The 67,028-nt window shown below is 40.6% G+C and overlaps 6 protein-coding genes and 1 pseudogene across 6 annotated transcripts; 5 read left to right on the forward strand and 2 right to left on the reverse strand.

The window, feature by feature from the left end:
• The first annotated feature begins 3,093 nt into the window (after positions 1 to 3,093).
• On the forward strand, positions 3,094 to 6,798 carry LOC121794985 (histidine biosynthesis bifunctional protein hisIE, chloroplastic-like). The gene is made up of 6 exons (XM_042193408.1): positions 3,094 to 3,332; positions 3,820 to 3,984; positions 5,590 to 5,835; positions 5,928 to 6,023; positions 6,107 to 6,258; positions 6,350 to 6,798. The coding sequence occupies exons 2-6, from the start codon at positions 3,835 to 3,837 to the stop codon at positions 6,549 to 6,551; spliced, it is 846 nt and encodes a 281-aa protein (XP_042049342.1). The 5' UTR covers positions 3,094 to 3,332; positions 3,820 to 3,834; the 3' UTR covers positions 6,552 to 6,798.
• Positions 6,799 to 6,938: 140 nt separating this feature from the next.
• On the reverse strand, positions 6,939 to 9,526 carry LOC121793446 (acyl-carrier-protein phosphodiesterase PptH-like). The gene is made up of 6 exons (XM_042191451.1): positions 8,919 to 9,526; positions 8,690 to 8,809; positions 8,536 to 8,589; positions 8,092 to 8,255; positions 7,592 to 7,768; positions 6,939 to 7,266 (listed from the first exon to the last, which is right to left on the reverse strand). Exons 1-6 carry the CDS (start codon positions 9,339 to 9,341, stop codon positions 7,056 to 7,058), a joined length of 1,149 nt encoding a protein of 382 aa, XP_042047385.1. The 5' UTR covers positions 9,342 to 9,526; the 3' UTR covers positions 6,939 to 7,055.
• Positions 9,527 to 12,995: 3,469 nt separating this feature from the next.
• LOC121793595 (ABC transporter G family member 11-like) lies at positions 12,996 to 16,858 on the forward strand. Its single transcript, XM_042191626.1, has 9 exons — positions 12,996 to 13,365; positions 13,832 to 14,121; positions 14,226 to 14,397; positions 14,473 to 14,715; positions 14,779 to 14,973; positions 15,046 to 15,132; positions 15,442 to 15,714; positions 15,908 to 16,015; positions 16,408 to 16,858. The coding sequence occupies exons 1-9, from the start codon at positions 13,027 to 13,029 to the stop codon at positions 16,756 to 16,758; spliced, it is 2,058 nt and encodes a 685-aa protein (XP_042047560.1). The 5' UTR covers positions 12,996 to 13,026; the 3' UTR covers positions 16,759 to 16,858.
• A 13,689-nt stretch (positions 16,859 to 30,547) lies between these two features.
• On the forward strand, positions 30,548 to 46,267 carry LOC121795283 (annotated as a pseudogene).
• Positions 46,268 to 48,119: 1,852 nt separating this feature from the next.
• On the forward strand, positions 48,120 to 51,768 carry LOC121794986 (pentatricopeptide repeat-containing protein At1g52620-like). The gene is made up of 2 exons (XM_042193409.1): positions 48,120 to 51,053; positions 51,191 to 51,768. The coding sequence occupies exon 1, from the start codon at positions 48,212 to 48,214 to the stop codon at positions 50,678 to 50,680; it is 2,469 nt and encodes an 822-aa protein (XP_042049343.1). The 5' UTR covers positions 48,120 to 48,211; the 3' UTR covers positions 50,681 to 51,053; positions 51,191 to 51,768.
• Positions 51,769 to 51,942: 174 nt separating this feature from the next.
• Positions 51,943 to 54,057, reverse strand: LOC121794988 (uncharacterized protein At2g34160-like). Its single transcript, XM_042193410.1, has 5 exons — positions 53,766 to 54,057; positions 53,638 to 53,686; positions 52,692 to 52,754; positions 52,453 to 52,517; positions 51,943 to 52,261 (listed from the first exon to the last, which is right to left on the reverse strand). Exons 1-5 carry the CDS (start codon positions 53,877 to 53,879, stop codon positions 52,172 to 52,174), a joined length of 381 nt encoding a protein of 126 aa, XP_042049344.1. The 5' UTR covers positions 53,880 to 54,057; the 3' UTR covers positions 51,943 to 52,171.
• A 4,446-nt stretch (positions 54,058 to 58,503) lies between these two features.
• LOC121796578 lies at positions 58,504 to 59,278 on the forward strand. The gene is made up of 3 exons (XM_042195399.1): positions 58,504 to 58,661; positions 58,761 to 58,866; positions 58,973 to 59,278. The coding sequence occupies exons 1-3, from the start codon at positions 58,504 to 58,506 to the stop codon at positions 59,276 to 59,278; spliced, it is 570 nt and encodes a 189-aa protein (XP_042051333.1).
• Positions 59,279 to 67,028: the final 7,750 nt, after the last annotated feature.

Raw genomic sequence — 67,028 nt, forward strand, 5'->3', positions numbered from 1 at the left:
GAGGATCGTCGCAAACACTCACCCACGCCTTGGACAGCGCGACGTTCTCCGCGTCTGTCCACCTCCTCCGTACCGAGTTGTCGTCCTCACCCGGCTGCAAGGACTCGCCGACCCTTTTCTCCTTGCCTTTCTTCTTTGGGGCGCCCCGACCCCGCCCTGCGCCCCCCGTTTGAACGGGAGCATCCGGAACACCGGAAAGATCTAACCCCAACTCATCGAAGGAGAAAGTGTCAAACTGGGCCGGAGGCGCAGCCTCCGTTGGCGTCGATGTGTGCGACGAACCAGTCGAAAAATCAAAACAGGGGCGATAGACGTCCCCCGGCGTCCCCTGTGTCGCGGGCGTCCCCTGCGTCGCCGGTACCCCCCCGGGCATCATCTGCATCCCGGGTGCCCACCCCGGCATCTGGACACTGGGTGCCCACCCCGACATCGCCGGAAACGCCCTCGGCGGACTCCCCCCCGCTGGTATCCCGGGCATCATCTGCTGCCACGGGTACATGTTGTAGTATGGGGGCATCTGACTCCATCCACCTCCCACGGGGATCGGGGGAGTTTGAGATCCGCTACTCCCTGAAGTAGGCTCGTTGTTGAGATCCATTTACCGTTGTTGATCTTGTACAGAAATTTAGATAGAGAGAGTACTCGTTAATACAAGTGGTGCGAATGAAAATGACAGGCAAGTCGCGTATATATAGTGTGTCGGAAACAAAAAAAAATTAAAAATTCGCGCTAGGCTGTGCGCTAGGCGATCCGGATGCTGCAATAGCGCCTAGCGGATCGCCTAGCGCACCGCCTAGCGCCGCGGAACCGCTGAGCGCTAGGCGGTTTTTTTTCGCGAAATCCGCTAGGCGGCTGCAATAGATCGCCTAGCGCACCGCCTAGCGCCGGCGGTCGGCTAGGTGGTGCGCTAGGCGCTATTGTGGATGCTCTTATTGACTGTTTTATATCCAAGAAATTGAGTTTGAATCGGTATTGTAAAAGGATAAATTATTTAAGTTAATAATTTTTTTATGATTGAAATATTAATGAAGCCATCTTTTAATAATGAGTCACGTGGGTTCGAGTTTTTAACATAATAAAGAATTATTTACGGAAGAGTTAATTAGTTAAACAATATTTTATGAGTCGGCTTGCATTGCAGTTGCACGTTGCATGAGGTCATGGACAGTTAGACAGAGGGGTGTCAAAATGGATATCGGGTATCAATGGATATCGGGAATTGGATACTCGATATCCGAAGCCGAAATATCGGATAATTGGATACCCAATACCCGATTTTTCGGGTTTTGGGATCGGGATCGGGTATAGGATTTTTGGATTATTGGGTATCGGGTAACCCGATATCCGATCGGGTATACCCAAATTACCCGAATTACCCAATTTTTTAAATTTATTTTTAATTTAATAAATTATGTATCTATTTTATTATTTAAAAAATCAAATGTACTCCCGAAATCCTTCACTCTTAAATCACATTTAGGGTTAAAGTATGAATTGTGATGTTTATTATGGATGAATGATATGAATTTTTTATTTCTAATAATTGGTATTAGTTTTTTTTTATCTTAAACTCGAGCTACTTCAAGTTTGTATCAAATTCGAACTACAAGTTTGTATTTCTAAAATTTTGTAGGTAATTTTCTTAAAAATATAATTTAAAAAATATTAAAAAATCAACAATCGGGGCTGGATACCTGATTTTTCGGGACTGTATACCCGAGTCGGGTATCTGGGTACTCGAAATTATTTTTGGATCGGATATCGGGTAATAGATTTTGGGAAATTCGGGATCAGGTACCCGAAATTTTCAAATCGAATATCCGTGCGTACCTGATTTGATAGGCTACTTAGACTCATAATCAAAAATGAAGGAAAATGAAAATATTCATATGATTATTGGGTTATCTTACAAAAATATGAAAAATATGATTGTTTGGAGGAAGTGAATGGAGATCTAGGTCAATAAACTTGTTAATGGAATTTAAACCAGCCAATTAAACCTTTTTGAAAATGGAATGGTACATTGCTACAAGAAACCTTCCAACTTAATCATTTTAGTAATGCTTTCAAAGAATATTATTTTGGAATGAGATATTGTCATCTAATATCATGAAACTTTAAAAAAGTTAAATTTTTCACATGAACTTTGAAATTGGCAAATAATATCACAAACTTTACCCGAGTTTGTTATTTCCCACCAATGAAAAAATTTCGGCAAATAATATCATGATACGGATTTTTTTCGTAATTTCTCGGCAACAACTTCGAGACTTTCAAGATTTTCAATATTTGAGAATAAGTTTTCTTGAAGCACACCTTCCAAATTTGTTCTTCATCTATTAATAGAGCCGAAATTTTTTCATTTGTGGAAAATAACAAACCCAGGGTAAAGTTCGTGATATTATTTACTAATTTCAAAGTTCGTGGAAAAAATACAACTTTTTGAAAGTTTTCGTGATATTAGGTGTCAATATCCTTTTTGGAATTACGTTTCGTTCTCTAATATAATATCTCACCGCATTTTAGTTAAAAATATTTATTTAATAAAAGACTAAAAGTCTGTTTTAGAAGAACGAATAAAAGTTAGTTTATAGCTTTATAAGATAAAATACGTTCTAGAAAAATACACAAAAATGGTAAAACATGGATGGTTATCCATGAAAGAGTATGATTTCGAAATTGCGCGTTTATACGTAATAAATTAAAGGTGTTCACTATTTTTACAAGTGTTCAATTATTTATGCAAAAAAATAGTGCCTATATTCCAACCCTATATTATCTTGACGGATACAATAATTGTAACTAGTCAACATGGTTAATTATTTATGGGTAGCAGCTCTGTAATTAAGTCTTAATCATTTTGACGGATACAATAATTGTAACTAGTCAATATGGTTAATTATTTATGGGTAGCTCTGTAATTAACTCTTAAAACCAAATTAAATCAACCAGATTTGAGATTTATGGGTAATGATGGCCCAATAATCTGTAAATAAGTCCAGTCCAAGAATTGAAAATATATTTGAAATAAATGGGCCTAAACTGCAACCCAGCCTATTAATCAGTTAATTTAATAATACAAACTCTCCAAAACACATTTCTGTTCATCCTTCTCCTAGAAAATTTAGTGGAGGCGCCGCCGCTTCTCACTCTCCCACTTCTTCCCTGCATCTCACCATCGCCAGCTGCCGTCACTCCCTCCACGCCGACGTCTCCCTTCATTGAATTTCTCTCTCTCGACTCGCAGTAGCCGTCCTGGCACTAATCTCGCCGTCTTCTCTTCTCATTCCCTGCTCTCCTAACATCCACTCTTAGGCAATCTCCAACTCCAGGTAATAATATGCACCGATACGTCATCGTTTGCCAGAGATGATGCATTTCGGCGACGAATTTGAAATATTCAAGATTAATGCCTTCTTATTCTCGCTCACAGAGATGTATTTACTCGATTTCGCGAACTGTTGTTTTTTAATTTTGGCTACAAAGATGGTTTTGTATTTATAGAGGTTCAATTTACAACGCTCTAGATCTAACCTGGAAGCACAGTCCTTTGCACAATAGATAATTGTTGTGCCTGGATATCGATTTTTTCAAAATTTATTAGGTTTTGAGAAAAAAACCCCCTTTTCACCTAATTGGATTTCAAATATTCTTTTCGGTGTAATTTCTGCGCGCTTTAACTGATTACGGTATGTACAAATTTAGAAGAATTTTTACCCGTTTATTTTGAAGTCTTGCAATTTTTATTTCCCACTATTCTCACTGCACTTGATACAAATCTTTTCTCATTTAGGTGGTCTTGGTTGTTATTTGTTTCAGGTTGATTGATCGTCAATGGCGGTTCCATATGCCAATTGCTTTCAACTTCCAAAATTAAACCCAAAATGCCACATTTTTAGCTCGTCTGGTGTACTAAACACAAGGGCCTCTCCTGCATATTGTTGCCTCAGAACTTCCAGCCCGATTTCACATGTAGAAGCCAAGGTAACATGGTTTTATATGTGTTATTTTTACTGTTTTTACTGAGAGAACTTGATTGGCTTGATTTCGTTGTGCATTGTTTTTACATGTCTTTGGTCTAATTAGGATAGGAGCCCTACATTTTTATGTAGAACCGCGCTCAGATGCTTACAAAATCTGCATATTGGTGTTTTGGTGTAAACATTTTAATTTGATTATTGTCATTCGGAGTATTTCTTTTACTAGTTCACTTTAACATATTAGCCTTAACATCAGATGTTAGTCAGGTGTTCATTAGTTTCTTGTGGTGAATGCTGTTACATATCTGGGAAATTGAAGATAGAGAAGGGTGTGGTGTATGGGTTACTCATCTGTCATTATGCTTTCTCTTGGAGGTGTTCATCGTTGCTCAATAGTTACCCTTATAAATATTTGAGCTACATCTGGACCCCACATTTGTTGATTTTAGAATGTTCTCTTGTAATTAACTAAATGTGTCATGATCTGGTTTGAGCTGATGTGCTGGTGTTACTCTTCGACTCGAGCTAAATCTTGACATAGTGCAACATATTAATACTTATGTGGATCGTGTTTGCTTGCTTTAAGTTTATTAGTTCCCTTTAATTGGAGTCTCTCCTGAAGGTGACATAACAGAAAGGTTGGGTTTGAATTAATTTGCTTGGAAACTTGCTCTATTGGCTATCATTAAGCTTTGTGAGTTTTAAATAGATTTGTTTTATGGGCCAGACATTGGCAGGTGTTGACCGCTGTCTTGGTTGCGGGGACCGTTGAATGTCTGGTAGACATGATATAGTGTTCATCGTTGCTTGATGATCAAACTTAAATGATCACACAAGCTACATCTGAACACAACATTTGAAGAACATATATTCTTATCTTACTTTAGGTAATTGATGCACTAGATCGGAAGAAATGCTAAAGAGTCAAATCACATTTCTTTGATATCGTTGAGTTGAGTTTACAAAATACCAGACATTGGCAGGTGTCTCATGCTTCACTGGTTGCTTAGACCGTTGAATGTCTTGGTATATGAAAGTAAGTGTTCATCGTTGCTCTATAATCAAACATCATGGTTCCTGAGCTACATCTGGACACAACAAATTATATGTTTCTTCACTTATCCTGTGTGTTAATACACCAGACATTGGCAGGTGTCTAATGTTTCACTGGTTGCTTAGACCGTTGAATGTCTTGGTATATGAAATCAAGTGTTCATCGTTGCTCTATAATCTAACATCATGGTTCCTGAGCTACATCTGGACACAATATGTTCTATGTTTCTTCACTTTTCTTGTGTGTTAATACACCAGACATTGGCAGGTGTTTAATGTTTCACTTGTTGCTTAGACCGTTGAATGTCTTGGTATATGAAAGTAAGTGTTCATCGTTGCTCTATAATCAAACTCCATGGTTCCTGAGCTACACCTGGACACAATATTTTCTATGTTTCTTCAGTTATTCTTTGTGTGTTGTTGGGGGGAGGGATGTGGATAGACTTGTTTGAAAAGGATGAATTTATAAGTTTTTCCTCTATGATCATAGTTCAACATTTATTTTGTAGTATATGTTGATCTTTCAGTACCTGTCTAACTACTGGATAATATATAGGTAAATCCCTTGTTGGATAGTGTCAAGTGGGACGACAAAGGTTTAGCAGTGGCAATAGCTCAGAATGTTGATACTGGGGCGGTTTTAATGCAAGGGTTTGTCAACAAAGAGGCTCTTTTGAAGACTCTTTCTTCTAAAAAGGCTACATTCTATAGCAGGTCACGATCAACTTTGTGGACAAAGGGAGAGACCTCGATGAATTTCATCAATGTTTATGATGTCTTTTTAGATTGTGACCGCGATTCTGTAAGTTACACCTTAGTTTTTACTGGATATGATATACTTCTATGTATCTCGTCTTTTACCATCATGAAATGATAACTTCACTCATCTATCAGATCATATATCTTGGTAAGCCTGATGGACCAACTTGTCACACTGGGGCTGAGACATGTTACTATACTTCGGTGGATAACATCATAAACGATCCTCCGGTAACACATATTTCAACTGATTGCCTTTATTTATTCTTACTGAATTAGTGCAAGTATGTTGATCAATAATTTTTCTCGCATAGGTTGATGGTAGTAAACTTGCATTAACGACTCTATATGCGTTAGAATCAACTATATCAAAACGAAAAGAAGAGTTAACAGAAAACCCAGACAGCAAACCTTCTTGGACCAAGCGGCTTTTGCTTGATGAGAAGTTATTGTGCTCAAAGATCAGGTTAGGTTTGCCTTGCATAAGAGTACTTTATAGTTGGTCACTGAGAAGAAGTAGTGAACTCTAAGCCTTAGAAGTGTTTCTTTCTCTGCAGGGAAGAGGCAGATGAGTTATGCCGAACACTGGAGGAAAATGAGGACCAAACTAGGACCGCCTCTGAAATGGCAGATGTGCTCTACCATGCAATGGTGTTGCTGTCTGTGAAAGGAGTTCAGATCGAAGACGTCCTTCAAGTCTTAAGACTAAGGTTTGCACAATCAGGTGTTGAAGAAAAGAAGAGTCGAAAATCATCATAGCTGGTTGAGAACTTGTGCTTCCTCGACCTTTTATGCTATCTGCTAAACTTGCAGTCAGCAGAGCAACTCAAAAACCTCATACATATTGTGATGAGACACTTTCCTGTGTGCGTCTGTAGTTTGTATATCTGGAGCTGTGTTTGTGATTGTAATTTGCTTCAACTCTGTATGTTATTATCACGTCTGCTTCTGATGAGAAATACAATAAATTGGCTAATAACATTCAACCATTTTCGATTGTTCTCTACTTCTCTTGTTCGCAGTTTTGCTCTTCTATCTGATCTAACTAATTATTAAAATTCTACAATAGAGGTGTTCAAATTTGGCACGATTGGACACGATATAAAACTTGTTTGTATCACGTAAACAAAGAGTAAACTCTCTTGCTTCGGATCACAAAATCTTGCTGCAATAAATATATCATTATATTCAATGTACAAGTTCAGATATCAGTTTTCCTTTTGGGTACTACACAGAAAGCAGAAGCAAAAATGAGATAAGTTATCAGGCTTTGGAGTAAAACCTGGCGACCCAGGGAGCAAGTTCAGTGATGTTGGGTGTTCTGGGATTCACAGAGTAATGATCAGACCAGTAGCAAGGCGAGAGCTTCTCCGAGAAATTCCCACTTGAGTAAATGCAAAATGGCAGCCAATCTTCACCTCCATTCATTCTTCTTTTTCTTTCCCTTGGATAAGCTAGAGGTGCTTGAACATACCTGCAATTTTCGTAAGAATACAAAGATTTGACTCAAGGGGTAATTTTAATCCAGATAACATATAGTAAGAAACATCAAAACTATTGTGCTTCATATGTCCCGGGAGTAAGTCATATCAAATTAAAGCCACATGAATCATGCTACCATCAACAATAATTTTACCATCATTACATTAGTAATTAATTGAATCAAGAATGTTTTAACTCACTTAACAAATGATACTCTGATACTCAGAAGAGGTAGCATGGTGTTTACAGGGGAGCACCATGACTGGTTACAATAAAGTGCCACAGCTAATTGAAATTATTAAAATTATTTCAATCACCTGATACCCTCAAGAACAGCATCCCAACAAAAATGAGTGTGACCAAACACATGACATGCTGGTAGCTGCCCTTCTGCTCTATGTATCGCTCTTATTCGTTTCTCAAGATACTTCGAGCCAATTACTTTTGGAAGGTTGGGATAGAAGAGCATTCTTTTTTCTGGACATAACTCTTGCCTGCAGAAAATAGCTTACAAGTTAGGAGTACTACTGATAGGTAGGATTGGAATTTGATATCAACTGCGGTTTGTAAAAGGACAAGAATTGAGATACATTCTTAGCATATATTTACGCAACATGAAGATAACACAGGTACTATGTTATACAGTACCTGATAAGGAACTCATTACAGAGGCAAATTCCCTAGAACATACTCAAGGCAAAAGGACCAACACCAGGTGTAAAACAAGTACTAGCAGCAAAAAACAAATCTTTGCAATTGTATGACAAATATGCACATTGCAAAGTACTAAGATAGGATTCCAATTCGAGTTACTCACCTTGGAAGAAAGTGAGAGAATGAGATGATATGAGTGCATTTCTTCAAGATATCTTCAACTACACCAACGTTTTCATCATTCAAAGAATCAAAATACATTGCAAGGGAAGTATCTCCATTTTTTAGTTCGTCAGGCCATTTGCATACATGGTAGTCCTTACATGCCTGTAGACCAAACAAGCAACATCTTATCTCATACTCTCCAAGTACAATAAGTAGTGCAATAACGAGACGAAAAAGCCAATCCACTACCGTGTCTTACTAGCATACAGCTTAGTTTAGATTTCACCATTCATAATCGAACTAAATAAAATGAGAAAATGTGGCTGACCACTTGAAAATAATGTGACATATAACAAATCTCCAGATAGCCACAAAAAAGTTCAATCTCTGTGCAATTAGACAGAGATGTGAAGTCCTTACTAGGAGAAAGAAAGTTAATCACCATCGCCAAAGATGGAATTCGGATTCCAGTTATGTCTCTTTCTTCATCAAAGCTCTAGACAAAAAAAATCCATACCACGAACAATAAATAAGCCATTGAGATTCGTATCAAAATTCAAGGCATCAGCATTATTAATAATCAAACATATTTCTACCTCATGATACCAGGAATATAATGGGATAATTCCTACCCCATCAACTATGCTAGGTTTCGTCTCCACGCCGAGCTTTTCACACGCCTCCAGCAATTTATCCAGCTTATCAAGTGAACTCAACTACGCACACACACAGAGAGAGAGAGAGAGAGAGAGATCGGTATTCACATTGAATTTGATACGAATTTAACAGCTCGTCGGAAAATTTGTTGATTTAAAGTAGACTTACGTAATCAATTTTTTCCCTGCGGAGCCATAGATCGTGATTTCCAGGGACGAAGAAGACGCGGTCGAATTTGTCTCTCAAAATGGACATTGACACGACGAAATTCTGGTGAGTCTCGGCCACGTCGCCGGCAACAAGGAGAACACTTTGGCGGTCGTTGTGGTTGGGTAAGGAGCTGAGCCAGGACATGTTTTCCGAGTAATCGGTGTGCAAATCAGACACCACGTACACTCTGGCGCAGTCGTTGCCGTTAATGGCGGCCGTCTCAACTGCTGGTCTCGTAACGAGATTGAGTCTGGCGCAGTGAGGTTGAGTTGAAAAGTAGCTGCCATTGTTGGAATTCAAATTCGGAGGCGGAGATGCAGGCCTGAGAGCAAACGCCGGCGAGAGAGCCCCGGAGTCAAAGAAGCAGTGACTCCGAGCCATGAACGAGATTGTTTGCTGATTTCGTCTGTCAGTTGAAGCCCTAATAGATCGATTAATTCACAATTTTTGCTGAATTTGGGAGCTGCTTCTGCAAATGCAACTGCCACCGCCAAAATCAACCACAATTGGGGATTCCCAATCCCAAGCCAACACACACAGATTTGCGGTGGGAGAGGCGAGTTACACGTGACCGTTTTCCAACTTTTTTTTTTGCAATTTCGGATATTTATAATTAATCCCATTTTACCTAAAATAAAAGAACTAATTAATTTAGTATTTCACTGAAAAATAAATACATATTTTTCTTAATTTTCAATAATATAAATTTGCTCTTAATGTTGCTTTTAAAAAATTGGAGAGTTGAGAGAAACTCTATTAAATTTGATATGAGTATTTTATAGATCTTGCATTATGATGGTTTTCCTCAAACCTAAAAGATTTAGATTCATTCTTCATTCTTCATTCTTCATTCTGTGTTCACTTTCTATTATCAGTAATGCCCACCAAGAATACGGATCATATATTTTCTGATTAACGGTTTGTTGAGAATATTAATTGTGACTTCAAGGAAGTTCCTTTCGGTTCAGAAAAGAAAGTTTAACACTTGGGCCTTAACACTAATTAATACTCCCTCCGTTCCATAGTAGTAGAGTCATTTTGCCATTTTGGTACGTTCCATAGTAGTTGAGTCATTTCCCTTTTTAGTAAAAGTTAACACATTTCTTCTCACTTACTTTATTCTCTCTTACTTTATTCTCTCTTCATCTCTCTACTTTCTTAATCTCCGTGCCGAAAAGAAATGCCCCCACTACAGTGGAACGGAGGGAGTACTTTCTCCGTCCTAGTAACAATCTTGTTTTGCTATTTCAGTCCGTTGCACAATAAGAGTCTTATTTCATTTTGACCATAAATGGTAAGTAGACCTCACATTCGACTAACTTACTCTACTAACATTTTATTATAAAATCAATAATATATAAGTGTGATTCATATTCCACTAACTTATTCAACTCATTTTCTTTTACATTTCTTAAAACCCGTGTTATAACCAAATAAGACTCCTGTTGCGGGACGAATGGATCAGTAGCTACTTATGAAAGATGCTCACACTATTTTGGTTCATGTTTATTTGGTCAGCTTTCATGAAATAAATACAGATCAATACGAAATTAGCCGCATGCAGCCGACATCCAACAGAAGTCCACGGCCCATTCTCTAAACCCAAGCCCCATAGTCGATCAGCTGAGACAAGCCACTCTGTCACGTCCACTCGACTCGAGTCATCTTATATAATTAATTAATGTAACCGATCTGAGTGAAATATAAACTTATTCTCCAGTTTTCTTTGTCGGTATTTCTCAAGTCAAAGAAAGAGAGTTGATGATAGGCTTTGAATCCTATCTGGACGCAAAAATAAAGAAAGAGATAGATATGTGAAACCTAGTTGCTGCAACTATAGTTTCGAAACTTGAGTTTCAAGAAAAGAACTTTTTTTTTGTTCCTTATTCGTGAATGATTATTTTGACTCTCTAATGGACTTTATATAGTGTCCGGACCCGGCTTGATTCGACTCTGCAATTCGGGAAAGAATTAAAAAAAACTCGAAAAGATTTAATAATAAAGTCTTAACAAAATAATAAGCTAAACTCAAGGCAACAAAATAAATAAGGAAAATTACTATAACTAATGCGACGTATAGTCGCGGTATTTGGCAGGCCGCACCGACGGAACTACACCGGGGCTTGAGCGGCACCAAACCCCGACCCCTCCTTGAACTCCAACCGCAGTCTCCAGATTCCAGCGTTGCCGCCGCAACGCTGCTCACTGAAATCGAAATTGAATTAGGAAGGAGAAGATAAAGAATAGGGCTTATTTGTTTTGGGCCATTTATATTATTGTTGGGCTGCTATTTATTTTTGGCATTTTAGGTTATAAGAAACTAAACTAACTAATGATGCCATTGGCTTAATTAACCCAATTCCCCAAACCAATAATCACGCCTGGAGTTCCAAAATCGACTAAGCCCTTCACGAGTTCACGCCTGATCAGGAGACTTATGCACAATGCACCCTTGCCGTCTGCCGGAGATTGTAGCCGCTCCTCGTCGCTGTTTGACTAAGTTGACACTGATCCTCCCGGTTGCAACAACTTCTGTCGAGAGAATATATTTTTCAATGAAACTTATTAAAACAGATATGCTGCAAAATAATTAAGCCAACTTATATTTTTCAATGAAATTTTCAAAAAAATTAAAAACGAGACTATTCTTTGGCGATTTCAAAAAATCGCTACTTGTTGAATCATCTAGTGAGTCGTAAAAGTTGTATATATATTACATGTAAAATTATATTTTAATATCTTTTTGAAAAAAATTTCAGCCACGGCTTAACATAAATCCTGGTTCGGCCACTGGTGGGCCGGGAAACGTTCCTCCTTCGTCTCTCCTTTCTCAGGCCCACATCGCGTGTCTTCCTGCGACCTCGGTCCTTCGCACTTCCTCCGTCATCTGGTGTCTTCAAGGCTTCTCTCTCCGGCGGCTCATCCGTCGGATCAGTCGGAGCTGGGCATAGCATAATATCACCTGTCAGTTGAGCAGTATAGGATTAGATGTTTATTAATAGAGCCTTTGTTAGTTAAAAACATTAGAGAAATAATACATGGTAAAATTGAAAACGAGGTCCAACATTATGGCAAATGGCGATGTATGGTAGTATCTTCCTATTTTAGCCTTGTTGGCAGTTGGTCAACGATTGTAATTCATTATTAACAGCAAGTTTAACACATGCTCGCTTAAAGTAATTGTAAGTTGAAATTAGTAAATACTCCTTATTAATTCAGTATTAATTGTATTACAACATTTTTGTTGATAATATGCGGTTAAGAATCATCAACTTATATTTAAGGCTTCAATAGGATTTTATATAAAATTCAGTTAAGATTTATCAAATTTTAAATTAAAATGTAGGAGTATTAATTATATTTAAATTTACTATATATCAAAGCAAATGCGTGCATAATCTAGAAACAACTTGAATCAAATTGCGTAGATAATATAATAGCGCGGCTGTAGGAGTTGGAGGCTAGGTAGAGGTAGGACCAAGTGTTATTATATGTATTTTGCCAATTACAGTTTTTTTTGGTTTTTTTTTTTAAATCTAGACTTTAAGCATCTAATTGGGGTTCTTGAGCGTTGAATGATTTAATTTCCACGACCACAACTGCTCTAGGTATTTAAAGTTGATTATATAAGAAAAATAAAAACTTAACTAGCTACATAAGTGTATCAAGATTCACTTATACTTTGCTTTGTTCTTATAAAAAGGAGAAATGACTGAGGTTAAAATATCACTATATAGCATTTCCTCGAATACTAATCATTTGATAAATCATTAACATTAATACCTATTTAATTATAAATTATATATTCGAAAAATACCTCCAAACTAATCAAGTTAGTACGTAAATTATGTTTGGATTGAAAAATGAAAAATAAACAAGAAATTTCTCTTTTCTTAATCAAGTAACCAAATACCCCCTTAATTTCATAGTAATATCCTACAACCACCCTAACCCCATCGTAGTAATTAAGGCTAATCAGTTCCATTAATTTACCATTCATTACTCTTGAATGTTTTCTCGATAAAACATCACGTTTCAAATTCGAAATCTTCTTCCCTCAAACTCGATGGGGGAGCCAAATGATGGCACGATCATGGAGAAGAAGGAGATGGAGACCGAATCTAGAAACGGACAAGAAGATTCTGCAGAATCTGGCGGAGCATGCAGTCTTGCTTGGAAGGATCTAACGGTAATGATCGCTCTCCGCAACGGAAAAACACAGACAATTCTGGAGCAAGTGTGTGGTTATGCTGAGGCAGGAAGCTTCACAGCTCTCATCGGACCTTCGGGCTCAGGCAAGACCACGCTGCTCGATGCCTTATCCAGCCGCCTCGCCCCCGACGCCTTTCTCTCCGGTGATATTCTCCTCAACGGCCGTAAGGCCAACTTATCTTTTGGCACCGTTGTGAGTCTTCTCTACAAATAAGGGTTATTTCATTCTATTGGCGAAAATTATGACATGTTACGTGTCTGAATTTATTGATATGACAGTACATGGGTAATTATTAAAGATGTGATAGACTGAGTATTGTAATATAACATTTTATCCATATAGTATTTTTTGATTGCCATATTACACATAATTTGCCTCAAATATGAGAATGAGACGATTGGGAAAATTGTCAAAGTTATATAACCGAACACCCCCAAGTGTCTGAATTTATTCACATAGTGTGTACATGTGTAAAATTTAAATATAGTATATGCCTTTCGTTTTGCCACATTATACATAATTTCCCTCAAATACTAAAGATAATGAGACAGTTGAGAGAAATATCAAAGCTATGATATAATCAGCCATTTGACCAGAATGATTTTTTGGACAATTTGGCCTTCTATGTATATCAATAAATGTTGATATCTTATGGCAGGCATATGTAACACAAGATGAAAGTTTGATTGGGACACTAACAGTACGAGAAACAATAGCATATTCGGCTCGACTCCGGCTCCCAGACACGATGCAATGGTCCGAGAAATCCGACATCATAGAAAACACCATCCTAGAAATGGGACTTCAAGACTGCGCCGACACTGTCATCGGAAACTGGCACTTGCGAGGGATCAGCGGTGGCGAAAGACGAAGAGTCAGCATTGCTCTCGAGATCCTCATGAGGCCCAAATTGCTCTTTCTTGATGAACCAACCACTGGACTAGACAGGTTAGTAGCAAACTTAAAAAAACACTAGGGTGGGCTGAAGCCCCCCCAAAGAAGAAATTTCTTTATGCAGTGCAAAGCTAACTAATTTTGTTGGAGGGGAGCAGCGCCTCGGCGTTCTTCGTGATTGAGATGCTGCGCGGATTGGCTAAGGATCAACGGACAGTGATAGCCTCGATCCACCAGCCTAGCAGCGAAGTGTTTGAGCTGTTCGACAAGCTGTGCTTGCTTTCCCGTGGCAGAACCGTCTACTTTGGAGAAGCTTCTGAAGCTCACGAGGCAAGAATTAGTCTCTCTCTCTCTCACTGATTTTCATGGATCCAACAAATGTGATGTGGAGAAGTTTGTCTGCAGTTCTTTGGGGGTGCCGGTTTCCCCTGCCCTGAATTCAGGAACCCCGCGGATCACTTCATCCGTTGTATCAACTCAGATTTCGACAGAGTGAAGGAGACTCTGAGAGGATCAATGGTGGAGACAGATGGTGATCCTCTAGAGAATATAACCGCAGCTGAAGCTATCGAGATTCTTGTAGACTCTTATCGTAGCTCCGAGTATTGCTGTGCAGCAAATGAAAAGATTGAGGAAATGTCCAAAGTTGTAAGTGTTTTTGTACATTTGTTATCTAAGAAAGTGTGTTTTATTTGAATTGATTTTGAATAGGAAGGAGGTGATGTGGATTTTGGAGGGAGTGAGGCGAGTTTCTTGAGACAAGCGTTCACATTGACACAACGGTCGTTTATTAATATGTGGAGGGATTTTGGGTATTATTGGCTGAGGCTTGTGGTATACATCGTTGTCACACTTTGTATTGGCACTATTTACTTTGATATTGGAACTGCCTTTTCTTCCATCCAGGTAACATTTTATTGTTATCAAGAACTTTGGACTGATGAATTTTCAACAAGAATTTAAGTGTGGGAAATGCAGGGGAGGGGTGCATGCTCGTCTTTCGTGTTCGGTTTCGTGACCTTCATGTCCATCGGAGGCTTCCCCTCTTTCGTTGAGGATATGAAGGTAAGCTTACGAACTCCGGTGCAAGAAAAACTTGTTCCCACTTCAGTTTTTTTAAGGCAACAAAGGTGGTGGCTTTAGACCAAATGATCTCTCTCTCACCCTCTTGTTTAGTAGTAATACTATATAACATTAGTGTTTTCATCAAAGATGTCACATTGGAAGCAACAAATGTGGGGTTTTGACTAATCTTTTGGGATGATTTCTCCTATTTAGTCAAGACTCAGATCTTATTTACAACTTTTAGATATTGAGCCAAACCAATGGGACTAATTTTGTAATTAATTTTTTTTTGCAATACTATTTGATTAGGTTTTCCAAAGGGAGAGGCTGAATGGGCACTATGGTGTGGGGGCATTTGTTATAAGCAATACTTTTTCAGCAATGCCATATTTGATTATGATAAGTTTGATTTCTGGAACAATATGCTACTACATGGTGAATTTCCACTCTGGTTTTTGGCATTATGTATTCTTTATATTGTGCCTTTATGCTTGTGTGAGTGTGGTCGAGAGCCTCATGATGGCCATTGCTAGTGTTGTTCCTAACTTCCTCTTGGGGATCCTTGTCGGCTCGGGAATCCAGGTTCGTATGCTCGTCGCTGTCTGTAATTTTTTTTCAACATATGATATCTTATGTCTACGACAGTGGAACATAAGATATTTCAACAACTTCAATCCGAAATCCGAAATAGTGGTGTTAATCCAAATTTTATTTTTCTACATGCCATATAATATTTGCCTTTATTTCCACTTAATATATCATGTTTGTGTTTTAGGGAATATTTATGCTAATGTCTGGCTATTTCCGACTACCAAATGACATCCCAAAGCCGGTTTGGCGATATCCAGTGTCATATATGAGTTTTCACTTTTGGGCTTTACAGGTAATGTACTAACTTAAGTTTTCCAACAAACAAACATGTCCTAAATATTAATGCGTCGAACTGACTACTAGGAGAGTCAAAATTAACAGAATACTCACAACTTAAAAAAAACATAAAATGTAGCCAATTTGAATTGATGAGACTATATATGTGCTTGATCACCACAAATTTGGAATCTTGATATAGATGTTGCATCCTCTTTAAATGGAACGACAATTGACAAAGACCGCACACCACCCCATAGCTTTTATTTTTGAGAAGTCCCTTTTTTCATTGCTTCCTTTAATAGTAAATTTCTTGTATTTATGGTTTGAATTTGTATTTATTAATTAGGGATGGATATTTGAAGTGTTAAAATTAAGTGAATAATAAATATATATGATTTGTTGCAGGGACAATATCAAAATGATCTGAAAGGGTTGATGTTCGACAATGTAACGCCCGATCATGAACCAAAAATCTCAGGAGAGTTCATTTTAGAAAACATATTCGAAATCGACATTGATCGATCAAAATGGGTGGATCTCAGCGTTATATTCAGCATGATAATCATGTACAGGCTCATCTTCTTCATAATGATCAAAGCCAATGAAGTCGTCATACCATTGATTCGACGTTACATTGCAAAGAAAAGAATAAAACCTGTAAATAATAATAATAATGATATGCATAGTTGCCCATCGATGTTTAGGTTGATTAATCGTGTTTCAGTTACTACATGTATTAATGTTCAAGAGGAATAGGACATACTGTATAAATTTGTACTACTATATGATCAGAGGCGGAGCCAGAATTTTATTGTGGGGACCCATATTACTATAAATGATTGTGATGTATTTTCAATTTTCGTCTTCGCTAGAAACTGTTTCGACCTAAGCAGTAGGGATTGCGAGTAAGATAACAAGTGAAAATTAATTTTTTTTTCATCTATCAATAACACTACTAAATCTTACTTATAATATTATTTCACTAATTTTTTCTAATTATTTTTCATCATAGACGATAGACAAATGGATTTTAAAAAATAAAAATGAACATGTAGTAGGAAATAGTATAACAAAAGGAACTTGATGATATTTCACTATTTTTTCTAATTATTTTTCATCATAGACAATAGACAAATGGATTTAAAAGAATTAAAATGAACATATAGTAGGAATATAACAAAAGAAACTTGATGACACCTAAAGGGATAAGAGGGTTCGAACACTGGTCTTCTGCCTAGGAGGCCAAATTGCAAACTACCTGCACTAGACTTAACAATATTGGTAATTGAATATGTATATATAGTGCATGTTCGGTTAACCATATAAAATAATAGTGGATAACAATATAGGATACCACAGATATGAGCTTTTTTGATAGAATGAGCTTTATCTAGGATTGATATAGTCGGAGGGGGTAAGGCTAGAATGTGCTTTATCTAGGATTGATTTAGTCGGAGGGGGTAAGGCTAGATGAATAGTCTAATTAGAATAGTCTAATTGCATTAGTTATGCCGGCTTTCCTCAAGTTATGCGTTGTTTGAATTATATTACTGACGCATTTCTTCTTAATATTCAGGGCAGCAGTTATCCTTCCAACCGAACGGGGCATAATATAGTAATTAGCGAAATTGGTGGGGGACCATGGCCCCCCGGTCCCTACGTATATGATAACTAGTACTAGTCAAATTTAAAATATTTTTGAAGTATGTGGAATAACAGGTTCTACTAAAAATTGTAAAATGAAATTTCCAAAGCTATAGTTAAAAAATATTTTAAACATGTGAAATACAATATAAATCCCTACTGAAATAGAAGGGAAAAAGAAGTGCTTTGAAGTTCACTTAGGCACTTCATATAAGTAGCCTATATAGAAGTTGCAACCATTAATGCCGAATTGAAATTGAAACACAAGACAACACAACCAGAATATAGTAGTACAATTTACCAATCTCACTACAACAAACAATTATTTACTTAAAGATAAAAATTACAAATATACATACGTATTATATATGGATATAGATAATTTTAGTTGATTTTCTAATATAGCAAATAAAGAATTTTGGATTAGAATGCAATTTCATATCAGTTAGTACTTAACTTACCAAATACTCCATATATTTCAAATTAAATTACAGTACAGTTCCTGCAATTTCAATTCCAACACAATTTCAATTTCATGGTATCAAATAGATCTATAGTGAGAATTTTCTTTTACGAATAGAAAGTTGCCTCTTTTAAAGTAAAAATAACTTGATTAAAATTTTAATTAAGCACCACATTTTTATATCCCATGAGGATATTGAATGATAATATTATTATCGTCATTGACTCAACAAAGTTAATGATGGTCAATAGACAAACAATCCCATTGACACAACGGTCGTTTGTAAATATGTGGAGGGATTTAGGGTATTATTTGCCGAGGCTTTTGATATACATCATTGCCGCAGTTGGTATTGGTTCCATTTAGGGTATTTGCTACTTCATGGTGGGATTTCACTCTGGCTTCTCGCATTATGCTTTCTTTGTATTGTGAGAGCCTCGTGATGGTCATTGCTAGTGTTGTTCCTGATTATCACTTGGGGATCGTCATCGGCGCCGGAATACAGGTCCATACGTTGTTACCATCTACCATTATATTAACACAATGATTGACCCCATCTTTAGTAGTTTTTATCATTTTCATCCCAATCTTGAAAATTTATCAATTTCACCTCTAACATTTAACAATTGTATCAATCATATCCCAATATTTTCAACTTATCAATTACTATATCTCAATCTTTTTAGCTTAGTATCGATTTCTATTATCGTACACGAGTTTTCAGTTCTGGGCTATACAGGTAATGAAATTATGAACAATCAATTAATTGTTCAATCAGGTCATGTACATAATCAATTAGAATTTGTGGTATGCAAATAGCAAATACTCCCTCCATCCCGCTTTAGCAATCCCATTACTTTTCTGCACTCGTTTTATATAAATGATAGTAATAAATAGTTAAAGTGAATAAATGGTAAAGTAAGAGAGAGAATAATGTAGAGTAAACTCTTATCTAGATTATTCTCTCTCTTACTTTACCATTTTTACACTTTAACTATTTATTACCATTTTTAGTAACCGGGACTGTTAAAGCGGGACGAAGGGAGTATTAAGAATATTTGTTATGTGACATGACCCTTAATGCAGGGAGAATTACAAGAATGATTTTAAAGGGTTGATGTTCAATGACATATGGTCTGATAAGCCTAAGCTCTCAGGAGAATTTATTTTGGAAAACATATTTGAAGTGGATATTCATCGATCAAACTGGATGGATCTGAGCGTTATATCCAGCATGACTATTATACAGGGCCGTCCCGACAAAATCAGAGGCCCTGTGCAAAAATCTAAAATGAGGCCTACCACTATAGAAAAAAAGACAATACATTTTAAAGCTATATGATAATTAAAGAAAAAAAGACAATGCATTTTAAAGAAATATACTATAGAAAAAAAGACAAATTGATGCGTTTGCGCTGCTCCCAATCGTAATGGCCGACGATGGCAGGCGCTGCAGAAGCGATCAACGATGGCTCTGGTGAGCTGGTCCCTGTTGCGGCGTTTGTCGATGAGGAACACCGAACACGAACAGGCGGCTCCCAGGTCTACGATCGGGAAAAGAAACCGATCAGAATTGGAGTCACGGTGCTAGAAAAAGGCCTGGGCGTTGCTATACAAGAGAAATAGCTTTGTTGGGCTGAAAAAATAGGAATACTTGTATATGGGCTGAAATATTTCAGAGGCCCCTGAAAATTGGGGGCCTTGTGCGGTCGCACAGGCCGCACGGGCCAAGGGACGGGCCTGCTATTATATACAGACTCGTCTTCTTCATGGTCATCAAAGCAAATGAAGAGATCGTACCGTGGATTCGACGTTATATTGCAATTAAGGCAAAGAATGCAAACCACAAATAATTACTAAATTTATAAGAAAACCTTTTCTACGTTAAATTACTATTCATATTACAATCAACTAGGAATTTTCTTGTACGATTCACATGGTATTATTTTGAAGACATTAACTCATTTATATATTTATTCTTTATCTGTCATTGTGATACGACCCTTGCTAATAAAACTCCACTCAACGATGAAGAGGAAGAGCTGCATGAACCCATGCAGCTGGGCACGTCGGAGGTGGAAGGGAAGAAAGAGCCGAAAGCGAGAGGCCGACCCAAGAACAGATGGACCAAGAAGGATCGGCCCAAGAGAGCAGCGTCTCGGCCCGCCAAGTATCGAGACTTTGTCAGCCATTAGAGATAGATTTGTTTTGATTCCTTTTTTATTTGTTTCCTTATCTTTTTGTCGTTCCTTTTCCTTTTAAGATTGAGTCAAATCTTTTCAGGTTTTCTTCTTGATTCTTTCTCGAATCATAAGTTCGAATCAAGCAGGGGGAATTCTATAAATACTATAAAATTCCCATAGATTGAGTCATTGAGAATTAAAGAAATAAACGTTTTTTCTCGTCTGGTGCTTTCGAAACCCTAACTTCGCGCTAGGGTTGGTGTTCTTCGTGTTTTGCTTCACAAAATTACTACAAACGCGTGCTCCAATTCACCTACTGAGGGACCAACCGGAGACTTCTCCATCAACGAGGTCGGCTGGATGGTGTATGACATATCTGCGCGCCTAGCCAACAATGAAAAGAAGATCCAGGCTAACCGATTCGCCCACGAATCGTTTGAACGCCAGCAGACGATGCTGAATAAAAGCGTCGAGGACCACATGACACGACTGCTGCGTGTGGTATAGGATCTGAGCAAGAAACCACCAGAGGGGACCCCGACGGTGACAACATCTAAACCGAGTGGCTGGTCCCTACCCGCTCCGTGCTCGTCAAACTAGTGAGTTTCGATGCCGATTCTTGGCCGAAACTGAATATCGAACCCCCGCGTTTCTATGGTGAGGGGGTCAACCTTTGGATCAAGAAGGTCCAAAAATTCTACAACCATAACTTTACATCGCTAGCTGATCGGCTCTACATAACCGAATTCTTGATGATGCCGCTGTGGAATGGTTTGGATTTTGGGAAACAAATAACAAGGACCGCAGCTGGGAGGATTTTCTGTTAGATATTAACCGTCGTTTTGACCCCGACCTCAATGAAGATTATGTCGGCCGCCTCGCGGCGCTACGACAAACGGGCTCCTTGGACGACTACCTTGACGAGTTCGTTCAGATTCTCGGAAAGGTGTCTAACGTGGGTGATGACACCCTCACGTCACTTTTCATCGCCGGTCTCGTTCCATCGCTGAAACATGAATTATTAACCCGTCGGCTGAAGCCGCGTGATCGTTGCTGCTATGTAAAAGTAAACTCTTAAGGTCAAGAGGATTCACTAGAGCATAAGGTCTAGGAGATCATGAACTCTCAGAATTCAGTCGTTGTCACAACAATCCCGCTTCAAAACCTCAACCCTCTATACTATTGGCTAGTATAGGGAAGTCAGGATCGAATCCACGAGGACGGAAGGGTTTGGAATGCATTAAGAGAACTTGGGAGGGTTTGGCTGCTGCCACGCAACAAGAGAGTTGAGTTTTAACTTCTAGACTTGGGACATTAAAACTAATCTATTCTATCTACTGGATCTAGAGAACTGAAAGTACTTCAAGTGTAATTGCAATCATGATTTGAAATTGAAAATTAACATTAGATCATTCGCCAAATTTCCTGGGTCAAGCAAAATAAGTTTCCTAAAACAGCTAGACAACAAAGCATAAGAAAAAGTAACAGAATAGATTTCCCTAAATAGCTACTGACAAGAAAGCTGCAACTAACAAACTAAAGCGGATCTGATTCTAACTACCGATTACCTTCATCTTCTTCAGTAAGCAAACACGAACTAGAACAAAACAGAGCATAGAACAGAGCATACTTCAAATCGAACGTTAAACAAGACGATTAAGCTAAATATCACCAGATCTAATCTACCAGGTCAAGCAAATCAACAATAACGGAAAATTCATTGCAAATCCAAAAGTACGTACTCAGATTTAAACATTAAAAAGGAAATCTACACTAGATCCATCAGATTCAACACCAACAAAACTCAGATCCATAACCTCCAACTCCCGATTCAACTCCGAATCAAGCCAACAACCAACAAATCCACTCAGATCTCTCCGATCTCAACTTCAAACATCCAATAGTTGCGAAAAGCATCCAGATCAGTAAATAAACAGTAAAGCATCAGAATCAGAGCGGAAACATAAAATAGAAACTAGATTAAGCATCAAACTGCAAATGTAGCCTCAAAACAGTAGCTGAACTTTCGGCAAGGAAGTCGGCGAGAATAAGTACGTGCAGAAAATTAAAATTGTTTCTTCACCCTTATCAGGACGGTGTTACACTTTCAAAACAACACCACACTACCCCGGATTTCCCATATGAAACCAAACGCGTAAACTAAGTGAGTGAAGATGAAGAGTGAGCCGAAACACCTAACGAATTTTCTAACTAAAAAGAGAGCTTGCGACTAACTAAGGATTTTTCTATCTAACTCGCTTCCCTTATTTCTTCTCTTCTTCTCCTATTTATAGTTGTGGCTCCAATCCCTAGGGTAACAATCTTCTTGATTTGACGTTTCTGCCCTTAAGGATTTCGCTACTTTCTTCACTCTTTTTGCTTCTTTTTCCTCTGCCCTGGTAATTGATACACGTTCCTAGGTCTGTCAGATTATTCACGCACCTGAACTTACAATTACACGTTAGCACCATAGAAAACATAGAATTTAGATCCAAAACAAATGCATGAAACGAGCCTTATCACCGGCCATCCTCCATAAGCGACGCCATGGCCCTGGCCCAACAGTTAGCCGCGTGCCGCTCCCTTTCAGCCACACCAGCAGCAACGTCCATCCGGTCGGAATGGCAGCGGCGTGATCAACGTCCTCAGGCAGCCGCACCTATAGGGGGTCCCAAAATGTTGGAGCAACCAAAGCAGGTTGCTCCGCCTCCCCGACAAAGACGGGAGGGTCCCAACCGCGACTACCCCTTGGTCCGCATCTCGGCTGCAGGGCGCCCTGACAGAACAACACGGGGTCTGTGTTGGTACTGCCCGGAGAAGGACTCCTGGGAGCATGTTTGTTCAAAAAAGTTTTACGTCCTTATAGGCGAAGACAACTACGAGGAGGGGACAACAACCGGGGACCTCGAGGATGATGGGGTGAATATGGCAATAACAGGAGACGTTTCACGCATATTGGTCATTGGGCCGAAAATAAAGTCGCGCTCAATTCGTCTCACTGGGTACATACAGGATTCCCCACTGTCGGTCCTGATTGACGTATGTAGCACACACAACTTTATCAAACCAGCCATTACTGAGAAGTTGTGCTTCCCCCTCCATGTTATCTTATCGTTTCGGGTGTTTGTTGGTAATGGAGCTTCTATGCGATGCGATTACGTGAGTCTGCTCATACCGTTGTCGCTGCAGGGACACACCTTTGAGATCGATCTGTTCCTCTTACAAATCGAAGGTCCAGACCTAGTTCTGGATGTGCAATGGTTTCAGAACTTAGGCGACGTCACTAAAAACTACAAGACTCTGCAGGTGAAGTTTGAGCTCGAGTCTAGGCCAGTGTGCTTGCAAGGTGAGGACGGACCTCCTCGCCAAATTTCTTACAACGGGTTGTTCTCGCTGATTGGTCAGGAAGCTGAATCCCAAATGTTTGAACTCGTCCATATCGACCGCTCGATGCTAACTGAAAAGGCCACCGTCCAGCCCATCAATCCTCTGCTGGCGGATACTCTGGCTGCCTTTGAACAGGTGTTTACCGTCCCTACAAGTCTACCGCCAGTCCGTCGTTGGGACCACCGCATCCATCTTCCTCAGACGACGAGATCCATACACGTCAAACTGTACCGCTACCCATACTTCCAAAAAGCCGAAATTGAGAAGCAAGTTCACGACATGCTCCAGCAGGGTGTGATACAGCCCACCACGAGCCCCTTCTCGTCGCTAGTTCTCTTGGTTCGGAAGAAGGACAGATCATTCTGCTTCTGTGTGGACTACCGCACTTTGAACGCGGCTACAACACCAGATCACTTTCCAATTTCTACAGCAGACGAGCTTTTTGATAAACTCCATGCAACTTGGATTTTCTCTAAATTATACCTCCGATCGGGGTATCACCAGATCCGAATGCATGTAGATGACATCCATAAGATGGCTTTCCGTACTCACGATGGTCATTTTGAGTTTCTCGTCATGTCTTTCGGGTTGACAAACGCTCCGTCTACTTTCCAATCTGCAATGAATAGTATTTTCAGCCATTCCTTTGGAAATTTGTGATAGTCTTCTTCGATGACATCTTGGTCTACGACAATAATATGGAAGACCACATCCACTACATCAAGGAGGTCCTCTCCACGTTCCACGAAAACTCTTTTTTTATAAAGCACTCCAAGTGCGCCTTTAGGGTGTCCTCTATTGATTACCTTGGCCATATTATCGCAGCAGGCAAGCTGCACGCCGACCCGGCCAAAATCGAGGCCATGACGGCGTGGCCAACACCTTCTAATGTGAAGCAACTCCGGGGCTTTCTCGGGTTGACGGGGTATTACCGACGTTTTGTCAAGAATTATTCAATAATTGCAGCTCCTTTAACGGAATTATTGAAGAAAGATTATTTTTATGGTTCGATGTCGCAGCCAAGAGCTTCGACGAATTGAAGGCGGCTATGTGCTCCACGCCAGTCTTGCGACTCCCAGATTTTTCCGATACATTTACAGTCAAGACGAATGCATCCGACTTTGGGATCGGCGCGATATTGATGCAGCAGAATCATCCCATTGCTTATTTCAGCAAGAAATTAGGACCACGGAGACGCCTCGCCTCGACATACCACAAAGAGCTTTATGCCTTAGTTGAATCTGTGCAAAAGTGGCATCAGTACTTGTTGGGCCGCGAGTTCGTTATTCGGAGTGATCAAAGAAGTTTGAAGGAGCTTTTGTCGCAGGTAGTGCAAACGCCGGACCAACAGTTTTATGTGCGAAAGCTAATGGGGTTTAAGTTCACCATCGAGTACAAAACAGGCGCGTCCAACAAAGTGGCCGACGTTGTGTCGCGTTAGTGCGATGAGATGCTCGCACTTGCTGTGCGCCCGATGCCGGCGGTGTTGCAGGTTCTCAAGGCCGAGAACTCGTCACTTCAGGACATGGTTAGGTTACATGAGTTGGTTGCCGCGGGGACTGTGCCGAGGCCTGTATCAGTGACGGATGAGGTGCTATATTTTAAACGACGACTGTTTGTTAGTCGTGAGTTGGCAATATGTAGGGCGATTTTGGAGGAATATCACGATGCGCCAACGGTGGGACACCCAGGGGAGCGTAGGACCTTTGCGAGGGTGGCATCCCTGTTCTATTGGCCGGGTATGCATCAGGATGTTCGGGACTATGTGGCAGCATGCTTCACTTGCCAAACTACGAAGTACGTTCGCGATAAACTGAACGGGATCATTCAACCTTTGCCAATTCCAGACATAGTGTGGGAGGCGGCGTCCATGGATTTTATAGTAGGCCTGCCCCCCTCTTTCGGGTACACGGCGATTATGGTGGTAGTCGATCGCCTTACGAAATATGCTCATTTTGGTGCTTTAAAAGGAGGTTTTGATGCACCGACGGTCGCCTGTCATTTCATTGATACGGTGGTCAAATTACATGGGTTCCCCAAGAAGCTCCTTTCGGATCGAGATACAATTTTCATGAGTGAATTTTGGAATGAGTTGCTTTCGCTCAGCGGTACTAAGCTGCAATTTACAACCGCTTACCATCCGCAAACAGACGGACAGTCAGAAGTGACGAACCACGCATTGGAACAGTACTTGCGCGCATTCGTATATGATCGCCCTAAGCGTTGGTTTGCACTGTTGATGTGGGCCGAGTTAGCTCTTAATTGCAGCCTCAACTAAAGCATCAGAATGTCGCCCTTTCAATCTCTTTACGGTCGGGAGCCGCCGAGTTTGTTTGACACGTACGCATGGCCCTCTCACAAAAAAGAGATGGTGTATCTGCTTGACGAATGTGAGGAGACGTTGCGGGCTTTGAAGAACCGTATTCAGCGGGCACAACTCTCCATGGCAGAGTTCGCTAATCGAAACGGAAGGATGTTGAGTTTAACATGAGAGATTCCGTTCTGCTTAAACTCCAACCCTACAGGCAGAAATCGGTGGGCAAACCACTATCCAACAAGCTTGCACGTCTCTATTATGGCCCTTATGAAATTTTGGAACGAATCGGGAAGGTGGCTTACCACCTTCGGCTACCCGCCGACAGCAAGATACACAACGTATTCCATGTTTCACTGCTGAAGACATTTATCCCGAGCACGACGGTGGGTGTAGCTCTACCGCCGGAGTTTAAAAGAAGCCAGCCATGCGACACGCCGGTGGAGGTAATGGATCGACGTACGGTTTTGGTGAATAAAGTTCCTCAAGTACAGTGGCTAGTGTGTTGGTCGTCCGACGCCAAAGGGACCCCCTCTTGGGAGGCGGAGGAGCTCCTGCGCTCTCATTTTCCACACATGCGCCTTGAGGACAAGGCCGTCGCTATGGGGGGGTGGGGGGGAGTTGATACGACCCTTGCTAATAAAACTCCACTCAACGATGAAGAAGAAGAAGAGCTGCATGAACCCATGCAGCTGGACACGTTGGAGGTGGAAGGGAAGAAGGAGCCGAGAGCGAAAGGCCGACCCAAGAACAGATGGACTAAGAAGGATCAGCCCAAGAGAGCAGCGTCTCGGCCCGCCAAGTATCGAGACTTTGTCAGCCATTAGAGATATATTTGTTTTGATTTCTTTTTTATTTGTTTCCTTATCTTTTTGTCGTTCCTTTTCCTTTTAAGATTGAGTCAAATCTTTTCGGGTTTTCTTCTTGATTCTTTCCTGAATCAAAAGTTTGAATCAAACAGGGGTAATTCTATAAATACTATAGAATTCCCATAGACCGAGTCATTGAGAATTAAAGAAATAAACGCTTTTTCTCATCTAGTTCTCTGGAAACCCTAACTTCGAGCCAGGGTTGGTGTTCTTCATGTTTTGCTTCACAAAATTACTACAAACGCGTGCTCCAATTCCCCTAATAGGATCTTTCGTCCTATCACATTGTGCGTTGCAAACTTGCCACTGTTACACAATTTCTACCTTCCAATACTAACGGAGAACTTATTTACTGTGTCACAATGCTAATTTGAAGACATTAACTCATTTATGTATTTATTTTTCATCTGTCATTGTTTGTTGCAACTGTTACATAATTTCTAATTTCTGATACTAATGACGACCTTATTTACTAGTACTACTATGTCAGAACCAATGAATTATGTTTTATTTCCAACGTTAATACACTGGACTTAATTATCTTTAAGATAAGGCTCGAGCCTACTGTCAAAATTATTGGGCCTCATCGATTGGCCCAAGTCCATGCGTTAAGAGGAGATTTTGATTCGACCAGACAGTAGCTTGGATTTAATTTAAATATTTGAATTATTAAATCGTCTTAATTTAGATTTTAAATTATTAAATCATCTCAATTTAGTGCATTATATGTATTAAATTTTATTTTGATATGGGTGTAGATTCTGTAGAATATGGAGTGGTAGCAAACACGTTGACTACGTTGACTATTTATATAGCTACAAGAAGACTAATAGCCACGCCGGCTAAGAGAAAAACCTATCGTTCAACCGCGTGCACCAGATCAATAAGACCTCATTTCTAGAAAACATGTAAACCCCTAAACTAAAAATTTCATGGACGCAAAACCCTCCACCACCACAAGCTCTCCCCCACCCACCCAAACTCACACATATATAAATATATATATAGAGAGAGAGGGTGGTGACCAATTGAGATTTTTTAGGCTAATTGAGAATTGAGATACATTATCAACCACTCAAATGAGTGGTCCAGAATTTGCCATATGAAAAATATTTTTGATTAATTAATTATGAAATGACATAATGGTAATTTCATGGTACATTTTATTCAATAAATATTTTTTTAATTTTATTTAAAAAAAATATTTAAATTTTTTTATCAACTACATATACAATTCATGTCAACTACACATATAATATCAACTATATATACAATTCATGTCAACTACACACATATAATGTCAACTATGTGTACAATCCATGTCAACTACATATACAATTCATGTGAACTACACATATAATGTCAACGACATATATAATTCATGTCAACTATACACATATAATATCAACTATAAGTTGTTGACATTTGATGGGTAGGCTATTGACATTTGATGTGCAGGCTATTGACGATAATACCCCCGAGTTACATAACTAGGGCTGATAATTCGGTCATCGATTAGTCGGTTAACCGATGACCGAACCGATCATCTCGGTTCTCGGTTAACCGAGAACCGCCCAATTCAGTTTCGGTTATATCGGTTCTCGGTTCTACATGTCTTGATCGGTTCTCGGTCTAACCGAGAACCGATCAGTTTAACCGATTATTAAATTAAAGAACCGATTAAATATATTAATTATGAATATTATTTTATTTTATTATTAAAAAATATCATAACTTAGATATTTTTTTTCAAACCAGAAATTGAGAAAGAAACGAAAGCCCTAATTTGTTCACTCTCCTTCTTCCCCCTTCATTCTTCCGCTGCAATCTCGCCGCCGCGCCTCCTCCAATACCCACCACCACCTCCGGTCTCCGCCTCATCCCATCAGCCGTCGCCCCTCACCCTGCTTGAGGTTCGTTATTTGACTCAAATTTGGGGGTTCAGAGCTCAATTTTTTTGGTGTAATGTAGAGCTCAGATATCTTTCTGTTTATTTTTATCATTTGAAACGGTTTCTCTCTCCCTTTCTAGATTCTCTTAAATGGGGTTTAACTTAAATGTTTCGGTGTCACAAAGGGCTGAGTTTGGAATCTTCTGGTGGTTAAAGAAGTTGTTTTTTTTTTGTTAGAACATCTCTGTTTTATGCATGTGTGACCATACAAATAAACATGTCTGTCAAACTATTGTTTTTTTCTTCAACTTAGGGCACTCTAATTTGATACAATGCCTTATAAACAGGACCAAAACAAAATCACATGAATTTTGGATCAATTCTAATGTTCTTTTGTTATATCAGCTGTTAGTAGGGGTCTCTATTTCATAGATTAGTTTCATATAAAAGCAGGATTCGAGTTTTTTTTAAAATTAACTCATATATAAGGGAGGAAATTACAAATAAACTCCTATACTATAGATAGGAGGAAATTACAACTGATATCAAGAGGGCTCGAACTCGACACCTCATGCAATAATGTCCAAGCTCCTTGCAGCTATGACAAAGGCTCTGGACAAAGCAGGATTCAAGCTTCTAATATATACATTCTCTGCTTGACACTCATTTTCTTTAATTCATTATTTTTTTATAGTGGTGGAGGCACTCCATAATGATGCCAAAGTGACGTGGCCATTGGACGGTGCAGAATTGGGAGAATTGGAAAGAACTCATTCAAGTGATCATGATGAAAGTTAAATTTATCGTGCATTTGGTTTGGAATTTGAAAATATTGATCTTGGAGGTTTTTTTTAATATTTGAACTTTGAATGGTTGTTGAATTGAATAGGTGGTAAACATTGATGGATTGACCTTTTAGTACTAAATGTCTTTGGATAATACTACTATCTATATATTGTTCCAAGCATGTAGTTTTCTAATCAATAATAAATACAATATCCATTTTACATAAGATTATGTCATGACTATTTCATTAGTGAGATCCCTTTTTGTTTTCCTATACAGTATACAAGCATGTCGTTTCGTTGGATTAAGCATATTATAAATAGGTTGTTTTTATTTTTTTAATTTCTAATACAAAAGTACCTACATAATTTTTCTACAAATTTAAACACTAAAACCGCAATGCAGTGCAAGTGGTGGCCAAGGTGGGAATTTCTCGTGTGCAACATCCAAGGATCAATACCTGTGAACTACATAATCGGTAACCCGAACCGAGGCCAATTCGATTTCGGTTGGTAACCCGAACCGAGGCCAATTTGATTTCGGTTGGTAACTCGAACCGAGGCCAATTCGATTTCAGTTCCGGTGCTTCAGTCTCGATTAACCGTGTTTTCAATTTGTTTCTAATCAAACCGACCGAATTACCTACCCTATACATAACCCATCTGTTTTTATGCCTTGATTATCTCATTTATCCGTTCCATTCTATATACGAAGCATATCAATTCATTCGCATTGCTTTAGTTTCCTAGATTCTAGTATGCAATTTCGAGACGCAAATTGGATTTTAGGGTTTATTATTTTTTGGTCGATTGGGATCTTGTATCGCATTTGATAGATATTTTTTTGTTTGATTGGAATGGATTAATTTGATCTTGGATCAAACTCCTTTTGATTAGTTTGTGGCTGCCTGAGATAAGGGGAATACGATTTCCGGTGATATATTGATAGAAGCTGTGATTTTGTCAGGTGGGTAATGGGTATTCATGAAAATTAGGGCTTATGTAGAACATGCTCACTCTGCGACTGATTCGCAGGTTAGGCGCCGCACACTGTAATCTCGCCACCGCAGCTGTTTCTTCATCCGTTGAAAAAAGTAGTTCTGCTAGCAGTACAGCTGGAAAACCTAGTTCAGTAGATGAGCCTGCATTGATTAAGCTAAAGAAGGAAAGGGACACTGAGAAATTGTTCAATTTGTTAAGGCTAATGCCACAAATAAGGTTGTTGTTGAGAACCGGTTTGTCTTTGAGGACACCGTCTCTAGGTTAGCTGGGGCGGGCCGGCTTAAGCATCAGAAGACTCTGCCACAGGGTCGTCGGGAAGGGTTCATTATACGAATAATAATGTTGTATGGTAGGGCGAGAATGACTAAGCATGCTGTCAATACGTTTTGTGATATGCATTTGTATGGTTGTGCGAGGTCTGTTAAGTCGTTCAATCCTGCTTTAAAGGTATTGACTGACTCTCGGGATTTACAGGCGATTGATTGGTTTCTAAATGATGTTCCTGGTAGATTTGGAATTGTGCTAGATACATATACTTTTAATATTGTTGTCAAGGGTTTCTTTGAAATGGGTATATTAGATAAGGCGTTTCTTGTCATGGCTGGGATGGGAAAATGGGGACTAGAACCTGATGTTTTTACATACACTTCGCTTATAGAGGCCCGTTACAAGTCAAACTGTCCAGAGATTGCGAATGGATTGTGGAGCCGGAATGCCGGATGGTATTAAAAGGGTGTCCTCCAATGTGAGGATTCAGTTTTTGGTGAATAAGGGGCGTACATGGGATGCTAATAAGTTGTTGGATTTTGAAGAGGTAACGTGGTGCGTAGGTGTCGTTCAAGTGAGGATATATCCTACTGGCAGGATAAAGATCCTAACTAAGCCTAGACCTCGTCTTCAAAGATTCCTCAACCCACTTCTACTGATCAGTATAGTGGAGGTAAGGGTCGAATCCCACAGAGATGGTGCGTTTAAACTACTGCGGTGATGTTTTGGAGGGTTGGTTAGCTACCACGCTCGGGTTGAGTTTCTACCTAGGCGAGTAATTAAAGGGTGGCGTCCTACTGACTAGGATGGGGGAGCAGATCATGGAATGCAACTGTGTACGTGGAAATGAGGGGACATGGTGTAACAGAAATTGTTTGGAAAGGACGGTATTTCTATTTTTGGCTAAACAGAATATTCAGAGTGTAGTGGAGGTAGTGGTGACTAGGCTGACAGATCTGCAGGTACAACCAGAGGTGAAGGACAAAAGAAAGCAAAAGTAAATAAAAGTAAGGTGGTCCCCAATCTGGATGTAGACATCATCTTCTCCAACAACACAAATTAAACTCAGATAACAATTCCAGATCCAACCCGGCAAACGCAGATTAACAACTCGCGAACACAGATCTAAAACTAAGAAATCAAATCTGAAATCAAACGCTGAAACTGGACTTCTGCATGCTGGTCAACATGAAAGATCGATTCAGAAAATAAAACGAAGCCTTGCATGCAACGATCTACTTCCAGATCAAATAGTACTTGTTTACCTATCCTAAAGAAATTTGTTACGTAACAGAATTTAGAGATTTAGCACTTAAAACACCGAGAAATCTTAGATCTAAGCTAACTAGACAAGGAAAGAAAAGAACACTACAATGAACGAAACGGAAATCAACTTCATAGCATTAACACGTTCGGATATCCAAAGCAAGCATTTCAAAACAACAAAATCCCAAAATGTAACAGAAATCCAACGTAAAGACGGAGAACTAATTAAACTACGAAAGCAATTTAAAGATTGTTTGCCACTCCGGGCGATAAAATCTCTGACTGGAACTACGATCTAGCTAACTGGAACGGACGATGACTGGAACTCGGGAACATTCTGAACGTCAGGTGATCATGGCTCGGCGAGGCATGAAGTGGGACACGGCTAAAAGACTGAAATTACCGAGAGAACTCTCTACCTAAAGATGATGGTGAATTGAAGTCTCTCGAAGGCTTCTTCTCTCTCCAACTTGGCTACCTTTTATAGGGAGGCTACCCTTGATTTTAGGGTAAATCCTCGCTGCAATTTGACTTCTTTGCCCTTAATTGTGGGTAATCCGTCCCAGCTATCCGTCTTCTTCATCTCAAGCCGTTTTAGCACGTATACGGATCAGTATGAGACCATGCTGGCGCTTTTTTCTACCCGAACACTCCGGAACTTCCCTACTGGCCAGAACACTTATCCTGCACACTTTGAGCAATTGCTTTGCAAATATAATCATTTAAACCTGTCATACTGACCAGTAACCGAGGCCTAGAATACGACTTATCAAACTGCTCACACTTACCACATGCTTGCCCTCAAGCGTGAAGAACAAACAAAAAGCAATAAGTCGCATTCTAGCCTGGTTACTTCCCTGCCCGACTCTACCTAAAACTGGACTCTAGACTACAACGACGAAGAAGAAAGAAAACACAAACACAAACACAGAAACACATAAAACACTAACAGATTGGGCTACATTTTCAACCATCCCTCCCCTCGGGATCAGGTGCAATCCGGCCTTAGACAGCCTTGAACTTCTGCCGCCCCCCCCTTTCTCTCCCAGTCAGTACATCTGCTTGTCAAGATCGCCCACACTCTCGGTCAACCACTAGGTTCACTCAGTCACTCGCACCTCACCAGGAACGTTAGGACTGAATTCTCTCATCATGCTCAACCACAATTGCTTTGGACTTAGATCTCACGTGCAGCTACTGAAGGACTTTAAGGCTTGTAACGGGGCTGTTGGGTTGTAGTGTTTTGGGTAGATGTTCCTAAGGCTCTAAGGTTCAAAAACTTCTATTTAATTTATGAAGGGGGATTGTGTGCATCAGGCTTCTGATCAGTTGCTTTTCTTAGCTGGTGCTTCTGGCTTGAGTTTCCAACTGGTTAGTAGGCTTCTTGTGGCTTCGCCACCCTTATTCCTTCATTTTTTTTGTGTGGTCAAATCTCTGACCATTTTCTTCTTTTCTTTCTTTCTTCCTCTTTTTTTTTTCATGGCTTCGCCACCCTTATCCCTTCTTTTTTTTGGACCTGGAATGTCTCCCTGGTCGATTTTCTTCTAACTTTCCTGCCCAGCTGGTTTCTGCTTTTTTCACACTTCTTCCTGGCCAGTAAGCTCCATTTGTTTCATGCCTTACACACAGTCCCAGGGGCTAGGGGTGTTTATCTGGGTATAAAAGGTTAAGAAAAAAAGGGTTCTAAAAGTGGTGGTTTTCTTTTTTTTTTTTTTTTTTTTTTATGGGGGGGGTTCCTACTGCCTTCAGTATTTGCTACCCGTGATCACTTCACCCTAGGCAAATTGTGGCAGCCTCTCTTTTCTTTAAGTGTATGTGGAAAGTGGTTCTGCTTTAAGGCTTATAACTCACATTTTAGAGGGCTTTCGTGTTTGGCTCTAAGTGTGGGCTTTTCTCTCATACTCACATCATCTATACTGGTCAGGAGGTACTAAGGAGAGTGGTTTCGGTTTTCCAGCTTGTCTTATCTCCCTCAATTCCCCTCACCTCCAGCTCAGGACGGTTGAGTTTTAAGCCCAAATCAGCACACAACATAAAAAAAACTAGACCTAAAAAACACAAAACGAGCACAAACACAGAACACACATATATACATCATACTGGCCATTACGTCCCCCCTCCTACTTCACAAGTGTCTGCCCCAGATAAGGCTGTGAAGTGGAAAAAAAAAGTACTGGCCAGTATGGTAGACACACAGACAACAAAATAACAAACAAAAATAACAACTCAAACAGAAACTTCTCACACTTAGGCTATGGAATAGGCTAAGTGGGAGAGGTTTGAACACCGGACAAAATCCACTAAACAAAGAAACACGTATATACAAAAGAAACACAGAAAACATGCTACCAAGAAACAAACCCTAACTTCTCACACTTAGACTATGGAATAGGCTAAGTGTTATGAAGTGGGGTTTGCTCGCAAACACAGATTATACTACCTAACCGAATACCACAACATAACAAAAATACGAAAAGTTAAAAAAGCTTAAAAAAAACTAACTTGGTTAGTAGGGGGGGGGTCTATCGAAGTCGCCTGCTCCTTCGTGGGGCAGGTGGTTCCTTCGGGTTGTCCTCTTCCGTTCCAGTTTCATTTTCCTTCGCCGGCTCCTCGGCTCTTGCCGGCACCTCGGCGTCCGCTGTCTCTTGCTCATCTGCTACTCCGGTTTCTTGGATATGTGGTTCATCAGTCCGGCCACCATGGCCACTCGGTCCTGCAGCTTGCTCCTTCCTCAGGTAGGTCATTTCTTCTAAGATGTTATCCATACTGGCTAACATTCTGTTCATTGCTTTTTGCATCTTGGAGTTTTCCTCCCCGAGATCTGATACGATAGCTTCCATGGCCGCCTGCCTCTGATGCATCATATCCTGCTCTGCAGAGCCCTTCAACATCCTTTCCACAACTCCTGCCAGCTTGATCACCTCTGCCTTCAATTGCTGATTCTCCTCTGCCATTTCAGTGACTGTCCTTTCTAGAGCGGCTTGCCTCTGAGTCAGTATTCTCTGCTCCGCAGACTCCTTCAATACCTGTTCCATTGCTGACGCTAAACGAATCATCTCTTCCCTCATCTGTCTATTTTCCTCAGCCATCTTTTCCACAGATTGTTCAATTCTGTCTCGCCTCTGGTCATGTCCTGGTGCTTCCTGAGCTGTTGCTATCCGAGCAGTGGGTATTGCCTCTTCTCCCATCGCATAAAAGTGGGGCACGCCCTGCCTCATGTACACCGTGTTCGTTCGGACGAACAGAGGGGTGTCGAACAATCCTGGGGCGCTCACCATCGTTAGTGGGGTTAGGTCTTCGTCCTCCGAAACGGTGATGTTGTTCCTCATGAAGATTCCCAATATATGGCAGAGGGAAATATTCCGTGCTGGGTGAGTTGCGACGAGGTGACATGTGTATGCAGTCCAGAACCCTAAGTGCAGCTTCTTGCCCTTTTTTGCACACCATATAAGGTACAACTCCGTCATTGATGTCCGGACTGCCGAATTAGACTGCCCCAAAAGATTGTAGTCTAAAAAAAGTTGAACCAGGCGTAAAACGGGGTCGCTAAGGTGGATCGATCGGGAGATCGTGGATTGGAACTGCCCTGCTCCGGGGTGAGTAAGTTCCTCCCAAGCCGACTGGGGCTCAAATTCCACATGCCGGCGGGGAATCCCCCGCTCCCTGTTTCTCCATTCAAGTCCTATTGCCTCCTCCAAACTGCATATACCCAACCTCACAGTCCACTCAATCAGATTCATCCTAATTTCTCCTCCAAATACCCTGAAGCTAACACACTCTATATCCAAATCAGTTGTGACTTCGAATCGAAAAGTTGCGAAAAATTCCTTGGCCAAATCGACCGGGACACTTAACTTCTCATTCCTCAACAACCATTCAAAACCCAACTCATGCAAAAGGGCTAGAAACGATTCACTAATTTGCAATTCATCTAAGGATGGGAGATGAATTACCTTTCCACACTTAACCTTCTTGCCTTTTGCGTTCTTTGTGCGGTAAACTGACTGGAGCTTCTTGTCGTCAAACAACTTCATCTCTTCCACAACGTCATCCGTGAGTTCCACCGTCCAACGCTTATACCGGAGTGGTTCGGCAGGTGGATGCAACAGTTCTCGATGATCGTTGGGGAGTTCCCGCTCCTTGTATTCCTCCTCTTCCATGGTTGTGTCGCTATCTGATTCAGATTCTTCACTGGCCTCGTACTCACTATCGCTCTGTGTCTGCCGGTTTGATGGGGTCCTCCGGGCAGTCTCAGTGATCACTATGCCTGTGTTCGGGGTACGCATTCTTTTGGTTTTTGATTTTTCCTCCACAACGGTCTTGCCCTTTCTTTTCCTTTCTACTTGGTATCTAGCTTCCTCTTCCGCCTCGGTTGGTGGAGTCTCCTGGGTAGTGGAGCTACACTCTTTCTTGGCATCTTCCTTCTCCAATTGTTCGGGGCTCACTGACTCGGGTGCGAGGTCCAGTCCCTCAGCCACCCGCTCGGCTTCCACACCCTGATCCTCTTGCGCCGGACAGGGTTCGTCGTCGCTCACGATCTCTAGGGGATCCTCCGCCGTGTTCGGTTTCGCCCTGTTGGGTGCCCACTTACCCAAACAACGTTGCGATTTCCTCTGCGGTTTGGGTGGCTCTGCCTTGGAGCCTGTCTTCACTACCAGTTTCCTTCTGACGGGGATCGGTTTAACTACCGGAGGTGCCACTGGGGTGGATGCCTCTACCTCTGGTTCTGTTGTCTCTGTTCCTGCTTCCTTGGCTTCACTCTGCTTTTCCCTCTCCTCTTCTCCTTCTGACTGGGATGTCTTATCCTTCGGTATGGGTTCTCTAAGAGCTTGTTCATTCTCTCCTACTGATCTTGGTGCGAGGTCCAGACCCTCAGCCACCAAGTCAGTTGTCTCCTCTCTTCGGTTTACCCTGTTCATTATCGAGTCAAACTCCTCGTCCGTCATGAGGCCCTGTTTCCTGGCTGATTCGTTCAGATCTATCTCTGGCCGTCTTACTTCTTGAAATACTGGGTCCTTCTCGGGCGTCATTTTTGCTCCGCCACTCTCTCCCTGGGTTTCCCTTACTTGGCTGGACCTTTTCTTTCGCTCCTCAGAGTCGGAGCTGTAAAACGCGGCGATAGCTTCCAGGTCTGCCGAATCTGGTACCGAGGGTTCCGATGCCGCGGTGGCTGAGGGAGATCCTTCCTCCGACTGTAGTTCTGCGTGTCTGACCTGTGCATGAGGAATTCCACTGGGTGCGGTTCCTATGCCCCCCGTGTGGCCGAAATTGGTCAATGCCGCCGTCCAGTCCCTAGTCGGGTCTTGTTGGCGAAGGAATACCATTACGGCATCCAAAGAAATAGTGGCCGGCGGTTGAGCAGTCGGTGCGGGTGGTTGGTTCGACTGTGGTTGGGCCTCCGGGGTTTCTTCTCGCAGCGGCTGCGTATCTTGGGTGTTCGCACGACGGGGCTTGATTTTCCTCGCGATAGCTTTCTTACCCATGACTGTAATTTGTGATTTGACGGTAGAAATTAAGGTTTGGTTTGAGAACGATGGTTCTGTGAGAGGGATAGAGGAGAATTTCTTGAAAGGTATTTTGGAAATGAGGGTTTTTGAGGGAGAAAGGGAGGGTCGGTTGGTTTAGTTCGGATTAGAAATGGCAGTTGCAGGTGGTTTCAACCGGCTATCAGTGGTTACCGGTCATGCCGCTTCATGTGAAAAGTGGTTGGGCGACAGGCGTTGGTTCCTGATTGGCTAGCGTGTGTACTCTCTCTGCTCCACACCATTCCAGCACTGCCACCCTGCAAAAGCTGCACACGCTTAATTCAAATTTACGTCCTATCCACAATTTCCCTCTATACTTACCTATTACGGAAAATAATTCAAAATGGCACTTAAATACAAATTGGAGTGACACTAAATAGGTAATCTCTTGGTCAAAGTGTACCCCAACCTAAATTTAAGGCCCGAAAATATATTTTTGGATTTTTAGAAAATTTTCAAGCATGCAAAAATTAATTACGTATATACAGTATTTACATTCTCCTTAGGTAATTTGGAATCCTACCTGGCCAGTATATGCAGAATATTATCAAAATGAAACTAGCCACGTGGAATTCCAAATTCCTATCTTACTAATCAGTATGTGACCTTAGTATGTGGTAGTAGTGGAATTTCATCCACTACCCCCACCTCACTATTATCCCTAAAGATTTTCAACATATGTCCATTCACAACAAAAGGCTCAGAGTTAGAAAGACTCCCTGAAATCTCCACCGCTCCATTAGCTCGGAGGGCTGTTACGATGTACGGTCCTGTCCACTTAGATTTAAGTTTCCCGGGCATTAACTTCAATCTTGACTGGAAGAGTAGTACTTTCTGGCCAACATGGAGCTCCTTGGTTCTCAGATTTCTATCATGCCATAATTTCGTTCGCTCCTTGTACCACATGGCCGAGTCGAAAGATTCCAATCTAAGTTCCTCAAGCTCCTGTAATTGCAGCTTCCTTTCCTCCTCACAGGCTGTAGCATCCATATTCACTTTCTGTACTGCCCAGTATGCTCGGTGCTCGATCCCTACAGGTAAGTGGCACATTTTTCCAAAAACTATTCGGTAAGGGGACATACCAATGGGGGTCTTGTAGGCTGTTCGATATGCCCAGAGAGCATCCTCTAATCTCACGCTCCAATCCTTCCGAGAAGGATTTACAGTTTTCTCCAAAATCTTCTTTATCTCTCGATTAGAGATCTCGGCTTGGCCGTTAGCTTGCGGGTGGTAGGGGCTTGAAAGTCTATGGTACACACCGTAATTTTTCATTAAAGCTTCAATTGTACGATTACAAAAGTGTGTACCTTGATCAGAGATGATCGCCCTTGGGACTCCGAAACGGCTGAAAATGTGACTCTTTAAGAATTTGGCCACCTCCTTTGCTTCACACGTACTTGTGGCCGTCGCTTCTACCCATTTGGAGACGTAATCCACCGCGACTAGGATATACAGATTGCCATAGGACGAGGGAAAAGGCCCCATGAAATCCATTCCCCATATGTCGAATAATTCACAAACAATAATCGGTACTTGCGGCATCTCATCTTGGGCAGATATTCCACCGGTCAGTTGGCAACGCTCACAGCTCCGGCAGAACTCGTATGCATCTTTGTTGAGAGTTGGCCAGTAAAAGCCGCTATCCAGAATCTTCCTTGCCGTCTTCTTGGATCCGAAGTGCTCTCCACATGCTAACGAATGGCAGTGGGTCAACACATCCCGCTGTTCCCAGTCAGGAATGCACCTTCTTATCACTTGATCGGATCCTACCCTCCATAGGTAAGGGTCGTCCCAAAAATAATATTTTGCCTCACTCTTGATCTTCATTCGTTGGGCTTTGGTAACACTTGGTACCTCTGGAAGTTCTCCAGTTACTAGGTAGTTGGCCAGGTCCGCATACCATGGCTCCTGCCCTACCTTCTCTTTTCCTTTTGCTGCATCATTCTGACCAGTAAGTTTGTACACTTCTTCCCAATCAATTTTTCTGGGTGCAAAAATCACCTCACATAAGTGTTCCTCTGGAAACTTGTCGTGCACCTCCTCGCTGTTTCCTTCTTGCACTATTCTGCTCAAATGGTCTGCCACCTTGTTTTCGACTCCTCTCTTATCTTCCACCTCCCAATCAAATTCTTGTAACAAGAGTACCCATCGGATCAAGCGTGGTTTTGATTCTCTCTTGGTAACTAGATACTTAAGGGCTGCATGGTCAGTGTATACTACGACCTTAGATCCCAGCAAATATGGCCGGAACTTCTCGAAAGAAAACACCACTGCCAGCATCTCCTTTTCGGTGGTATCGTAATTCCGCTGGGCTTGATTTAGAGTCTTGGACGCATAAAAAATTACGTGCCTCCTCCCATCGATCTTCTGACCCAGCACGGCCCCTACCGCAAAGTCGCTGGCGTCGCACATTACTTCGAAAGGATGGTTCCAATCAGGAGCTCGTATGATAGGTGCAGATACTAATTTTTCTTTGAGAAGATCGAAAGCTGCCTTGCATTGCTCATCAAAAACGAACTCCACATCATTTTGAAGCAGTCTGGTAAGGGGTTGGGCGATTTTGGAGAAATCCTTTATAAATCTTCGATAAAATCCAGCATGTCCCAGGAAACCCCTTATTCCCTTCTGATCAGTAGGGAATGGTAATTTGGATATGACATCCACCTTGGCTCGATCCACCTGGATACTTCTTTCTGAGACTACGTGTCCTAGGACTATCCCTTCGGTGACCATAAAATGGCACTTCTCGAAGTTCAAAACCAGACTCTTTGCTTGACACCTTTCCAAAACTATGTCCAAATGATGAAGGCAAGAGTCGAACGAGTCTCCGTAAACCGTGAAGTCATCCATAAATATTTCTATGCACTCCTCAATCAAATCGGAAAATATGCTCATCATGCATCGTTGAAACGTACCTGGAGCGTTGCATAAACCGAAAGGCATGCGACGGTATGCATAGGTTCCAAACGGGCAAGTAAAAGTGGTTTTGTCCTGGTCCTCAGGATCCACGTGAATTTGGAAGTACCCGCTGTACCCATCTAGGAAGCAGAAAAATTTTTTCCCAGCTAATCTCTCTAATATCTGGTCGATGAAAGGCAAAGGAAAATGGTCCTTCCTTGTTGCGTTGTTCAGCTTCCGGTAGTCGATGCACATTCGCCAACCCGTGACCAGCCTTGTTGGAATCAGCTCGTTCCTCTCATTCTTGACAACTTGGATCCCGGATTTCTTTGGAACCATGTGGATCGGGCTGACCCACTCACTGTCCGGCACTGAATAGATAATCCCTAGCGACAACAACTTCAAGATTTCCTTTAAAATTTCCTCTCGCATGTTAGGGTTTACCTTCCTTTGAGCATCTCGATGAGCCTTCGCTCCCTCTTCTAGCCTGATGTGGTGCATGCAAACGTCGGGGCTTATCCCTACTAGATCTGTAAGGCTCCATCCGATTGCCTTCTTATTCCTATTCAACACAGCCAGTAGCCGCGCTTCTTGTTCTTTTGTGAGACTGCTGTTGATGATTACGGGATATGAGTTCTCCTCCCCGAGGTAGGCATACTTCAAGTTCGATGGTAACTTTTTTAGCTCGACTTGGGGTGGAAGTGTGTCTTCGGGTAGAGGGTTTTTCTGGGCCTCCCCGTCTTTCTTTAAGTCTTCCCCTGAAGGTTCTTCCGTACTGACTGGAAGCTTGGCCCCTGCGGCTCCAATGAACGCCGACTTTTGACAGAATTCCTTGATCGCTCCTTCTATTTCTTCGTCGGTCAACCCTTGGCTACTGATCAAATCACACCACGCAGCAGCTTCTTCGTCGGCCTGATCACAAGCATCTAAAGCCTGGAGTTTTTCCTGTAATAGTTCGGTCTCAAGAAAATCTTGGGCTAGAGGGTCAATCACATCAACAAAGCATAGATTTTCAGAATCAATGGGTTTCTTCATGGCATCATTTATATCAAAAGTAAACTTCTCACCATTAAAATCAATGCAAATAGTCCCCTCGGCCATGTCCACTATTGTCTTAGCCGTTCTCAAAAAAGGTCTCCCTAACAAGACTCCACTAGACTCTCTCGCTTCATGCTCACTCATTTTGATCACATAAAAATCAGCAGGGTATGTGAACTCCTGTACTCTAACCAACACGTTCTCTAAAACTCCCTCAGGGCTTATGCACGACCTATCAGCCAGCTGGATCAACACCCTAGTGTTTGACAGCCTCACTCCTTTCAGTCGGTTATAGATTGATAATGGCATGACATTAATGGAAGCTCCAAGATCACACATCGCATGTTCAACTTTCACATCCCCTATAGTTATGGGTAAAGTGAACATACCTGGATCGGCCCTCTTGGGCGGCAGTTTCTCTTGCACAATTGCGGATGCGATCCCTTCCACCATGATTTGTCCATCTTTTTGAGCTTTCCCGGCTATGAAATCCTTAATGAATTTTCCGAGCGGGGGTAGTTTCACGGCTTGGAGGAATGGTATGGTGACGTCCAACCTTCCAAAAATCGACAAGTAGTCGACCGGGTTCTCTTTCTTCCTCTTTGTAACAAATCGGAATGGGAATGGTTTCTCCCCTTTTTTCTCTTCTACGGGTTCCTCAGCAACTTTCTTTGGTAGCTCTTGGGTCCGAGCCTCCATTCTGGGATTTTTCTCTTGAGGAGGTTCCTTCCTGGTCAGTAAGGCATCGGGTTCACCTCTTATACTTGGTGTATCATCCAGGAAGAATGGATCCTGCATTCGAGGCATGAAATTCCCTATTTCCTCAGCTGAAATTGTCTCGCCTCCTATCTTCGTTCCATTCGATCCTTCACTCGGCTGTTTCGGTTGAGGTGCATCATAAGTAGTTCCTGACCTCAACGTGACCTTACTCACATTTGCCTTCTCGGGCATTTGGACTGTAGATGGGAGTTTTCCTGCATTTCCCTTCAAATCACCCATCGAACTGGCCAGTTGAGCTAACTGCCTATTCATCATATCCATGTTCGCCTTATGTTCTTTCTGGGCATTTTGCATCCCCTGCACGACCTCATTATGGGCTTGCAATTCTCCTTTGATGTTCTGTTGTGATGCTAGCATTTCACTCATCATGTCCTCAACGGATCTCCTCGGCCTGTTTGAGTTTTGGAAATGACCCGGCCCTTGGTGTTGATAGTTCTGGAAGGTTTGCTGTCCTTGATTAGGCGGGTATTGGTTATATTGGGCAGGAGGAGTGTACTGATCTTGAGGATATTGATTCTGGTGCTGGGCTTGGAATTGATTCTGGTTCTGATGGTGTTGGGATGCTTGGTTTGGTTGATTTTGGTAGTTTTGGAAATTTCTCTGATGGGGTGGCACGTAAACAGGGTTCGAGTTTGAGCTTTGTGGGTTATGGTTTTGGGCTTGTTGGTTTCTTCCTGACCAGTTGGGCTGGAAGTCTGGGTTTGCTGGTCCACGGTTAGGGTTTTGGTTCGGGTAAGGGTTATATTGGTTCTGGCCTTGACCTTGGTTCTGGTTTTGGTTCCCTTCTCCCCATCGAAAATTCGGGTGGTCCCTCCATGGTGCGTCCCGTTGTCTCCCCTGGATCCAATTCCCATTCTGGTTAAAATACCCAGCAGCGTTAGCTTGCTCCGTACTGATCAAGTCATTCGGATGCTCGTATTGGGCCCCTTGATTCCCCTGCTCTGCACCCTTGTAGTTTCCAGTTGGGAGAGGTGGTGGAGTGCTCTTCTCGATGGCACTCAAAAGTGACTTCTTCAGCTCATCCATCTTCAAGTCCATTTTCTGCTCCAGCTTGTTCTCCTGATCAGTAGTCGATGCAACAGCAGCCCGCTCTCGGTTGTATCCTTCCCTTGAATGGTCATACTCTTTCTTTGCATTCAGTAGCTTCCTTAGGACTCTCTTTGCTTCGCTGGCCCGTAATTGCGTGAAGCTTCCTCCCGAAGATGAATTGGCCAGGTCTTTGGTTACCGCGTTCATGCCCTCGTAGAAAGTATGATGTACTTCAATGTCCGCCATGCGATGGTTGGGACACGATTCCAAAAGACCCATGTATCTTGCCCAATAGTCGCTCAAGGGCTCGTCATATCCTTGCTTCACATTCGTTATTTCTCTCTTCAGTGCGCTTGTCTTAGATGACGGAAAAAACTCGCCCAGGAATGCTGACTTGAAGTCGGCCCAAGTCTCAATAGAGTCAGGGGGCAAGCGCATGAACCAGGTGTTCGCTTCCCCCTTGAGCACAAATGGCAGAGCTTTCAGCCTATAATCATCTTCAGTCGCTCCTGCTGGTCTTCTCTGCGCTCTACAAATCTTACAAAATTCGTGAAGGAACTCATACGGCCCTTCATAGCTTTTCCCGCAGTATGTAGGTAGAATCGCTATGACATGAGGCTTCACGTCACAAGCAATCTGTCCCGGGGTGACCACGATAGCTTGCGGTGGTTCTCCTTCGGTATGCGCATTCAGCGTACCGATCTCTGGATCTTCGTCCATGTTGGCAGCCATTCCTGGATTGCCTTCCAACAGTGGCAACTCCACGGGAATTGGTCCTTCTATGGTGTACTGTTCTTCGTCGCTACTCGTGTCTAGGTCAGACAGAGTTGTTGACAGGCCAGAACGAGTGGTCACAAGTATGGATCCTCGCTGAAGTATCTTCGGTTTCCACGGATTAGGATCCGAACTGCTTCTCATAAACTGAAACAAAAGAAAAAGAGAAAAAATTATACACAATATTTACGCCAAAGTATCACACACAATAGTATCTAAAACGCCATCCATCCCCGGCAACGGCGCCATTTGAAGAGGTAACGTGGTGCGTAGGTGTCGTTCAAGTGAGGATATATCCTACTGGCAGGATAAAGATCCTAACTAAGCCTAGACCTCGTCTTCAAAGATTCCTCAACCCACTTCTACTGATCAGTATAGTGGAGGTAAGGGTCGAATCCCACAGAGATGGTGCGTTTAAACTACTGCGGTGATGTTTTGGAGGGTTGGTTAGCTACCACGCTCGGGTTGAGTTTCTACCTAGGCGAGTAATTAAAGGGTGGCGTCCTACTGACTAGGATGGGGGAGCAGATCATGGAATGCAACTGTGTACGTGGAAATGAGGGGACATGGTGTAACAGAAATTGTTTGGAAAGGACGGTATTTCTATTTTTGGCTAAACAGAATATTCAGAGTGTAGTGGAGGTAGTGGTGACTAGGCTGACAGATCTGCAGGTACAACCAGAGGTGAAGGACAAAAGAAAGCAAAAGTAAATAAAAGTAAGGTGGTCCCCAATCTGGATGTAGACATCATCTTCTCCAACAACACAAATTAAACTCAGATAACAATTCCAGATCCAACCCGGCAAACGCAGATTAACAACTCGCGAACACAGATCTAAAACTAAGAAATCAAATCTGAAATCAAACGCTGAAACTGGACTTCTGCATGCTGGTCAACATGAAAGATCGATTCAGAAAATAAAACGAAGCCTTGCATGCAACGATCTACTTCCAGATCAAATAGTACTTGTTTACCTATCCTAAAGAAATTTGTTACGTAACAGAATTTAGAGATTTAGCACTTAAAACACCGAGAAATCTTAGATCTAAGCTAACTAGACAAGGAAAGAAAAGAACACTACAATGAACGAAACGGAAATCAACTTCATAGCATTAACACGTTCGGATATCCAAAGCAAGCATTTCAAAACAACAAAATCCCAAAATGTAACAAAAATCCAACGTAAAGACGGAGAACTAATTAAACTACGAAAGCAATTTAAAGATTGTTTGCCACTCCGGGCGATAAAATCTCTGACTGGAACTACGATCTAGCTAACTGGAACGGACGATGACTGGAACTCGGGAACATTCTGAACGTCAGGTGATCATGGCTCGGCGAGGCAAGAAGTGGGACACGGCTGAAAGACTGAAATTACCGAGAGAACTCTCTACCTAAAGATGATGGTGAATTGAAGTCTCTCGAAGGCTTCTTCTCTCTCCAACTTGGCTACCTTTTATAGGGAGGCTACCCTTGATTTTAGGGTAAATCCTCGCTGCAATTTGACTTCTTTGCCCTTAATTGTGGGTAATCCGTCCCAGCTATCCGTCTTCTTCATCTCAAGCCGTTTTAGCACGTATACGGATCAGTATGAGACCATGCTGGCGCTTTTTTCTACCCGAACACTCCGGAACTTCCCTACTGGCCAGAACACTTATCCTGCACACTTTGAGCAACTGCTTTGCAAATATAATCATTTAAACCTGTCATACTGACCAGTAACCGAGGCCTAGAATACGACTTATCAGATTTCATGCGGAGATTGAAGAGATCTCCTGAGTTTCCTGATGAGATCACGTATAATATGGTGATCAAAGGTTTCTGCAAAATGGGAAATCTAAAAATGGCTATGTATGTGTATTCTGCTTTTAGGAGTGAGGGCTACAAGCCAAATCAAAAAATTTACCAAACCTTGATTCATTATTTCTGTGAAGCAATAGAATTCGACATGGCATACAACATGTGTAAACAAAGTATGGAGAACAACTGGTATCCTAGTGTGGGTACCATCTACAATCTGATCGAGGGCCTGGTCAGAGATGGAAAATTTGATAAGGCAAAACACATCTATAGTCTTGCTTTGAAAAGGAAACCTCCTTTTAACCCGGCTCAAATTAAATTTATGAAATCCATACTATCAAGGAAATGACCTATTATTGGATGGATCAATCGTCTCATAGGGAGGAAATTGGATTGAATGGTTATGAAGCAAGGTCGATTGGAGCCTTGCCTTTGAGATACCACCGCCGACGACTGCATGTAATTTCTTCAGTCTGCCCCAATTAGTTATTATGTAAGTTTAACTCGTTAATGGCTTTTTAACCAATAATCCAATATTTTAAATCATCTCTCAGTTGTGATAATCTGGATATTTGTGTTGTCTTCAGGTTTGAGGTGATTGCCAGATGCATCAGATGACTCATGTTTGATAATGCTGGAGCTCTAACAATTGGTAAATTGAAGGGCTACACTAATTTTTTTGATACAGCTGTTTGCTGCATGTTAGTTAGAAGAATACATAGGAACGTATTATGGTGGATTGCCAGAGTGAGCTTGAGGGAGTTACGAAACAGGGTGGTTAGTTGTTTTGTATATGCATTAAATCTCCAAGATATAGCGACCGCACTAGTCTTACGAGCTAGGTTGTATTAGTGCCTCCGCTTGCTCTGAGCAACTCCCTCCTGCTGAGGTTCCATATTGAATTCTAACCCACACTTGGCAGATTTAGCCTTGACAAATTCTTTTGTAACATGATTGAGCTCTTGTTTGAGTTCTTGTTTAATAAACATCTCTCATTTAGCTTGTTAAAGTTGCTCATTCCTTCATTTGTTTTGTGTTAGTAATTGTGAGGCACAAACATATTTGATAGAGGCACCTGGAATCCCGAATACAATCTTTTCATGTGTAGTTGTGAGGCTGAATGTAAAATGCAATTCTATTTATACATTAACAAGAACTTGTAGAAGAAAGAAAGAATTGCTTTGAAGTTTGTCATTTTTGTAAGCAAGACATTCATGTGATCATGGAGTTTAATTCTAGTTGTTAGTCATGAAGATGAAAGGGACTGCTTTTGCTTGTTCTATAAACAGGAAAAGCCTGCCCAGATGGATATTTGTGAACCACCAATTTGATTTAAGCTTGTTTCCTGTCAGTTGCGTTTGCACGAGACTACTCTGTAAAGATGTACTACTACTACTACTACTGTTTTGTTGATTTCTACTTGATAGTTGTATCTTGATGCTGATTAGAGATGATGTTATGTTCTTGCATAAGTTTACAAAATCTAATACTCCTCCAGTACGAAATTTCAAATTTTCACATTTGTCCATTCTGCGTATAAAATGACGTTTTTTGGTTAAGCTTAAAATATTGTCGCTTCATGAAATGAGTATTCTTTTCCTTTCTTTATCATAATGAATGTAATTTTCCATATAAAAAAAATGTCGTTTCATACATCAATGAAATAATTGTGAAAATAGATATTACTTGGTAATGTAATACTAAGTATTTTGTTTTCAAATGCTGACCAAAATTCGATCAAATTTAACGATTTACAGCTGTCATTTCACAAAATTAAATATTTTAAAGAGCGGAAAAATTGTAATTACCAAGCATAATTTAATCCCTCCCAAAGAAAAGCAAACTTAATGAAGTTAGGAGCGACACTTCAGTCTAAATTTTAGTAAATTCACTAGTGAATATATGAATATTAGAGCATTACGCACGAAAAGAGACACCCGACATGTTCGCACCACGCGTGGGCAGCGTTGGATACACCACCGAGATGGCATACCACACATGCTTTATTATCAATAATTTTTTTATATCCGTAGTTCAGAGATGCTGTATTATAAATAATTTTTTTTATATCCGCAGGGTCAACATAGTTAGTTTCGGAGGGGGCAGAGTTGCAAGAATATTTTTTATTCGTTAATTGTATAAATAATTTTAAATACTTTTTATACAAGTACAACATTATCGGTCAACTGCTGCATGTTCGTATTGTTGGCGACGATGGATTTGTGAGACGAGTATAAAAGTGTGAGCATAATATAGAGAAGTAATTTCAAATTTTAAAAAACATTTCGTCTACATGTCCAAGCCAATTCTAAGACTCATCAAACCCTTAAACCGCCCCAAACAAAGAATCAAGCCAGCCCTCAATACTCCCATCACACCTCAAGTCAAGGATTTGGCCAATGAAGTTTGTGAAATTCTCCGAAGTGAAGAGGAAAAGTGGGAAGAATCCCTTCAAAATCGTTTCTTTGGAGAGGATATTGCTCCATCTGAAGTTGCCCACCTAGTGTTCGACAAAATTCGCAACTGCGAATTGGGTCTCAAATTCTACGGTTTCATCTCCCATAGCAGTTTTCACCTCGATGGGTTCGCTTATTCCTCACTTTTGAAGCTCCTAGCTCGGTCCAGAGTCTTTGCAGAAATCGACAGCGTGTTGTTGGAGTGTTTGCATTGTGAAGAGAAGCGGCCTACTCACGAGGCGTTAGGTTTTGTAATCCGTGCGTATGCGGAATCGGGGTCTGTTTCTAAAGCTCTCGATTTGTATTCTCATCTTCTCAGGAACTACAACACATTGCCCCAGTTACCGGCATGTAATTCTCTGCTGAACGGGCTTGTCGATGAAGGAAAGTTGGACACTGCGTGGCGTGTATATGAAGAGATGGTGAGGAGAGATGAAGCCGGTGAGACTAGTTGTTTGGACAATTACAGTGTTTCTATAATGGTGAAGGGATTGTGTAGAGAAGGAAAGGTTGAGAAAGGTAGAAAGTTGATTGAGAAGAGGTGGGGAAGGAACTGTATTCCAAATATTGTGTTCTATAATATTCTCATTGATGGATATTGCAAGAGAGGTAGTCTCAAGAGGGCTCATGAGCTTTTCGAAGTGTTGAAAGTGAAGGGTTTCTTTCCGAACCATGAGACTTATGGGGCAATGATTGATGGATTTTGTAAAAGAGGGGAATTTGAGAAGGTTGATGAAATGTTAAAGGAAATGGAGTCGAGTGGTATTGAGGTGAATACCGTAATCTATAACAATGTTGTTGATGGTAGATGTAAATACAGCTTTGTCAGGGAAGCTTTTGAGACCACAAGAAAGATGATGGAAGTAGGGTGCTGGTTGGACATTGTGACGTATAATTCTTTGATTTCTAGTGCTTGTAAAGATGGGAATGTGCAGGAGGCAGAAAAGCTTTTGGAGGAGGTAATCAATTGTGGATTGGTTCCAAATAAGCTAAGCTTTACCCCTCTTATACATGCCTACTGCAGGGAGCGAAATTTTGAGAGAGCGTCATGTCTTCTTGTTGAGATGACACGAAGTGGACATAAGCCTGACTTGATAACCTATGGAGGTCTTGTTCATGGGTTAGTTGTTGCTGGAGAAGTTGAGGCTGCTTTGACCATCCGAAACAACATGGTGGAAAGGGGAGTTTCTCCCGATGCATGCATTTACAATGTGTTAATTAGCGGACTTTGCAAACAGAGTAGGTTTGCTGATGCGCAGCAGCTTCTCCAAGAGATGCTTGGGTTTAATGTGTCTCCTGATTCATATGTTTATGCCACTTTAGTTGATGGATATGTAAGAAGTGGCAACTTTGATGATGCCGAAAAACTTTTTGACCTCATAACAAAAACAGGTGTGGATCCTGGACTTGTAGGGTATAATGCTATGATTAAGGGCTACTGTAAGCTTGGGAAGATAAAAAATGCTATTCTTTGCATTAATAAGATGACTAGAAGAAACATCACTCCAGATGAATTTACATATTCTACAATCATTGATGGGTTAGTAAAGCAGAATGATTTGCTTGGTGCATTGGCCGTGTTTGGCCTCGTCATCAAACAGAAGTACATAGCAAATGCTGTGATGTATACCTCAATCATCAGTGGCTTTTGTCGTTGTAGAAATGTTTCTGGTGCAGAAAGAATTCTCAGAGGAATGCAATCAAATGGTGTGCCTCCCAATGTGGTGACTTATTCTGTAGTGATAGGTAGCTGTTGCAAAGAGGGAAAACTTGCACAAGCCTCTTCCTTTTTCGAAGAAATGATGATGAGCAAGTGTAATCCCAATGAAGTTACATTTCATTATTTGGTCAACGGGCTATCAAACAATGCTTCTTCTGTTATTCAGGGGACACAAGATGGTGGTTCTGGGCAGCATAAGCATATGCTTCTTGATATCTTTGGGACGATGGTATCTGATGGTTGGCATCCCATATCTGCTGCGTACAGCTCAATTGTTGCTTGCCTTTGTTTGAACAGGATGCTTGGAACTGCATTACAGCTGACTGATAAGATGTTGAATAAAGGCTTCCATCTAGACTCAGTGAGTTTGGCTGCTCTATTACATGGTGCTTGTTTAGTAGGAAAATCCAAAGAATGGAAGAGCATGATTACTTCCAAACCAATTGATGCAAAGCTTGATGTTGCTTTGAAGTATTTGGCCATATTTGGGTGCTACTCGAGCCATCATCTGACTAAAGAGACCTCAGTGATTTTGCATTCCTTGCTACAGGATTCAACTCTGACGAATGTGCTGGAAGGTTCTTGATATCTTGATAACCAATAGGAAACACTTCTTAGTCCGAACATGTGATATCTCTTCTGAGAGTGCATAGTTGTTAGGGAATTTGAGGTGGAGCTCTTGTGAGAAACTTTACATTCCAAGCTACTTATTTTGTGATTTTGTTCTGTTCGGATCACCTGATTCTCATATTGGAATGAATGTATGTGTCTCCTCATTTGGTAGCTCATGTGGTTTATCTCAGAAGCAACTGAGGCACCAACTACCATGGAATAAGCACCAGCAGCATATGAACTGGCTGATAGTAAGGTGGACAACCTGTTGTCCTGTTCGTTAAAGGAACAATTCTCTGTCCTTATGTAACATGTCATGGTAGGGCAAGGGAAACATAGACTGCATCGTAAGCATTCTTATCCTAGTTCATTCTTGATTCTCCTGCAGTTTATTGATAGCATACTTGGCTTCTACAATAAGCTGCCTGTTGGCTTATTGCTGTTCATGGAGGAATCTAACTGGTGTTTGGTAATAAAATTGCAGAATGGATCCACTTGCAGCGAATAGGCTGTTTCTCTCACCATACTTCCCTCAACAGACAAGATATATCCAACGAGTGAGAAACTTCTGTGTCCATATTTCTTGCTGAACCAAGCCAAGCCGAGCTCACCCAATACAAGCCTTATTCACCAGGAGAGGTTCAGTGTGGCGTCTTCTTCAAATTATTACGCTAAGTCCACTCTGAGAATAACAATGAGTTGAGGTTGCTTCTGTGGCTAGGTATTTTCTTCATAGATAGGCAGTGTGGGGAGGGTGACGCTGTGGTTATCAAATGAATAGACCATGAGGTGTTACTCTTAAGAATGGTGTTGGCCGTGTGGGCTTGGGAAATGTGGATCTTCTCAGCATGGTATAAACCATTGGAGGCTGATGTCAAAGATTTTAGTACATTGTGACAGATCTAGATGGTAACATAGCAGATTTTTAAGCTTCAAGTGCAATTTTGAGTTGTTCTTAGTCATATTTTTCTATTAAGTATAGAACACCTTTAAGATTTTATTCATTTTTATATACTAGGACTAGGATCTTGGAATTTCAACAGATTTCTCAGCTCTCGGTTATTATAATTGTACTACTATACCTCTTTCTACACTTATCAAAAAAATGTGTGTATTGATGGAATAAAACATTGATATAGATATGCAAGGAAATGAGAAGTTTATTCAATGTCTCGAAGGAAATTGTGTTTTTTGGAGTAAAAAGAGTGCCTTCAATATCTCACAGGAAATAATAAATGACGTAAAACAGCATAATCCCACTGCATATAATAGTATTAATGTGTTAAACATCATTTAACTAATAGCTACTCCTAGAAAAAGCCTTAACCATAACACATCCAATAAACAACTTGTTACAAAACTTAAACGCATATACCCACTATAAATGTAGCCATTTTACATGACTCAAACTCATTCAACATCATAACAGTAGGCATAATAAGAGATGAGGTGACGGCTATCAGGCTTATTCCTCATCATTTCCATTCTCCCTAGCCTCTTGGGCTGCAGCCATTAACTCATCGAAATTTGCTGTTTTCCCAAGTACTACTTCAATCTGTATGAAAAAAGGGAGAGAAAAAGGAAAAGGAAAAAAAGCACCAGATGTAAGATGTGAACTAATAAGTACCTAAGCATCGACTCATGCTGTTCTCATCAAAGACGGGTAGAAACACGCCTAGGATACAAACATCAATACTAATCCTTATGCACTGATCCGGTCTGAACTCTGAACAGGAATAGACTTACCTTGGCTTTTTGGACGGGCCTTCCACGAAAATCATCCTTTATCTCCACAGTGGATGTCATGATTTCTACATGTTTAAAAGTAGAAACGGTTAGTTCAATCTCTGTAAAGAATTGAAGATACCAGCAATCAAATTGAAGATTTTGATTTAAACCTTTCCAATTCAGTATGGCATTCAGAAGTCGCCTGTGTTCGTTAAAAAACAATAATGAAGAAAATGGAACTGTAAAGAATAACTCACTCTTCTCAACAGCAAATCCATTGTTCTTCAGAATTTCAGCAACTGAGACAACTGTTGAGATTGCTATAATAACATAACAACAAATCACAAAATCAGTACAGAACCAGGAAAATGAGAACAAATAAAAATCATAGAGGATGGGATGCACTCAGCAAATCCAAAACAAAGGAGAGGTTTAGAATGCACGATTCTAAAAAATCATCCACATCGAAGCTGAAAATAAATGTTGCTTCTCCTTGTCAGTTGTCACATAATGGTTTCAGTAATGTATTCATATCCTTTTCGAATGAGTTGTAATTCACAACACAGAAAAAAATCCACATCAACTAGCAAAAATATTAAGATTAGGGATGCCAACAAATTGCAATTAGAACTTTAACTTTTCACATAACTAACTGGTCCTCGGAGAACCACACCACAATCTTAGAAACTCTCGCAGCGGTGTAATTTAAGGCAGTTCAACGCAGTTTTACCAAATGAGCAACCGGAAATTGTCACTGACCAAGTGGCTGATGAGCTACTCCTACAAATCCACACATTCTAAACAGTAGTACTTTTTTCACAAACAGCCAGCACCTCCTTATTATCCCTTGCATAAAGTGCAGAGCAACGTAACCAAACAATCAAGTTATCAAACATAGAACCTTAACACCAATTCCCTCCTTATAAACATAAAACTGAAAACAACAAAAGGACTACAACGAACTGAATTGCTTAGAAAACCGTCCAAATCATCCCATTACAAATTTACTTGTCGAGGACTCATGATGCTTTTACATAAATTGAAAACGCATCATAACAGAGCATAACCCCAAAAATCATTTTCATTCTCATTAGTCGCAATCATCATATCCATACAAAATGATAAAATGAGAAGTAACTCGAAAACCAGGTAAAAGAAACAAAGAAAACCACACATAGTGTACCACCAAGGATTGGAAATTACCCATGCCAAGTCCTGAAAGCTCCACCTCACTGTGTTGCTGCATATACCTCTAGATAACAAAATACATGAAATTAATAAAATCCAATTCACAGCAGAATTCGAAACCGCGGGCGCCGATAACTCTATACCTTTGCGAGATTAACGTAAAAGAAAAGCGGCTTCTTTGTATTGGAGACTTGAATTCGGTTCTTCTTCTGGTTTTCAGTAATGTTAATCTTGTTCACTCCTGTTATCTCTTCCATTTTTGCTATGATATTATCTTCTGAGGTAGGGATTTAGGTTTCCTCGTGGTCGATTTTCTGCTGGCAAGGGTTTTAGAGAAGCTAGGGTTTTATTTTGTGATTTGGGAATCGCACCAAATTATAGCCATACCCTAGGCGTGAGCTTGTTTTGTGAGGGTGAGCAAAAATATCTGAAAATTCAAATTTTCGATCGGAACTATATTAGAAAATTTAAAATTTGGTTCAGATTTTTTAGATTTTTCGTTCGGATATTTTAAAATCCAAATAATTCAAAATCTGAAATATATTTACATATATTATAGCTTATAGCTTGAAAACTAGTAAATATAAAACTTTTGTTGCACAATTCTAATAGTATTCGGTAGTATTTGAAAATTTCGGATTTGTGGTATCAGAATTTCGGATTTGTGTATATTACTCTCTCCCTCCATACTAGTAGAGTCATTTTTCCATTTTAATATGTTCAATAGCAGTTGAGTCATTTCTCTTTTTATTAAAATTAATGTATTTCTTCTTTCTTACTTTCTTCTCTATACTTTTTCCTGTCTCATACTTTATTTTTTTATTTAGTACATTACACACTTTTTTCATCTCCCATGTTTTATTATCTTTTTATGTAGTACGTTACACACATTTTTCTTAATCTCTGTGTCTGCAAGAAATGCCTCAATTACTATGTAACAGAGAGAGTATTATATAATTTCAAAATTTTGGATTAGATTTCGGATTTTTGAACAATTCAGATCGAATCAGATTCATTTTTCATAAAGTTTTTTGATTTTTTCGAATCGGATTGAATTGAGCGAAAATCTTAGTCTAGAGTCTCGATTGCTTATGATTAAATTGTCCCGAGACTATTCCGGATTGATAAAATCCATATTACTAAAAATTAATATTATCATTGGCTAAGACCAAGAAGATTAATCCAATGTGACAATATCTCGAAATCAAATATCATGTCTGATCAATCCGTTCGAAATCTCAAACCGTTTCTCGACATCTTTTCATGAATGGTTCAGTATCAACAAGAGCTATTTACAAATTGAAAGTTTTCAACATTTTGATCACCTTTAAAACTTTTAATATATCGAACTTTTAAATCGCGTGTAAAAAAGAAACGCATCCACTACTATGAAACGAAAGAAGTAGTATTTAATTTTTAAAACTTTAAAGGTTCAAATTTATTCAATTCTAGTAAATTATTATTTTTTTTAAAAAAAATTTATTTTATGCAAGATTTAAGTTAAACTGTTTTGATATTATAATTTTACCTAGAACGATTATGAACTTAGAGCATCTCCAATAGAGATAGGACAGCCATAGCCTAGCCACAAACTCCATCTGCCACATCATCAGCACTAAAAACTCCTCTTGCCACATCATCAGGACAAACAACTGGACAAGCAATAGGTCAGCCATAGCCTAGCCACAATAAACAAAATTATAAAAAACAAATAATTAACAATCACACAAAATACGGAATTAAATTTACGACACAGATACGGGAAAATTCAATAATAATATTAAATTTTAAAAAGTACATTAATTAAAAAAATTACATTAATTAAAAAAAACTCCTCCTCCACACACGAACCCCCCCTCCTCCGCCTCACTCCTCGCCGTCGTCGATGCCGCCGCCTCCGTTGTCGCCGCTATCCGGGACCCCAAAATATGTGGCATCTGAGCCCGCGTCTAAGCCCCCCAACTGTGCCGCGACGGCATTCAAATCAGCCCACATACTCACGAGCATTGAGTGAAGAAAACTCTTCTCCTCGGGGTCAGTTGCCGCCTTCCAGTCAGCTAAGATCTTGTACATCTGAGCCCGCGTTTGTTGACGCGCGAAGAAGGTGAGCTCGGCTGCCGACCTGCCAACATGGGGGATGCCGACTGGACCTCCTAGGACCCCTGGCGAGCCCGTTGCTCCCGCCTTTGACCAACCGGGCGAGTGCGGCGAGTAAACGCCGGAGGGAACGGGAACTCCCGAACATCCTCGGGGAGGTCGTGGGAACCGCCACTGCTGTAATCACCGGTATAGTTCAGTCGCTGCTTCTTCGGCTAGCCAGCATCGACACCTGCCCGAAACTTATCGGAGTCCATCACCACCTCATAGCAGTTCCAGTAGGTGAACTCCTTATAAAGCCCGGGCACGGGGAAGGTTTTCTTTGCTATCCTCCTGCAGTCCTCGTCAGTTTGGCCACTGGTCTGCATGCGGAGGGCGTTGGTGTACAAGCCCTAAAATCGGGAGACCGTATCCCTGATTCGGTCCCACCCCTTCCGGCACTCCTCCCCGCTGCGTGGCCTCTCCTCCGGGCAAAATGCCTTGTAGGCTGCTACTATTTTAGCCCACAAGTTGACGATCCTCTCATTGTTCGAGGCGAGGGGATCATCGCAAACACTCACCCATACCTTGGACAACGCGACATTCTCCGCATCCGTCCACCTCCTCCGTGCCGGGCTCTCGTCATCAGCCGGCTGCGACGACTCACCGACCACCCTCTTGCCCTTGCCCTTGCCCTTCTTCTTCTTTGACGCGCCCCGACCCCGCCCTACTCCCTCTTTTGAACGGGAGTGTCCGCATCCCCGAGATCTATCCCCAACTCCTCTAAGGAGAAAGTATCACACCCAGTGAACTGCGTCTCCGATGGGGTCAATGTGTGCGAAGAAGCAGTCAAAAAATCAAAACTGGGGCGATAGACGTTGTCCCCCCCGACGTCTCCTGCATCCCCGGCTGCCACCCCAGCATCATCTGCATCCCCTGCCATCCCGGCATACTACCCTCGGATGTCATCCCGGGCATCATCTGCTGCCAAGGGTACATGTTGTAGTACCCGACCATCAGACCCCATCCACTTCCCATGGGTACCGTGGGAGTTTGAGACCCGCTCGTCACTGGAATAGACTCGTTGTTGTGCTCTATTTCGCGTTGTTGCTCTTGTACAGAAATTAAGATAGAGAGAAAACTCGTTAAAACAAGTGGTGCGAATGAAAATGACGTGCAAATTGCGTATATATAGTGTTTTGAAAATTAAATAAAAAAATAAAAATCGGCTGACCAATCGCTCGCCGATCGGCAGCCTGCAATGGCTGCCAGCCGATCGGCGAGCGCCCGGGAATCGGCGTGCGCTCGCCGTTTTTCTTGCCGATTTGGCGCTCGCCTGCTGCAATGGTCCGTTTTTCTAGCCGGTCCGCTCGCCGCCATTGTGGATGCTCTTAACGGCAAAAGGATGCATGCTGGATTGAGAAGTTAGTAGGTCCAACTTTGTAATTCAAATCAAGGAGATTTCGAACGTTGCCTCAATTTCAGTGATTATTGATCAGATCGATGCAGACACCGCAAGAAAATAAAATGACTTTTTTTAACTATTAGGTATAGTTATTTCTGTCAATAATAGTATAAGTACTAATTTAAAGTACTAATTTATAGTACTACTAATATATTTTCTAATTATGTCTGTCAATAATAGTATAAGTTCTAATTAAGAGTAATATAAATATAATAGGGTATAATTATTTTTATCAATGATAATTTCCCTTGTGAAATGGTAACTATGACAAACTAAATTGACTATCGAAACGCATAAAGTGAAGATATTCTATTTCCACGTCCAAGTCTTTTTCGTTAGTTTCTTAATTATGTTGGTTTAGCAAAGTTTGTTGTTGGTGAATTTATATTCAAAATAAAATTTTGATTTAATTAGCTCAGCATATATTTATTACAGAATGCATGTATACTAGAAATGGAAAAGTTTATTCATTTCAATTAAAGGATTGTTTCTTCACCACAGAAGTTTATTGGTATAGGACAAAAACTTTTCACAATAATGGAAACGTTAAATTCCTTAACTAACAAACAAGGATTCAGTTAGTTGATCTAAGTTTAAACATTAAACCTCGATAGATAATTAATTTAAAAACAAGAATTAATAGTGGTGTTGAATGATTTATAGTACTCAAGTACAATACTAATTTTGATTGTGTAATGCAATAAATGCGTATTTTATAGACTAAATAAATTCTATCTTATGGTATATATATTAATATTTTGGAGTGATATTTTATGTGGTACAGTATGTCATACTATTAATCAAATATATTAATTTATTTTAATTTCGCATACTATATGTTTGTGTCCATAACGTGTAAGATACGAACCGTACACGTCTTTAGATCAAGTAAGACATAAATGAAGTGGGAAAGGGTGTAAGATATGTAGAGTTCAAACATTTACTTGAATTAGAAATGAAGATGGGAATTTTGCTACAATAAGTGTGACATTAAAAAAACTAAGGAGATTAGACAAATAAAATATGGAAAGCTTCAATTTCTCGATCCTTCTTTTCACAAACACGTAACATCTCCGGTATTTCCATTATTATAAATTACTAATACTATTGTCTAGTCTATATTTTTCGTAGGTACTACAACTCAATTACAAACCACAGATAAAATATACTTAGAAGAACGTATGCTAAATTACTTAAAAATGCGAACATTAATGGAATTCTATATAAAGAGGATTAAACCATTCGAAAAACTCAACATTATCTCCACTGCAAATCACTTATCTAACTCCTTCAATTCTCCTTCTCTTCTCTTCTCTCACTCTTTCTTGTTTCCAGCAAAGATGCAGCTGGAGAGCAAGAGGAACGTGTTGCAGCTGTCGTCGTTGAACCACATTTCTCTAGTCTGCAAATCAGTGGATCAAACCATTGAATTCTACATAAATGTTCTTGGATTTGTGCCTGTCAAGAGGCCTGCTGCTTTGCAATTTCCAGGGGCATGGTAAAAATCACACACACATATTTTCTCATGCAAATATATATGTATGAATGTATGTATGTGTAATTGTGTGATTGAATTCTTGATTCACTGTATGAGCAGGCTGGTTGGCCATGGGATAGGGATACATCTACTTCAAACAGAGAATCCAGAAAATTTTCCAAACAAAACTGTGATTAATACCAAAGATAACCACATTTCCTTTCAGGTAAATTTGGCTATGTTCAAATACCACATAACAAAAAAACAAAACATATAAAAAATTAGAAAAAGGAAAATGTGTTACAAATCTCAACTTGCATGTGTGATGGCAGTGTGAGAACATGGGCATGGTGGAGAAGAAACTGGGAGAAATGGGGATTGATTGGGTGCGGCAGAGAGTAGAAGAAGGCGGGATCGACATGGATCAGGTGTTCTTCCACGATCCGGATGGATTCATGATTGAGATTTGCAACTGCGATAGCATACCGATTATACCATTGGATGGCAAGATTCATATGCCTTGTGCATTGAACAAGACGAGGGTGCAGCACCAGCAGATCCGCGCCCTAGCGCCTAGGCCAAGGGTCGGGGCCAAAATTTTGAGCGAGGGGGGCGATATTATTATTACTAATAATTAACTATAAGCGAACTATATACTTATACAGTGCAAAATTATTTCATGTTATACAAAAAAACTATTTTATTGATCGAATAATAAGTGGTATATAATGAAAAATTATCAAGATAAAAGTTGTAACAATGATCTATATGGGATGAGAGCAATAACCGAAAAAGATTTTGATTTTTTTTAATTTTCAATTTTTGTTATCCATTTTTGGAGCCATTGACGAGCATACAGAATTTTGAAGTAATCCGAATTTTGAAAACAAAAGTAATTTTTCCTATAAATACTTTTTTAAGATACGTGCATAAAAATATATCTATAATTAATAAGATGAATTAGTTTTGAAGAATTTGAATTTAGAGAATAAAAAGAAGAAATCTATATGGAGTTAATTAGTTACTAAAATTATAAACACACATTTTCATAAAATTGCTCATATATGTATATAAAGTCTATATAAATACTGTGCTATGTTTAATTAATTTTATTGGGCTACCCTGTCCTATCGCTCTCGCTCAATCCTCAGTCAAGCTCTTGGAACGACATTTAATGCGTGAAGTACAATACAGATCTGTATTACATGGCCTGTACTTCATCAGAAATAATTATCCAGTTATAATTTATTTAATTATTAAATATACATCCATAGATTTTATATTTACGTTCTATAATTAGTTGTATTGGTGTATATCACCCAATAAAATAACTAAAAAAATAGGTTCCCCCCTAGGTTGGCAATTAAAGTATTTTTCGTGTTCCCTGATTATAACACATCATAGGCTCATTTAAATAACGATCTCAAAACATTTAGATAATAAGACCACTCTAAACATTAAGAAAAGGGAAATATGAATTATTTCAATATTGATAAACAAACTTAGATCGATCAACAATGTTTCCTGTTACAAATAGTTATATACACACTATATAGTTTAATAAAACTCACACAAAAACTATATTAATTACGATAATAAATTAGGTAATCCAAAGTACGTAATTAGCACACACCCCATCTGATAATTTGGTCTTAGTTCTTCTCCATCGATGACTCCATCCACTGTTAAAGCAGATGCCTCCTAAATCTCTTTATGAAAGCTTCTGCACTATGGAGAAGGATGGCGTCCGTCAGTCCGTGCCAGCGGCGCGGCGGAACGCTGCTCTTAGCTAAGAGCACGTCCGTGCCAGCGAGCAGCTGATGTGGCGGCTCCTGATTGGCCAATGGCAAATCCGTTGGAATTAAAAAAAAATTAAAATCGGATTTTAATTAAAAAAATCCGATTAAAAATAAAAAAAAAATATTTTCTCACTCCCCAAAAAATTATATCCATTTTCTCCTCACTTTTAATTTATTTTTCAATTTTTCCCGAAAAACACACATTTTTATCTATAAATACCCTCACTTCCACACAAAAAATTTCACACCACACTACACAATTCTCTCAATCTTTCTTTCACTCTTAACAAAAAAATGTCTGGCTCCGGCGATCACCTCTCCGGCTCCCACGGTTGGAACCACGAATGGTTCAGTTCACAACCATTTCCTAGTCCGGAAACGGAATTTTCGGCCCCCTTCCCAAACCCAAAGTTCGCAAGCTCTGGGTGGCTACCGGCCTTACCCGGTCGACTACCAAGATGCCCCCCGATGGGCAATACGGGTGGGCACCCGAACCACCCGTACCTAGAGTGGGAGGGAGCGGCGACACTCAAACTCCTACTCCTCCTACTCATGGTGTCCGCACCCCGTACACTCCGGGGGAGATGGAGCAATTATTCAAAGCGTTTTTGTCTATCTCCGAAGATCCGGAGATTGACACGAACCAATCCGGGGACCATTTTTGGTGGCACATCTGTCGCCGGTACAATCAAAACCGGCCGCCTGGAACAATCGAGCGCAACGAGAGTATGGTGCGCAATGCCATATATAGAGCAAACGAAGAAATCCAAAAGTTCTAGGGGTATTACCTCCAGGAAGAGCGGTCGGCGGGGAGCGGCCGAAGCGAGGTCGACATCATCAGTGCCGCGTTGGCGACCTACCAATTCTAACACTACAAACCATTCAAGTACCTCAATGTTTGGCAGGAGATGCGTGGGCATCCGAAGTATAGGGGAGTCGTAGCATCCTCCTCTAGCTCCTCCGGCAAACGGTCGAGGTCGGTATCCCTATCTGACGCCGTCTCCGATGAGGTGTCCACCCAGTTCGCCGGAGCTAACTTGGGTAACCCCGACCCGAGTAGTTCCCAATGCCGGCCGCAAGGAAGGAAGAAGTCGACAGCCAACCGTCGTCCCGCCGCGACTCCATCCGCCCCCGCCCCCACTCCCGATCCCGCTCCCTTTGTGCCACCTCAACCCCCCACCAACTTGTTGTGGGGGGTTTTGGCCCAACTCAATTTGGCCGATAGGTCAAATATGACCCCCAAGCAACTTTGATCGCATGTGGCAATGATACGAGGTCTCCAAAAAACATTGGGGGTAAAGCCGGATGAATAGTCTACCACGGGGGTATTTTAGACTTTAATTATGTAATTTTTATTTTTTAGGAGTTTAATTATGTAATTTTTATTGTTTAGATGTTTAATTATGTAATTTTAAATTTTTAGGATTTTAATTATGTAATTTTAAATTTTTAGGATTTTAATTATGTAATTTTTAATTTTTTTGTAATTTATAATATTATTCCGGGTATTTTTAATGAATTTTAATTTTGTGGAAATGTTTTTATTCAAATTGAATAATAGAATGGTGACCCTTGAGCTTGTCCTTACGGAAGAGCACGGATGTGGGTGTTGTGCTCTTGCCTAAGAGCAGGGAGTAAAAAAGTAATAAAAGTAGGTCCGAGCCCACATCCGTGCTCATTGGCAAGAGCAAGGATGGGGATGCTCTTAATATCTCCGGTCGACTTCGTCTCCATGGCTCCTCACCGGTGGCCCTCTGCCGCAGGCTTGTTTTTTGAGTGTGCTTCTGTACATGTTGTAAATCATTGTTCCTTTCTTTGGAATTGTTGGAAATAGTGTAGCCTTTTACAAGGGCAAACTCTTGTTATTACAAAAAAAACAAAAACTAGAAGGTAAATAAAACAAAGTAAATACAATAAAAAGAGCAAGATGCAAACTATAGTCTTCTTTAAGTAGAGTCGATGTATCCCTCTCCGCAAGACGAGATACGCCCCGGCTAGTGCTCATGGATTGGCGCAACGTCCCCAAAGATGAAACGACTTTCCTCCTACCGAGTTGAAGCACTTCAAACTCGTAGGCACCGGCGAACTTGAATTGGAGGCGAGAACCGAGCAATGCAATGCTCCTAATGTGTACATTAGAATGCTTGAGCTAGAGAAAAGAGAGAATGATTTGTTGGTGTGTTCTCTTCTCCTAAATCCCATCTATTTATAGGTGAGAAAAGACCAAGTGAAAAGTCTCACCATCAAGGCACCTCATAAAGTAAATGGAGGTTACATGGAAGTGAAAGGCCAAAAGCCTAGCCTTTTTCAAATTTCACACATTTTTCCTACAATCCCCCACATTGGTTAGAGCGCTGCAAGCTCAAACCAACACCAGACACAAATGCATGTATGCAGACTCTTTGCTAAGTTCTCGAGAAACGATACTGTATTTGGAGAGGTAACTTGTGATTTTGAACCTTCCATAGTCAACACTATCGGACATATCAGTGGGCTAGTGGACGCGATGCCTTGAACTATTCCTCCTTGGTGTATGCCTAGTCAATAGCATCAACACAATATTGTCTCAACTCCATCAGTTCTCACGTTTGTGTCTGTTTCGGCAGTGGAACACCTCTTTGGAATTCATAAGTGACTCACACACACGAAGCGACCTCACTTCTCACTTACATAGGTGATTCTTTCATGAGTATCCTGCCATACTGCATCTCCTTGAGATTTCAAGAATCATTAAAAGTCAAAATACTTAACCTCTTACCACGTGCAGGTTACAACACTCAAAACTTTCTAAAGAATGAGCGAAGATTAAAATCTTTTGAGTGTTACAGCTAGATTTGTATAGCTTCATTTTCCCATTGAACCAATCCCATGGGATCTCCAATCGTATGGTTGGGTTACCACTATACTCATCTTTTAAGATGTGGTTTTCAGTCACATTCCTTTTAGCAATTTATGCATTTGATCACGGTTTAAACCTTTTGTTAACGGATCCACTAAGTTATCCACTGACCTTACATAGTCAACTGTGATAACACCACTTGTGATCAATTGCCTGGCGGTATTATGTCGCCGACGAATATGTCGAGACTTACCATTGTATAAGCCACTATGTGCTCTCCATATAGCTGCTTGGCTATCACAGTGTATCACTACTGTCGGCACTGACTTCTTCCAACAAGGAATATCTTCTAGGCTGTTTCTAAGCCACTCGGCTTCTTCCCCTGCTTTATCCAATGCGATAAACTCAGATTCCATGGTGGAACGAGCAATACACGTCTGTTTCGTTGATTTCCACGAGACAGCACTACCCCCACAGTGAACACATACCCACTTGTCGAAAATGAGTCTTTTGAATCAGAGATCCAATTTGCATCACAGTACCTTCAAGTACTTGGGGATATCTTGTGTAATGCAGCCCAAAGTTAATAGTATACTTCAAGTATCTCAAAACTCTACACAAAGCTATCCAATGTTCCTTGCTTGAATTGCTCGTAAATCGGCTCAACTTGTTTACAGGACAAGCAAGATCAGGTCTAGTACAGTTTGTGATAAACACCAAACTTCCAATGACCTTTGCATACTCTTCTTGAGCAACAGAATCACCCATATTCTTGCTCAGATGGACATTGAGCTCTAAAGGAGTCTTTGCTGGCTTATAATCAAACGAGTTGAATTTCTTAAGCATTTTCTCAACATAATGAGATTGCGTTAAGGCAATTCCCTCATTAGTCCTCAATATTTTGATTCCGAGAATCACATCAGCTAGACTCATATCTTTCATATCGAAATTTCTTTTCAACATGTTTTTTGTCTCGTTAATAATGACACTATTGCTGCCCATTATCAACATATCATCAACATACAGACACACAATAACAAACCCATTATCTGTGTTCTTAATGTAAACACACCTATCACACTCATTAATAGTGAATCCATTTGCCAACATCACGTTGTCAAATTTCAAATGTCATTGTAACGGTGCTTGCTTCAACCCATATAATGACTTTACCTGTTTGCATACTTTACGCTCTTGTCCAGGCACAACAAACCCTTCGTGTTGTTCCATATATATTTCTTCTTCCAGATCACCATTCAGAAACACAGTTTTCACATCCATTTGGTGAATCTCAAGATTGTGCAAAGTAGCAATCGCAAGAAGCACCCGAATGGAAGTGATTCTTGTAACAGGTGAATAGGTATCAAAAAAGTCATCCCTTCTTTCTGCTTAAAGCCTTGGACAACTAGGCGAGCTTTGTACTTATCTATAGTACCATCGGGCTTATATTTCCTTTTCAGAATCCACTTGCACCCTAAAGCCTTACAACCTTCAGGCAAGTCTACTAACACCCAAGTGTTATTTCTCATGATGGATTCAATTTCACTATTGATAGCTTCTTGCCACCACGCTGCGTCTTGGCCAGATAAAGCTTCCGCCAATAACTTTGGTTCACCATCCAACATGAAAGTTATGAAGTCTGGACCAAAAGTCTTAGCAATTTTAACTATTTTACCACTTCTTGGTTTTATATTCTCAGGACTTGACCTCGTCCTTTTTGGAGGATTAGAACTAGTGGATTCATCCATCATTCTTTCACTAGAACGATCCTCCTGCTTCTTGCAATGGTACACATTCTCAAAGAATATAGCATTTCTTGACTCAATTGTTGTTCCTTCAGCCACGCTAGGCACATCTGACCTATGGACTAGGAAACGATATGCACTACTATTAAGTGCATGACCAATAAAGATGCAATCGACTGTTTTAGGGCCTATTGCAACTTGTTTCGGATGAGGCACTTTTACCTTCGCTAAGCACCCCCACACTTTGAGGTATGAATACGAAGGTTTCTTGCCTTTCCACAACTCATAAAGAGTCATATCCCTATTTTGTAGTGGAATTTTGATCAGGATAAGATTTACTGTTAACACAGCCTCCCCCCGCATGTTCTGGGATAAACCAGAATTAATCAACAGAGCATTCATCATCTCTTTAAGTGTTCGATTTTTTCGTTCAACAACTCCATTTGACTGGGGAGAATATGAAGCCGTTGTTTGGTGAATTATACCACTTGCATGACATAATTCTGCAAACGGGGCTACATACTCACCACTTCTATCACTTCGAACACACTTAATTCGACATTTAAGTTGATTTTTGGCTTCATTTTTGAAGTCTTTAAACGCTTCTATTGCCTCATCTTTACTTCTTAATAAGTAAAGGTAACAATACCTTGTGCAATCATCTATAAATGTGATGAAGTACTTTTTACCACCTCTAGTTTGCACAAATTTTAAATCACATACGTCTGTATGGATTAACTCTAGAGGTTTTGTGCTCCGTTCTACCGAGCGAAACGGTAGCTTGGTCATTTTTACTTCAACACAGACTTCACATTTCTTTTGAGAGTTAAACTCGTGAACTTTTAGTAAATCAAGATTCACTAATCTTTTTATAGCATTTAGATTTACATGTCCCAATCTATTATGCCAGAAATCAGAGCTTTCAAGCAAATAAGAGGATGTGTCATCTTCCTTATTGCTTATTCCTTTTCCACGGTGAATGATCGTAACATTCATCTCAAAAGCCCATTCACTAGGTGACCTTCACCTATGAACTTTTCATACTTGGTCAATATAACCTTTTCACACTCAAATTCTAGTGAAAATCCATGATTTACTAGAAGTGAGCCTAACACCAAATTATTTCGGATGTCTGGGAAATGCAGCACATCCTTAAGGGTAAGAACCTTTCCTGATCCTAATTTTAGGAACACATTACCCACACCAACCACCTTAGAAGAGGCTTGGTTTCCCATGCATACTTTTCTACCTCCAACAGATTTGTAAATAGAAAAAACGTTTCTCTCGGAGCACACATGACATGTAGCACCTGTATCAACAAACCATTCATTTGGATTATTACCATGGTCCACGTCGTTGTTGTTTATAACAACACGTTCAAATAATTTGCACAATATTGTCTCCATTAATAAGTACACAATTATATTGAATCATATGTGCATTGGTATATTCAATAACCTATGCATCCCAATTAATACTACCAAGTCTAAATTGGTCTTGCTTGTCAGATGACAAACGATAAACATCATTCTCAAGAGAATAGATTTCAAGGAATTAACCACTCCATAGCGCATCGACATGATTTCAGCAAGAGTACAATATCTCGTCTTGCGATTGTTGGAAATATTGTAGCCTTTTACACGGGTAAACTCTTGCTATTGCAAAAGAACAAAAAACTAGAAGGTAAATAAAACAAAGTAAATACAATAAAAGGAACAAGATGCAAACTATAGTCTTCTTTAAGTCGAGTCGAGGTATCCCTCTCTCCGCAAGACGAGATACGCCTTGGCTAGTGCTCACGGATTGGCGCAACGTCCCCAAAGATGAAACGACTTTCCTCCTACCGAGTTGAAGCATCTCAAACTCGTAGGCACAAGCGAACTTGAATTGGAGGCGAGAACCGAGCAATGCAATGCTCCTAATGTGCACACTAGAATGCTTGAGCTAGAGAGAAGAGAGAATGATTTGTTAGTGTGTTCTCTTCTCCTAAATCCCATCTATTTAT

Source organism: Salvia splendens, chromosome 3, assembly GCF_004379255.2.
Source record: "Salvia splendens isolate huo1 chromosome 3, SspV2, whole genome shotgun sequence".
Lineage (NCBI taxonomy): Eukaryota > Viridiplantae > Streptophyta > Magnoliopsida > Lamiales > Lamiaceae > Salvia > Salvia splendens.

Coding starts and splice junctions, on each gene's coding strand:
- LOC121794985 (XM_042193408.1), top strand. CDS start 3,835: ATGGCGGTTCCATATGCCAATTGCTTTCAACTTCCAAAATTAAACCCA. Junction 5,836..5,927: donor TAGATTGTGACCGCGATTCT/GTAAGTTACACC, acceptor CTCATCTATCAG/ATCATATATCTTGGTAAGCC. Junction 6,259..6,349: donor TTATTGTGCTCAAAGATCAG/GTTAGGTTTGCC, acceptor CTTTCTCTGCAG/GGAAGAGGCAGATGAGTTAT.
- LOC121793446 (XM_042191451.1), bottom strand. CDS start 9,341: ATGGCTCGGAGTCACTGCTTCTTTGACTCCGGGGCTCTCTCGCCGGCG. Junction 8,256..8,535: donor GAATTCCATCTTTGGCGATG/GTGATTAACTTT, acceptor TTTGGTCTACAG/GCATGTAAGGACTACCATGT. Junction 7,267..7,591: donor GCTGTTCTTGAGGGTATCAG/GTGATTGAAATA, acceptor CGAAAATTGCAG/GTATGTTCAAGCACCTCTAG.
- LOC121793595 (XM_042191626.1), top strand. CDS start 13,027: ATGGGGGAGCCAAATGATGGCACGATCATGGAGAAGAAGGAGATGGAG. Junction 14,398..14,472: donor AAGCTTCTGAAGCTCACGAG/GCAAGAATTAGT, acceptor GTTTGTCTGCAG/TTCTTTGGGGGTGCCGGTTT. Junction 14,716..14,778: donor TTGAGGAAATGTCCAAAGTT/GTAAGTGTTTTT, acceptor GATTTTGAATAG/GAAGGAGGTGATGTGGATTT.
- LOC121794986 (XM_042193409.1), top strand. CDS start 48,212: ATGTCCAAGCCAATTCTAAGACTCATCAAACCCTTAAACCGCCCCAAA.
- LOC121794988 (XM_042193410.1), bottom strand. CDS start 53,879: ATGGAAGAGATAACAGGAGTGAACAAGATTAACATTACTGAAAACCAG. Junction 53,687..53,765: donor TTTACGTTAATCTCGCAAAG/GTATAGAGTTAT, acceptor TTTGTTATCTAG/AGGTATATGCAGCAACACAG. Junction 52,518..52,691: donor TGGATTTGCTGTTGAGAAGA/GTGAGTTATTCT, acceptor TTAAACATGTAG/AAATCATGACATCCACTGTG.
- LOC121796578 (XM_042195399.1), top strand. CDS start 58,504: ATGCAGCTGGAGAGCAAGAGGAACGTGTTGCAGCTGTCGTCGTTGAAC. Junction 58,662..58,760: donor TTGCAATTTCCAGGGGCATG/GTAAAAATCACA, acceptor CTGTATGAGCAG/GCTGGTTGGCCATGGGATAG. Junction 58,867..58,972: donor ATAACCACATTTCCTTTCAG/GTAAATTTGGCT, acceptor GTGTGATGGCAG/TGTGAGAACATGGGCATGGT.